The following is a 60,948-nucleotide window of genomic DNA, read 5'->3' on the forward strand; positions in this document are numbered from 1 at the left end:
CCACAAGCCTACCCTCATTTCAAATGCCAGCCACAAATGGGGCCCCCAGGCTACTTGCACTTCAGCCCATACAGCTGTAAATTCAGGGGGTTTCTTCAATCCCATAATACATCCCTCAGGTTTAAAAATTTGCTACAATCACTTGTAAGACTCAGGAAAGCACTCTACTCACAATTATAGTTTCATTATAAAGTCTACAGCCCAGGGACGACCAAATGGAATTGCCACATAGAACAAGGAATCGGGGATGAGAGTGAGGGTGTGCAGAGCTTCCATGTTCTTACTGAGCACACCACCCTCCCAGTATGTCAGTGTGATTACCAACCTGGAAGTTCCCCCAGCCTTGTTGCTTCAAAGCTTTTATCAAAGTTCTACCACACAGACATGATTAATTAAATCACTAGTCATCAGTGATTAAACTCAGTCTACAGCTTTTTTTCTCCTCCAGAGAGGGTGAGGTGGGACCAAAAATTCTAATCCTCTAATCAGGTGGTTGTTATTTCTTCTGGAAACCAACCCTATAATGAAGCTATCTAAGTGTGCCGCACCCCCCACAACCACCAAGAATCACCTCGTAAATAACAAACTCAGGTGTGATCCAAAGAGGCTCATTAAGAATATGATATTCTTATCACTCTGAGAATCCCAAGCGTTATTTGGAGCTCTGTGTCAGCAACCAGGGACAACATCCAAATGTATACTTTTTATGACATCAAAAAGGGCAATAAACTAGATTATTTTGAAGTCTCCTTCTGGTTCTAAATGTTCTTCTAACACTTCAGTTTCTAAAGTCAGGTTGGGTTCTATTGAACACAAAACCACATAGCTATAGACGTGTGAGGACTATATAAATCCTTCAGTTCAGTTCAGTTCACTCACTCAGTCATGTCTGACTCTTTGCGACCCCATGAATCGCAGCATGCCAGGCCTCCCTGTCCATCACCAACTCCCGGAGTTCACTCAGACTCACGTCCATCGAGTCAGTGATGCCATCCAGTCATCTCATCCTCTGTCATCCCCTTCTCCTCCTGCCCCCAATCCCTCCCAGCATCAGAGTCTTTTCCAATGAGTCAACTCTTCGCATGAGGTGGCCAAAGTACTGGAGTTTCAGCTTTAGAATCATTCCTTCCAAAGAAATCCCAGGGCTGATCTCCTTCAGAATGGACTGGTTGGATCTCCTTGCAGTCCAAGGGACTCTCAAGAATCTTCTCCAACACCACAGTTCAAAAGCATCAATTTTTTGGTGCTCACCACCATCATAAAAGACAAGATTCTCAATGCTAACAAAATGTTTCAAGATTAACTAGATAAGTACAAATAGAAACAAAAATAACAATTTGGGGGTGGGGTGGAGAAAGAAAACAAGTTCAAATCTCCTTAATTCTAACTTCTCCATGGATTTTACTGTATCTTAGACTCCAAATAGGGCTTCTCTGGTGGCTCAGCTGTCAAGAAGCCACCTGCCAAGCAGGAGATGCAGGTTGAATCCCTGGGTCAGGAAGATCCCCTGGAGAAGGAAATGGCAGCACACTCCAGATTTCTTGCCTGGGAGAACCTATAGACAGAGGAACATGGGGACAGAGGAACCCCACGGCTACAGTCCATAGGCTCGTAAAGTGTAGTACATAGCTTAGAGACTAAAGAGCAAGACTATAAATAATAGAAAATGTTTTTTTCCCACAGATAATTCAAATAAATGAACAAATGTATTTTCTGAGAGGGCTGTGCTGTGCTGTCACTTTAGTATTGTCCGACTCTGTGATCCCATGGACTGTAGCTTGCCAGGCTCCTTTGTCCATGGGATTTTTCAGGCAAGAATCCTGGAGAGGGCAGCCATGCCCTCCTTCAGGGGATCTTCCTGGCCCAGGGATTGAAGTCTCATCTCCTACCTCTGCCACATTGCAGGTGAACCCTTACTGCTGAGCTATGGGGAAGCACTCTGAGAGGGCTACTTAAAATGTATTCAAGATAATTAAACAATCATATTTATATACATAATCATGAACAAAAATATAGATAATGATATACTATGCATAGCAATTTAGCCATTAAAACCCAAATTTTTAGAGCTGTACATTAATCTGTATTTTTACAAATTTAACACATATTGGGATTCCCTGATGATTCAGATGGTAAAGAATAGTTTCTATAGATTTCATCATTTCTTTTAAATTATAAAATTCCAAATTGTAAAAAGAAAACAAAAAATAGAAGAGGAAAAAATAAACGGGCCTTAGTCCTGATGAATCAAGCACAATGATTCAACATGTTTTTATGTTTTTGCTACACTATCATGTTTATGGAAATTGCTACTAGAGTGTTGTTGCTTCTATATGTACAGGAAACTAAGAAGGATTTTGTTCCTGGCTTTGAGAGAAAAATAGATGTATTTTTCTCTAGATCACTTCCTGTACACTCGTTCTCATGACAAATAACAAGTGATCAGAAAGCCACTGACAAAGGCTGTAGTGTGAACTGGCAAGTTACCGCAAAACAGGGTTTGGCTAAACTTCGAGTTATGTCAAAATGCACCAAAGACATCTTATCTTTCAAGTGATAAATGCAGGTCAATTTATAGCACCATCTTGTGAAAAAATAAGGGACTGGCATGAAAGTAGGAAGCAAAAACAAGTCCTTCCAAGCTCCTTAAAGGAAATGATTTAAAAATTAATTTCATTTTAGTTGTCTATTTGTTCTGTCACTATATATATAATTTCATATATTTATATATTATTTAGGACTTTCCTGGTGTCTCAGACAGTAAAGAACCTACCTGCAATGCAGGAGACATGGGTTCTATCCCTGGGTTGGGGACATCCCTTGGAGGAGGGCATGGCAACCCACTCCAGTACTCTTGCCTGGAGAATTCCCATGGACAGAAGAGCCTGGCAGGCTACAGTCCATGGGGTCACAAAGAGTCAGACACAACTGAGAGACTAAGCACAGCACAGTATACACATATTATTCATACACAAAAATTTTCTACTTATTTTCATATTTTCTCTAAGTATACTTAAATAATTTCCATATTAATCACTAGAACTGCATGAAATAAAACTCTTTATTACACTTAAAAATATGATTTTATATTCAGGCAAAATATTTATTCCCTTCCTGTCTCTCAGTATTATTTTTTAACCTCTTCTCGTACCCCTCCATAGACACAAGCATACAAGTTTTGTAAGTGAATGAAAAAAAATAGAAGTCATGGAATTCATTTCCAAAGTTGCTCATAGCAAGGCATAAATTAAATCAACATAAATTGTGAGGTTCATTTCCAATATTCCAATAAATACTTGTTCTCCAAATTAAAAGTGAAAATTTATGGTTATATTTCTTATTATGAAGTTTGTTTTCTGAATTTCAGGAATAAGAATCAATTCTCTCCTGATCAAATTCTATAAAATGCTATTTCTTTTTCTAATTATTTGCTATGTGTACCTAGTCCAGTGATTTTTCAGACTTTAGTATGCATAAGAAGCATCTAGAGAGAAAAGGGCAATGACACCTTGGAATTTCTTTGGATTTTTTTTTTTTTAAGTAACTAATTTTTTTTTTTTTTAAGTAACCTCTAACTAATGACAAGGGACTGGAGAAAAAACTACAGAAGTTTTGGACATGATTTTCTCAGTATTATTTTGTAGCCAAAATGTAGTGGAATAAAGAAATATGTAGCTGTTGGAAATGAGATGTAATTCCAGCTTTCAATTGTCAGGAAATTGTCAACTACTCTTGAAAGTAGATAGTCATCAGTTAGATCTCTTAAGCTATAACTTGCTTAGAAAATAATATGTTGTGACTTTCTTTCTCTGACCCAGCTTGTTTTAATTGTTCTTAAAAATTGCATAACCTATAAGCTTCACATAGCTTAGGCAATATATTACAAGATTCCTTTAATGCCTCTTATAGTAATAAATAACACCTCTGATGCATGGGTCACTATAGCGACTGTCTTTCATGTTGTTTTCCTGGAACATGGAATCAGTCTTGCCCAATTCGACTTGGTTGAGACCACTGACAATTCATTTGGGCCCACATGAGTGTCTGATGATCTTTTGATGTTAAAGGGCCAAAAACTCCACCCGAGAACATGCTAATCCCGTCGTTTTCTGATCAAGCCTCCGATGAAGAAGCATGTAACTCAGATAAGTCTGTGCAGACCAGCTATTACCTTAACTTTTTCCTGCCTCCAATCACCTTCCCCTGCACCTCCAAACACCATGCCTCTCTGTCCCATAAAAATCCTGAGAATCTAGCCTTGGAAGAGGCTCATTTGAGATTTGCTCTACCATCTTCTTGAATGACAGCCTCAAGAATAAAGTCCTTTTTCTGCTGCATACTTCCGTGTTTGAGCATTTGGCTTGCTGGATGTTGCACAAACAAACCTGGTTCAGTAACAATCTGATGTTTTCTTCACTTACAAAATAAAGGTCTCAGAACTTTTGCACGGATTCAACAACAAACTCGTGTGATGAGAGTATGGATGTGAGAGTTGGACTGTGAAGAAAGCTGAGTGCCGAAGAACTGATGCTTTTGAACTCTGGTGTTGGAAAAGACTCTTGAGAGTCCCTTGGACTGCAAGGAGACCCAACCAGTCCATCCTAAAGGAAATCAGTCCTGAATATTCATTGGAAGCACTGATGCTGAAGCTGAAATTCCAATAATTTGGCCACCTGATACAAAGAACTGACTTATTGGAAAAGACCCTGATGTTAGGAAAGATTGAAGGTGGGAAGAGAAGGGGATGACAGAGAATGAGATGGTTGGATGGCATCACCGACTCTATAGATGAGTTTGAGTAAGCTCCGATAATTGGTGACGGACAGGAAAGCCTGGCATGCTGCAGTTGATGGGGTTGCAAAGAGTCAGACACGACTGAGAAACTGAACTGAACAACTAACTTTTTACAAAAGTGCAATCAAAACTAGAGTATACAAATATACATTATTCGAAAGATATGAATGTTAAGACAAGTTAAAGCCAAATCTCATGTATGGCTTCTTTTTCAAGTAGTTTATCTGACTTTAGGATATGCTGCCCCCAAGTGGATGGTAGCTCATAACACACGATGAGTACAGATTACTAGGTTTTTCATCATTTTGTTGATGGAGTAAAAATTAAGTTCAGTTCAGTCACTCAGTCATGTCCGACTCTTTGCGACCCCATGAATTGCAGCACACCAGGCCTCACTGTCCATCACCAACTCCCAGAGTTAACTCAACTCACATCCATTGAGTCAGTGATGCCATCCAGCTATCTCATCCTCTGTCATCCCCTTCTCCTCCTGCCCCCAATCCCTTCCAGCATCAGGGTCTTTTCCAATGAGTCAGCTCTTTGCATGAGGTGGCCAAAGTACTGGAGTTTCAGCTTTAGCATCATTCCTTCCAAAGAAATCCCAGGACTGATCTCTTTTAGAACAGACTGGTTGGATCTCCTTGCAGTCCAAGGGATTCTCAAGAGTCTTCTCCAACACCACACTTCAAAAGCATCAATTCTTGAGCACTCAGCTTTCTTCACAGTCCAACTCTCATATCCATACATGACCACTGGAAAAACCATAGCCTTGACTAGATGGATCTTTGTTAGCAAAGTAATGTCTCTGCTTTTGAATATGCTATCTAGGTTGGTCATAACTTTCCTTCCACGGAATAAACATCTTGTAATTTCAGGGCTGCAGTCACCATCTGCAGTGATTTTGGAGCCCAGAAAAATAAAGTCTGACACTGTTTCCACTGATTCCCCATCTATTTGCTATGAAGTGATGGGACCAGATGCCATGATCTTCGTTTTCTGAATGTTGAGTGTTAAGCCAACTTTTCACTTTCCTCTTTCACTTTCATCAACAGGCTTTTTATTTCCTCTTCACTTTCTGCCATAAGGGTGGTGTCATCTGCATATCTGAGGTTATTGATATTTCTCCCAGCAATCTTGATTCCAGTTTGTGCTTCTTCCAGCCCAACATTTCTCATGATGTACTCTGCAAATAACTTAAATAAGCAGGGTGACAGTATACAGCCTTGACGTACTCCTTTTCCTATTTGGAACCAGTCTGTTGTTCCATGTCCAGTTCTAACTGTTGCTTCCTGACCTGCATACAAATTTCTCAAGAGGCAGATCAGGTTGTCTGGTATTCCCATCTCTTTCAGAATTTTCCACAGTTTATTGTGATCCACACAGTCAAAGGCTTTGGCATAGTCAATAAAGCAGAAATAGATGTTTTTCTGGAACTCTCTTGCTTTTTCCATGATCCAGAGGATGTTGGCAATTTGACCTCTGGTTCCTCTGCCTTTTCTAAAACCATCTTGAACATCTGGAAGTTCACGGTTCACGTATTGCTGAAGCCTGGCTTGGAGAATTTTGAGCATTACCTTACTAGCGTGTGAGATGAGCGTAAAAATTAAGTTCACCTGGATGTAATTGTGGCTTTCCTGGTGCCTGAAATGGTAAAGAAGCCGCCTGCAATGCAGTAGATTCAGGTTCGATCCCTGGGTTGGAAAAATTTCCTGAAGAAGGGAATAGCAACCCACTCCAGTATTCTTGCCTAGAAAACTCCATGGATGGAGGAACCTGGTGGGCTACAGTCCATGGGGTCACAAAGAGTCGGACACAACTGAGCGACTTCACTTCATTTCATGTTATATTCACAATTCTATAAGAAAAAATAATTTCACATGTAAGAAAACTAACATAAAACAATAGACTGGTTCAAAAAACTGGGAAAGGAGTATGTTGAGGCTGTATATTGTCAACACTTATTTAACTTATATGTAGAGTACATTACGTGAAATGCCAAGCTGGGATAGAACACAAGCTGGAATCAAAATTTCCCTGAGAAATATTAAGTCTAGATATGCAGATGATCACACTCTAATAGTAGAAAGGGAAGAGAAACTAAAGAGCCTCTTAATGAAAGTGAAAGAGGAGAGTGAAAAAGCTGGCTTAAGACTATTCAGAAAACTAAGATCATGACATATGGTCCCATCACTTCATGGCAAATAGAATGGGAAAAAGTGGAAACATTGACAGATTTTATTTTGGGAGGCTCCAAAATCACTGTGGACAGTAACTGAAGCCATCAAATTAAAACATTCTTGCTCCTTGGAAGGAAAGCTATGATAAACCTAGATAGCATATTAAAGGTAGAAGGCAATGGCACCCCACTCCAGTACTCTTGCCTGGAAAATCCCATGGACGGAGGAGCCTGGTAGGCTGCAGGACCCCTGCAGTCCATGGGGTCGAAAAGAGTCGGACATGACTGAGCGACTTCACTTTCACTTTTCACTTTCATGCATTGGAGGAGGAAATGGCAACCCACTCCAGTGTTCTTGCCTGGAGAATCCCAGGGATGGTGGGGCCTGGTGGGCTGCTGTCTATGGGGTCGCACAGAGTCGGACACGACTGAAGCGACTTAGCAGCAGCAGCAGCAGCAAATTAAAAAGCAGAGACATTACTGCTGAAAAAGGACCATCTAGTCAAAGCTATAGTTTTTCCAGTAAGTCACATATGGATGTGAACGTTGGACCACTAAGAAGGCTGAATGCCAAAGAATTGATGTTTTTTAATTTTGAGGCCAGAGAAGACTCACAGGAGTCCCTTGGACTACAAGGAGATCAAATCAATTAATTTTAAAGGAAATCAATCCTAAATGTTCACTGGAAGGACTGTTGTTGAAGCTGAAATTCCCATACTCTGGTCATCTGATGCAAAGAGCTGACTTATTGGAAAAGACCCTGTTCCTGGGAAAGTTCAAGGACAGGAGGAGGAGAGGGCAACAGAAGATGAAATGGTTGGATAGCATCATGGACTCAATGGGAACGAGTTTGAGCAAATTCTGGGAGATAGTGAAGGACAGGGAAGCCTAGTGAGTTGCAGTCCATGCGATAGAGTCAGACATGACTTAGAGGGTAAACAATGAACAACAACAAGAATACTAAAGTTCACATGTTAAGACCTCATCCGAGGATATGTGTGTGCGTGTGTGTGGGTGGGTGGGTGGGTGGGTGGGTGTGAGTGTGTGTGTGTGTGAGTGTATGTGTGTGTTGCAAGGGAGGGGTAATAAAGGTAAAAGTACAGCATTTATAAGCCAACTACAACACGTTTTTTAATTAACAGCAATATTCTCTCTTCATACTGAACAGCTACATAGATAGAGACATGGGCCTAGAAAGAAATGTGTGTGTATGCATGTGCATGTCCTAGCAGGGGTGTGCATTTAATTTAAATTTGATGAGAGTGTTACAGTTCCTTTTAAAAGATATTTGAGTCATAAAAACTAAATAGAGCTAGGAACTCTAATTAATCAATCTTATGGGAGATTCCACTATAAAAGCAGGCAAAGAACATTGCCACAAGAGAACAAACTTTGAAAGAGCAAAACTTCTCCAACATTTTAAATAATTATGAAGTATACATCTATGTAACCATTCCTTATTTTAGAACTAGAACACACCAAGAAATTTAGAAGACCCCTTCATCACCAGTTACTTCCCCTTCTTTTCTTTCTGAAGTGACTACTATCCAATTTTTTAATAATGAATCTTTTTGGCTATTTTTCATTTTACCAGATAAGTATACATCACTAAACAATGTAGCTAAATATTTGTTTTTATACCTATATGAGGTTATTTTTTATAAAATTTTTATAAATTTTTTTGTCAATACCCTTTATCAGGTTAAGAAATCCTATATTCTACAGTTTTGAAAAATCATGAAAGATGTTGAATTTCATTAAAGAATTTTTTATATGTAATAAAATTATATTTTTTTCCTTTAATCTGTTAATATTATAGATCATATTAATTGATTACCAACGTTAGACCTGAAACCACTGGATAATTCTGATTCTACTTAAAGTTTATTATACATTAATGAAGAAGTTTTGCATTACTGAAAAAGCTTTGCTAATATTTTATTATTTGCCTGGAGAAATACTACAACTGATTTTTTTCTAATTTCCCTTTCTGTGCCTTCTAATGGAGGAGGAAATGACAACCCACTCCAGTATCTTTGCCCGGAAAATTCCATGGACAGAGGAGACAGATGGACTACAGTCCATGGGGTCACAAAGAGTCAGGCACAAATGAAATGACTAAGCATGCATGCATATGCCTTCTGAATCATGATTACCTACTTCCTTAAGAGAGCCAAATGGAGAAGCTCTATACAGTTAGCAAAAACAAGACTGGGAGCTGACTGTGGCTCAGATCATGAATAGCTCATTGCCAAATTCAGACTGAAATTGAAGAAAGTGGGGAAAACCACTAGACCATTCAGGTATGACCTAAATTAAATCCTTTATGATTATACAGTGGAAGTGAGAAATAGATTTAAGGGACTAGATCAGATAGACAGAGTGCCAGATGAACTATGGATGGAAGTTCGTGACATTGTACAGGAGACAGGGATCAACACATCCCCAAGAAAAAGAAATGCAAAAAAGCAAAATGGCTGTCTGGGGAGGCCTTACAAATAGCTGTGAACAGAAGAGAAATGAAAAGCAAAGGGGAAAAGGAAAGATATAAGCATCTGAATGCAGAATTCCAAAGAATAGCAAGGAGAGATAAGAAAGCCTTCCTCAGCAATCAATGCAAAGAAACAGAGGAAAGAAATAGAATGGGAAAGACTAGAGATCTCTTCAAGAAAATTAGAGATACCAAGGGAACATTTCATGCAAAGATGGGCTCAATAAAGGACAGAAATGGTATGCACCTGACAGAAGCAGATGCTATCAAGAAGAGATGGCAAGAATACACAGAAGAACTGTACAAAACAGAGCTTCATGACCCAGATAATCACGATGGTGTGATCACTCACCTAGAGCCAGACATCCTGGAATGTGAAATCAAGTGGGCCTTAGTAGCATCACTATGAACAAAGCTAGTGGAGGTGATGGAATTCCAGTTGAGCTATTTCAAATCCTGGAAGATGATGCTATGAAAGTGCTGCATTCAATAGGCCAGCAAATTTGGAAAACTCAGCAGTGGCCACAGGACTGGAAAAGGTCAGTTTTCATTCCAATCCCAAAGAAAGGCAATGCCAAAGAATGTTCAAACTACCACACAATTGCAATCATCTCACACACACACTAGAAAAGTGATGCTCAAAATTCTCCTAGCCAGGCTCCAGCAATACGTGAACCATGAACTTCCAGATGTTCAAGCTGGTTTTAGAAAAGGCAGAGGACCCAGAGATAAAATTGCCAACATCCACTGGATCATGGAAAAAGCAAGAGAGTTCCAGAAAAACATCTATTTCTGCTTTATTGACTATGACAAAGCCTTTGACTGTGTGGATCAAAATAAACTGTGGAAAATACCAGACCACCTGACCTGCCTCTTGAGAAACCTGTATACAGGTCAGGAAGCAACAGTTAGAACTAGACATGGAACAACAGACTGGTTCCAAATAGGAAAAGGAGTATGTCACGGGTGTATATTGTCACCCTGCTTATTTAACTTATATGCAGAGTACATCATGAGAAATGCTGGACTGGAAGAAGCACAAGCTGAAATCAAGATTGCTGGGAGAAATATTAATAACCTCAGATATCCAGATGACACCACCCTTATGACAGAAATTGAAGAAAAACTAAAGAGCCTCTTGATGAAAGTGAAAGAGGAGAGTGAAAAAGTTGGCTTAAAGCTCAACATTCAGAAACTAAGATCATGGCATCTGGTCCTGTCACTTTATGGCAAATAGATGGGGAAACAGAGGAAACAGTGGCTGACTTTATTTTTTTGGGCTCCAAAATCACTGTAGATGGTGACTGCAGCCATGAAATTAAAAGATGCTTACTCCTTGGAAGGAAAGTTATGACCAACCTAGATAGCACGTTGAAAAGCAGAGACATTTCTTTGTCAACAGAGGTCCGTCTAGTCAAGGCTATGGTTTTTCAGTAGTCATGTATAGATGTGAGAGTTGGACTGTGAAGAAGGCTGAGTGCCGAAGAATTGATGCTTTTGAACTGTGGTGTTGAAGAAGACTATTGAGAATCCCTGGGACTGCAAGAAGATCCAACCAGTCCATCCTAAAGGATATCAGTCCTGGGTGTTCATTGGAGGGAATGATGTTGAAGCTGAAACCCCAATAATTTGGCCACCTGATGCAAAGAGCTGACTGATTTGAAAAGACCCTAATACTGGAAAAATTGAGGGCAGGAGGAGAAGGGGATGACAGAGGATGAGATGGTTGGATGCCATCACCAACTCAATGTACATGAGTTTGGGTGAACTCCGAGAGTTGGTGATGGACAGGGAGGCCTGACATTCTGCGGTTCATGCGGTCGCAAAGAGTTGGGCATGACTTAACGACTGAACTGAACTGAGTCTTCATTTCCTTTGCTAAATATGCAGAAGTGGAATTGTTGTATCATATGGTACAACACTGACTCGATGGACATGAGTCTCAGTGAGCTCCGGGAGTTGGTGATGGACAGGGAGGCCTGGCGTGCTGCGATTCATGGGGTTACAAAGAGTCGGACATGACTGAGCGACTGATCTGATACGATACGATCCGATCCTCTATCTTCAGTTGTTTGAGGAGCCTCCATACTGTTTTCTATAGTGAGCTGTGCCAATGTATGTTCCTACCAACATTGCACAAGGGTTCCCTTACTTCACCTACATTTATTTATTTTTATTTTTTTGATAACAGTCATCCTAAGAAGTGTAAGGTAATAGCTTATCATGGTTTTGATTTTCATTTCCTTGATGATTAGTGCTTTTGAACACTTTTTCATGTTTCTGTGGGTCATCAGAATGTCTTTGGGAAAATGTCAGTTCAGGTCCTCTGACCATTTTCAGTCACATTGTATGTATTTTTGTTACTAAGTTGTATAAGTTTTTATATACTTTGAATATTAGCCCCTTGTCAAATATTTGCAAATATTTTCTCCCATTTGATAGGTTGTCTTTTAATGTTGTTGGCACTTTACTTTTTTTGTGCAGATGTAGTCCTACATGTTTATTTTTGCTTTTATTGCCTTTGCATTTGGTAAAAAATCCAGAAAAGTATCCCCAAGATCTATACCAAGGAGATTAGTGCCTATGTTTTCCTCTAGGAGTTCTGTGGTTTCAGTTCAAACTATAAAAGTCTTTAATCCATTTTGAGCTGATTTTTGTACATGATGTAAGATAGGGATCCAATTTCATTCTTTTACATGTGGCTGTGCAGTTTTTCCAACACCATTTATTGAAGAGACTGTCTTCTCCACTGTATATTCTTGGCTCCTTTGCTATAACTTAATTGACCATATATGAGTGGGTTTATGGGTGAGAAGTATTAAGAGGGATGTCAGTTATAATTGGTTCATCATTTCTTCTGGGTATGTTAAATAGTTGCCTGCAAATTGAAAGGAAGACAGATATTTCTCTCCTGGAATCTAAATAAAAATCTACCTATTCTAATGTTTAGAGAGAATAAGCGCAGCTACTGTGGTGATCATGAACTACCCAATGAAGATAAAGAGATGGTCAATATCCTAGGGCTAAAATGGGACCTTAAAATTTAAGGAAGAGGATAAAGGAATGGCAATTTCATGAGGCAACAAAGCTGTCAAGATGTTTGAAAACTCTTCAACCCCTCATGCATGTAGTAAACCAACAATGAAATCTGAACATGTGCAGCATCTCAGTTAGTGAACTAGAGGAATGCACATCTAGAGCTCCTTGGTCATGACACATGTCTGCATTCTCATCTCATCATTTATGTTTTTTATCAACTACTCATTGTCAAGCTTGGGATAATAATGATCAGGATTATGATGTTCTTTGTGTTGGTGAAATTATCCCTTATAAACCTTCCCCATGCTAGCAATCTCAAAATCACATTTCATTATATTGTGTTTGTAAGTTAATACTGGTAATAAAACCACACTATTTTCCCTGTCTTAAGACCTTGGAATAATCTTTCTTAGCAATTTATTCATGCGGATGTAATGAAGATTTCTAAAATATTCTTATCCTCTAATTTTGATAATATCATGTTTCTAATCAAATTACACTTTTCCGACTTAGAATGACTATTTAAAGTTCGTTTTACTAAAACACAATATTCTTAAGTCTGGGGACTTGAATGGTCATGTTCAAAAGGTCAGGTAAGAAAGAAAAGTACTGATACAACAAAGTAATTTATTTTTGTGTGGACTTTGTACATGCAGAATGATAAATGAGGATTGTGAACAGAACTGATGTATAAATAACTTATTTCCAACCTGTAATTTGAATTTATCTTTTACTTTAGCTTGAGTGCTCTAATCAAAATCTTTGCAAAAAATACATATCCACTCAGGTCTCAAGTTTTCACACTTGAGTAAATAAATGGAGTAAAAAAATGTAAGATTATTTTCTGCAGTGGACTGCTGTAAGAACCTCAGAGTGAGTCCTTAATCTTTTCCAATTGCTAGAAATTGGATATTATGTGGAAATTACCGCTTTTATTTCAGACATTGGATATTTGGTTCAAACTCATGAATATCGTTATAGTAATACCATGTAATATTTGTTGATCTCTTCTGTGTCACTGTACAGTGTGGTGAGTGCTTCACATTTAATAGATATCTTAATCTTTAATGAACTTTTGAAGAAAAAATCTACAATGACAAATGAGAATATTGAAGCTTAGAAATAGTGAACATGTTAAAATCAAATCATGTATCTCTTCGGTTGAGAAAATTTTCAAACAAGTGTTTCTAACACCAAAGCATTTAGAAGGATTTTTCTCTCCTTTAAAATAAATTATCAATTTTTCAGACTCTTTTAAGATGAAACTTTCTTGGGTACTGTTCTTCTTGCTTTCAATGTATTTAGTTTTGAAATTTTCTATTTTATTTCTCTCCTAGTTTAATTTGTCAGATGGAGTTTAATTCGGCCATATTATCAAGAAGCAACTTGCTATTCCTTTAGGCATAGGTCTCCAAGTGACTCCATTGCATGGGGCAATCTGCCTGAGGATAGCTTTCTGGTCCTAAGAAAGCTCCACTCTAACTGAAAGTGAGAAAAAGCTCTTGCAGATTTCAGATATATTTGTTTAAAGTTGATCCAGGTAAATTTTATTTTTGTTTATATTAACAACAGAAAAGCTACCACAAAAACTGGGGAAACATTTAGGGAAATAATAATGTAGCTTTTTTAATACAGTAAAAATGCTAACCATAATCCATAAATATTACCTATTACTAATAACAGTTTTACTCTGTGGCCACTATAAAAGCAAACAGTTTTTTTCTGTGATCTTTAGATACTGCTGCTGCTAAGTCGCTTCAGTCGTGTCCAACTCTCTGCGACCCCAGAGACGGCAGCCCAGCAGGCTCCGCCGTCCCTGGGATTCTCCAGGCAAGAACACTGGAGTGGGTTGCCATTTCCTTCTCCAATGCCTGAAAGTGAAAAGTGAAAGTGAAGTCGCTCAGTCATGTCCGACTCTTAGCGACCCCATGGACTGCAGCCCACCAGGCTCCTCCGTCCATGGGATTTTCCAGGCAAGAGTACTGGAGTGGGATGCCATTGCCTTCTCCACTTTATATACTAGATTTATATAAATAAACAATGTATTTTTATAGATGAATAATTAGGTGAGTAACCTTTAAAAACTAGTGCCATCGATAATAACAATAGTCATGAAAATATATTAAGCTCAATAGAAAAAACAGCAGACCTTCAAAAAAAAGTGTGACCATAGTACTCAGATTTTCACATGAACAAGGGACTCACCAAGCATAGGTAATTAATGTAAAATAAAGTGCTATAAATGAGACAAATCTGATTGTGTATTATCTGCATAGTGATTGATTTCCAGTAGTCATTTTAAAGTAGAAAAAAAATGTATTGGGGTCTTTTCCCTGAAGAGTATTATGTTTTGATTTGGATTTTTATTTCTGTTTTTCTCTTCTTAGTCTTTCCTTTGCTTCCCTCTCTCCTTCCTTCCTTCTTCTAGCTTAAATTTCAATTGACCTTGATTACTTTGAAGTTTTCAAATCACCACTAGTAACATTCCCTTTTCCACAGTTACCCATAAGCCAGATGATAACCATAGGTGTGATATCCAAGATGGAATTTGTTGCAGGACTTCCACAATTCCCAGGAATAACTTTCACTGTGTTTTGCTCCCACTCAATGTAAGGGAATGAAGGTTATAATCCTTATAGGTATAATAATCTTGAGCCTTATATCTTTGTATTTCTTCAATCATTTTTGAAATTTGGAACTGAATACTGTTAGTGTTAGATCATGTGTGAGGCACCTGGACACTGAACATGACTTGACACGTATGGAAGAATTTTAGGTGTCTGGGAATATCTGCATTAAAGCTCAGCTGCCCCAGGCAGCCACTGTCTGAGGAGTAGAGAGAGGAGGTAAGCCTCGTTGATGAGATCTGGTTAAATTGATCCCTTTAAAATCAGATTCTCTTCCTACAGTATCAATATAGCTAACATTTATTAAGCACAAATGCTATTCTTATTCTGAATAATTTACATGTGTTTCTTAACTCAGGGCTTCCCAGGTGGCTCAGTGGTAAAGAATCCGCCTGCTAATTCAGGAGATATAGATTTAATCCCAGGGTGAGGAAGATCCCCTGGAGGAGGAAACAGCAACTCACTCCAGCATTCTTGCCTGGAGAATTCCATGGGCAGAAGAGCCTGGTGTGCGACCCCCTGGTGTTCATGGGGTCTCAAAAGAGTTGGACATGGCTTAGTGACTAAACAACAATTGCTTCACTCAGTATTCATAACTACAGAAAATAGGCACTGTCATTTCCCCTTATTTTGTAATGACCCTGAGTAACTTGCCTGAGGTTATAAGCAAGGAAGTGGTGAAGTATTTAATGCCAAACCCAGTGCTGGCATTTCTTTATAGAGAGCTTTAAAAGAAGTTTATACAGGGTACAACAAAGGGAAAAAAAGAAAGTGCACATAAGTTTAAAATGTCAAATGAATTAACTAAATGCTAATCAAAGAGCTCAAATATAATTGAAGCACTGATAAAAGGCTAAAAACGCTGAAGTTACTGAAGAGGTAATTACTCCTGTTCCTAAAACAATGTTAGGACTGGTTTGCAGACTTCTGTGGCTGATGGAGCCATCTCCAAATCTGAGCGACAATGAGAAATAAGTCAGCACAATTAAGTCCTAGCATCCAGAGCAATGTTCGGGGAGCACACAGGATAGGGGAAACCATCAAGCCAGGGCATATTTGGGAAAAAATGTTGCAAGAAAAACTCCTGTACAAAAATGTTGTTTTAGAGATTTTCAATTTAAACTAATAGCATATGTTAAGATACTTTGATTTAGTTTTATTGGGCTTCCCTGGTGGCTCAGTGGTAAATAATATGCCTGCCAATGCAGGAGACACCGGTTCGATACTTGGGTCAGGAAGAGCCCCTAGAGGAGGAATGGCAACCCACTCCAGTATTTCTTGCCTGAGAAGTCCCATGGACAGAGGCGCCCAGTGGGCTCCAGTCCATGGGGTCACCAAAGAGTCAGACATTACTGAGTGACTAAACAAACAATTTAGTCTTATATAGATGACTAACATTCTCCAGCAAGTGTTATATACACACTCTTATTAAATCATATTCTGAGAACTTTATGTCTGTTTTATTACTACTGAGAGTCCTTTTTTTCAAAATAGAGAATGAACAGGAGCAATTGATTCTGAAGGGTAACTAACCTGCCAGCCTCAAAAGTGTCTCTTTGGCTTGAGGATTATCTGGGGCTGAATGTTTTTAATAAGAGACAAAGACTCAGAAGTGGTTTTTTTTTTTTTTTTTTTTTTCTTTAACCTCCCCGTTAACAGCTTAAGATAATTTAGATAAGGTACTCAGTCCCAGAAGAGCCCTTCCACCAGAGAGATCTACAGAGAACATGGGCTACTGTGGTAGGGAACTCACCAGGGCCTGGAGACCAAAATTCACTCTGTGTTCCATTGTAGCTATGGCATAGCAAATATTCCTTTACAAAATATTTGATTTTTCATCTCTGTGTGAATTCCCTTCCTCCCCTTTAAAACCCCAAGCCCCTGCCTCCTTCTCCTTCTCTCAGGTGCCATGAAAGTGGAAGTGAAAGTTAGTCACTCAGTCTTGTTGGGCTCTTTGTGTCCACATGGACTGTAGCCCACCAGGGTCCTCTGTCCATGGGATTATCCAGGCAAGAGTACTGGAGTGGGTTGCCATTTCCTTCTCCAGGGTATCCTCCTGACCCAGGGACTGAACCTGGGTCTCCTGCATTGCAGGCAAATTCTTTATTGTCTGAGCCATTAGGTGGCATTCAAGCCTCAATTATCTAGCTTATTCTTGGACCTCCTAGTCTTATGGAGACCCTATGTGTCATTAAATTTGGTTTTTCCCCTGTTCATCTGTCTCATGCTGATTTAATTCTTAGATGAGTCAGAAGAACCTAGAAAAGGTAAAGGGAAAGTGTTTTTCCTCCCCTAAAATTCAAAGTACAATAACAGTATTGTAACTGGTACAAATGTTCTATGACTGATCCAGTTTTCAGTTGTGGTACTTATATTTCACAGGCATATACTTTTAAAATTATTTCCTGAGCTCTTTAGTTACATTTAAGATGCCATTATCAAATATTCACAATTGTGAAATACAGTATTTTTAAATTTTTACTATTATAAAATGTACCTCAACTATTTCATTTAAAAAGTAGAATATAGAAGAAAAAACACTGGATGGAAAATCAAAATACTTATGCATTTACAGCATTATGAGTTTCAGATGATTGAAACCTCTCTTGACCTGTTTTCTTACATACAAACTGATGAAGTTGGGCCAACTGGACATATGCTGTCTCCAGAATGACAATTCCACAGTGCTATTACTGAAACCTTATAATGAACTAATAAACAAATGTGTGATTGTTTTAAGTTACAAAACTTTTTAATTTTTCATGAAATTATGCACATTTGGCTTGTTATTTTTTCACTGAGGGAAATTTAAATCAGCTTATACATGCATATGTCCCCAAACATAATTTATTTTTAATCTCTTCATAATTTTTGAATTTTCAAATTATGAATAATTTAGACCTATAGGAAACCATAGAATAAAAAAAACCAGATACCTCTATTGATTATAATGAGATTATTTCAACAGTCAAGAATAATTTAATATCTATACATATATATCAGTTACTAATCAATTTTGTTATCTTTTATTGTCTTTATTAAAATAGATAACTATATTATGGTCCTGAAGAGATCACTCAACAGTAGAAAGCTGACTCCATGAGCTCTTGAATTTTCTTTTTTTTTAATTCAGGATAATTTAGGGCTGCCTACTTGCATTTGATTCTTGGGTATATTTTGATAAGTGTTATCATAGTTATTGACAGTAATCTAATTAATTATTATACTTACATGGACTTCGATAATTGGACAAATCTCAGTATTTCACATATAAACTTTCAGTTTATATTCTTTATATGCTCAGTATTTAACATATAAACTTTCAGGTATTCTTTATATGTGCTTTGTCTCCTTTCTATAAGATCATGATAGCAACAGATTTCTTTATGAAGATATTTCAAATTCTCTCCACTAGACCTATTTTAATGGACCTCATGATTACTCATACTCTTCTCTTGCTATTTTTCTTCAAAATCTAATTAATTAAAAAATTTTTGCCACTATAATCAAACTGGGGCTAGCTCTTGAAAGGACACAAATATAATCATTCTAAAAGTATCACTTCTCTATGCTCTCTTTCCCTTTCTCAGCTTTCCTGGTCCTCTTGTTTTTCAGGGGCCTGAAATGACACAATTCAGAGGCAATAGATTATGAAGATAAAATTCAGCAATTAATTTCCATTCTCATTTCCCACCTTCTATTCTTTTAATAGCTTTATTTGTTCTTATTTTCTCTTTTTAATGGCAGCCTTTAAATATTTTAACTTTTAAAACAGCACCATTGTATATTAATAGTTGACCTTGTTCGATTTGGTATTCACTAAGAACCTCAACTAATAGATATCATTACATCCATGTCTAGCCAGTAATTCTGTGGCTAGCCCACTGATTTACTGGTCAATCTTTCGGCAAATTTATTAGACTGCCGGCATTACTAAACTCTTGCTCTGAGCCAAGCAGTTTGCAAAGCAGCTTTGCAGATATTATTGCTAATGTAGTATAGCAAATTAGCATCATCTCTAAAGCTGAGAGGATCTTGGTAATTCACCAGGGTCACAAACTTTATTAAAAGACAGTTTCTGAATGTGGAACTGATGAAGTCTAGTGTCCACCTAAGTTAAGCTACTAAACAGCTCTGAGTAAAAAGTGTGTGGTTCCTTAGGGTGCTGGTCCCTATCTCCTTGATTGTGTGTAAATACATCATAGGCAAGAAAATTAAAATTTCCCTGTAACAAGAAGACAGTGATTAATTTGCTTTATTACAGAAGAAAAGGGTCCTCTATCAAATATGTAGTAATTTATCACTCAATTAATCTAACAACTCCTTGAGGTGTTTTAGCAAACCTCCTTTAAGTGAATCTTGTTTTTAATTTTTTGCTAAATATGAGCCATGGGGAAATGATAACAATGCCCATCACTGGGCTTTGACAAAGTTCCTAAAACTTATTGTAAGAAATCAGAAATGAGTGAAACAATTATCATGATTATCATCCCAGTTCTACTATTCTGTGAAATATGCTTTGGATTATGCAATTCAACATTAGTTTCATTATCCATGAAATGGAGTGAATCACTTCTGCCAAGCAAGCTATGAAAAGGATTGAATCAGACAATGCATGTAAAAATGTCCTATAGTTAAAGACATCCAACTTGAAAGGACTGTAAGTCTTGACAAAGTGGCCATAGCAGTGAGAACTGTTATTTTTTATCTAACTAATTTGGGGAAAGATATACTAATCTGAATATACATTTTATAAATCAGAGTTACTACTGAAGAAAACACAGGTATCAGGCTTATAACCCGTCTGCTTCTCTTTCTTTAAAATAGCACCAGATTTCATTTCTTTTGTTGGAATAATCATATTAATACATTTAAGAACTTGAGTTATATTGTTTTCCTTTTAATCTATAGATCAGTTGAGTTATGAAAGAATGTAGCTGTCACATTAAATATTATTTTATTTGAAAAAAAATAATCTACCTAAATACTTTATACATTGAAAGCTTCTTTTCATCTTAAAAGATCTACAGTAAGATGGTTTCCATAATGGATGTCACCATACCTAAGAAGTTTTACCATCACCTGATTTTTAATTTGACTCTGATTGAAATTGTTCTAAGTGGGAACGTGCTAATTTGGCCAACGGATGGTAGCCATTGGTTAAATATTAAGATAATTTTAGAAGAGTTGAATCAAAGAAATCACAATGTGACTGTACTGGCTTCATCAGCGACTCTATTCATCAACTCCAATTCTGACTCTCCTGTGAATTTTGAGGTGATACCTGTTTCCTACAAGAAGAGCAATATAGATTCCTTAATTGAACATATGATAATGTTGTGGATAGATCACAGACCGACTCCTCTCACACTCTGGACTTTCTACAAAGAACTAGGAAAACTCCTAGATACTTTCTTCCGAATTAATATACAAATCTGTGATGGCGTATTAAACAACCCCAAGTTAATGGCAAGACTTTGGAAAAGTCGTTTTGATGTGTTACTGGCCGACCCTGTAACAATCTGTGGAGATCTGGTTGCTCTGAAATTAGGAATTCCATTTATGTACACCCTGAGGTTCTCCCCAGCGTCAACAGTGGAGAGACACTGCGGAAAAATTCCAGCACCTGCGTCCTATGTACCTGCAGCCCTTTCCGAGCTCACGGACCAGATGTCCTTTGGTGAAAGGCTTAAAAACACCATATCTTATCCCCTGCAAGATTATATATTTCAATCCTACTGGGGTGAGTGGAATTCATACTACAGCAAAGTCCTAGGTAAGTCTCTAAAATGTTCTGTTACTAATGATTCCAGATATCTTATTTATTCTTATTGTTGATACAGCAAAAGATTTCCATACCACTGCAAATGCCAAGCTGAAGTAAATATGTGTGGGCTAAGTCACTTCAGTCATATCTGACTCTTTGTTGCCCCATGGACAGTAGCCCTCCAGGCTCCTCTGTCCACGGGATTCCCCAGGCAAGAATACTGGAGTGTGTTGCCATTTCATCCTCCAGGGGATGTTTCCCACCCAGGGATCAAACCCTTGTCTCTTATGTCTCCTGCATTGGCAGACAGGTTCTTTACCACTACTTATTATATATGTGTACACAATTAAATATTATTTTTGGAAAATTCTTAAACAATGGAATGGTGGTATTAATATGCATGATGTTGTCTCAAACAAATAATCTTGTGCCTGTTTAGGTAATAGCTTTTCAAAGTGCAAATCAACCTTCAAGTATAAATGAAAATATCTTCAAATATAAATGAAAATATAAATACATTCTCCAAGATAAATTCAGTTCAGTTCATTTGCTCAGTCATGTCTGATTCTTTGTGACCCAATGGACTGCAGCCCGCCAGGCCTCCCTGTCCATCACCAACTCCTGGAGCTTAATTAAACTCATGTCCATTGAGTCAGTGATGCCATCCAACCATCTCATCCTCTGTCATCCCCTTCTCCTCCTGCCTTCAATCTTTCCCAGGATCAGGGTCTTTTCCAATGAGTCAGTTCTTCACATCAGGTGGCCAAAGTATTGGAGTTTCACCTTCAGCACCAGTCCTTCCAATGAATATCCAGGACTGATTTCCATTAGGATTGACTGGTTAGATCTCCTCACAGTCCAGGGGACTCTCACGAGTCTTCTCCAACACCACAGTTCAAAAACATCAATTCTTTGGCACTCAACTTTCTTTAGAGTCAAATTCTCATGTCCATACATGATTACTGGAAAAACCATAGCTTTGACTAGATGGACCTTTGCTGGCAAAGTAATATTTCTGCTTTTTATGGATAAATTATGACACTACTAAAAATACTTTTGAAGTGCTACCCGATTTACTTTCCCTTCTTCATTCTCCATTTTTTCTTTTCTTAGGAAGCTTTAAAAATCCTAGGATTAGACACTGGAAACTTGAATTTATACTCTTCTTTGCCTCTCACTATCTCTCCATCCTGAGGCTTCCCTGAGTGCTTGGGTCAGCATTGCCTCCAGCTTAATTGCTCAGGGATCTTTGGCAAGCCTCAGGGTTTCTCGCCTTACCAATTCTTTATGAAAATCAAACAAAATAAAACAAACTGTATAGGCCAGTTATGGCTTATTGTTTGTATTACTTTTTTTTCTGATCTTCATGGGTCTTCCTTTCTTTATTTTTCTATTTTATTCTTTCCTGAATGCTTTTTTCCCCTAGATCTGTTAGTAGTAGCAGGGATAGTAATGAACAGCAATTAAGTGATGGTACCAGTGGTACTTTTTTACAAAGGTAATATGCAAGATACTATTCTTTTACTCTAAAAAGATTGAGGGCATGAGGAGAAGGGGGCAACAGAGGATGAGGTGGTTGGATGGCATCATTGACCCAATGGACATGAGTTTGAGCAAGCTCCAGGAGATAGTGAAGGATAGGGAGGCCAGGCATGCTGCAGTCCATGGGATCGCAAAGAATCAGACATGACTGAGCAACTGAACAATAGCAGCAATGCTATGTCAATTACGAAGGATTATATTGATGTTGAATATTATTTATAACAAACTACACAGAACTGTGCAATGACAATGCCCTGATTATACTATCATGGGACTATGTAAATAGCACATAGTCAGTAAATATTTGTAGAAAATTAATGCCTCTGTGATATACAAAATCTCCCTTCTCAAATGGTGTCGTGACAGATTACATAACATGTGTAAAGCCTTTGTGATACGGAATGTTCCCAACTTCTCATTTTTCACAGGACAATACTCTAGCTGCAGAAGTATTTAAGAAATTGAATATTTTATTTCCTTAAATCCTTTATGCTCCTCATGTTACTCAATGTAGTTGGACAACAATATTTTATTTCAAATAGAAGTGTATTTTCAAGAAGAACTGGTAAAATACAATTTGTCCTCTGTTTGCAATTACATTCATCGAGTATTAGAGACACCTGTGAACTGTAACCCAATCCTGAAACAGATCAGTTTATATATTTGATATTATTTTCTTTGAACACAAGAGGTTTCATAATGTCATGTGCTGCAAAGTGTCCATTTCAATGGCCGTTCTTCAGTTCTGTGAGAAAGGCTAGAAAAATAAAATGTAAAAAACAAACAAGCAATAACAAAACCCCTCAAATATATATTTTGAAAGAGATAGAAGTAAGTAAATGGGCTTCCCTGGTGGCTCAGATGGTAAAGAATCCGCCTGCAATGCATGAGACCTGGGTCTGATCCTTGGGTCAGGAAGATCCCCCAGAGAAAGGAATTGGCTACCCACTCCAATATTCTTGCCTGCAGAATCCCATGGACAGAGGAGCCTGGTGGGCTACAGTCCTCGATATCGCAGAGTCAGACACTACTGAGCGACTAATACTCACTGAGCAAGGAAATATCTAATTGCATTGGTTAAAAACTCTGCTTTATTTGTCAGTGAGGATATCTTTTATGAATGAAGTAAACTAAAATGATCATCAATTCAATTTTAAATATGCTTCTAACTCCAAATGAGACAGCCCTATCTGGGAATATAGGCCGATCATTTTTCATATTCAGGAGTGAATCTATTACTAGATCTTGTCCTGGCCAATTGTTCTGCAAGATATCTTCAAACTACACTGAGCCTGATTTCTCTTCCAACCTCAGAGAGATTTGCTGTACATGCAGCCCATAGGTAGTTCTTGAGTGGGCAGGACTAGGTACTCAGTTCAGTTCAGTCGCTCAGTCGTGTCCGACTCTGTGACCGCATGAATCGCAGCACATCAGGCCTCCCTGTCCATCACCAACACCCGGAGTTTACTCAAACTCATGTCCATTGAGTCGGAGATGCCATCCAGCCATCTCATCCTCTGTCGTCCCCTTCTCCTCCTGCCCCCAATCCCTCCCAGCATGAGTCTTTTCCAATGAGTCAACTCTTCGCATGAGGTGGCCACAGAATTGGAGTTTCAGCTTTAGCATTAGTCCTTCCAAATGAATGGACTGGTTGGATCTCCTTGTAGTCCAAGGGACTCTCAAGAGTCTTCTCCAACACCACAGTTCAAAAGCATCAATTCTTCTGCCCTCAGCTTTCTTCACAGTCCAACTCTCACATCCATACATGACTACTGGAAGAACCATAGCCTTAACTAGATGGACCTTTGTTGACAAAGTAATGTCTCTGCTTTTGAATATGCTATCTAGGTTGGTCATAACTTTCCTTCCAAGGAGTAAGCGTCTTTTAATTTCATGGCTGCAGTCACCATCTGCAGTGATTTTGGAGCCCCCAAAAATAAAGTCTGACACTGTTTCCACTGTTTCCCCATCTATTTCCCATGTAGTGATGGCCAGATGCCATGATCTTAGTTTCTGAATGCTGAGCTTTAAGCCAACTTTTTCACTCTCTTTTTTCACTTTCATCAAGAGGCTTTATAGTTCCTTTTCACTTTCTGCCATAAGGGTGGTGTCATCTGCATATCTGAGGCTATTGATATTTCTCCCGGCAATCTTGATTCCAGCTTGTGCTTCTTCCAGCCCAGTGTTTCTCATGATGTACTCTGCATATAAGTTAAATAAGCAGGGTGACAATATACAGCCTTGACATACTCCTTTTCCTATTTGTAACCAGTCTGTTGTTCCATGTCCAGTTCTAACCCTTGCTTACTAGCCTTTGCTATAGCCACAGGAAGGCCGAGGACTTGAATGTTGTAATGAAAATAGTTAAATTGATAAGGAAACTGAATGGTTTCATTTTGCCTGTGTCTTTTGGTTTCCTGGTCTGTCTCTATTTTTCCCAGCACTCTGAAGACAGAAGAGAGGAAAGACCAGTACTAATCTATGTACCATTCAGCCAGTATAGCCTGTGTTGACAAAAAGAAAAAAAAAAAAAAGCCCAATGTGAGAGTTGCAAGTTAAGTTTCATTGGGGGCAATATGAGGACTGCAGCCTAGGAGACAGCCCCTCAGGTAGCTCTGAACAACTTTTCCAAAGAGGTAAGGGAGGAAGGTCCGGAGAAGGTGATGGCTCCCCACTCTGGTACTCTTGCCTGGAAAATCCCATGGATGGAGGAGCCTGGTGGGCTACAGTCCATGGGGTCGCTAAGAGTTGGACACGACTGAGAGACTTCACTTTCACTTTTCACTTTCATGCATTGGAGAAGGAAATGGCAACCCACTCCAGTGTTCTTGCCTGGAGAATCCCAGGGACAGCAGAGCCTGGTGGGCTGCTGTCTATGGAGTCGCACAGAATCAGACATGGCTGAAGCGACTTAGCAGCAGCAGCAGCAAGGGAGGAAGGTCAGTATACATGTGATTTTGGTAAAGGGGGAGGAAGTGCAATCAAGTGCATATTTTTTGTGAAAGTTTCTGCTGGTCTCATGAAGATTCTGCTAGTCATGAGAAGCAATTGTCACCACAAAGAAGGATTTTAGTACTTTTCTAGATATAAGGAGATACAAGAATTGGGCTTATAAAATCAACTCCTGTGAAAATCTAACTATCTGAGGACATGTCCTGCCAGTTTTCTGGAGCACAGAACACCTCATTTCTATTCTCCACCTTGAACTCCTTCAGTGGGTGTTGGAGATCAACAGCTTCAGCAGGATATTAATCCTTGTAGAGGTAGATGGCAAGCGTCCATGACAAGTGCCAATTTGTGGCTGACACCTGCTTTTACCTGTAAGTACCATGTAGGTTCCATGTTGGTCCCTCTTTCCCTGCTGCTAAATTTTAGATGTATTCCTTATAACTAACCCTATCTTTATCCAGACCATTAAAAAAAAAAAAAAACATAAAATAAATGAGCCTCATAACATTTCCCCTCCAGCACACTTACCTGAAACTGTACTAAATTACTCAGTACATTTTTTGCACTTGATTTCTGGCTGCCTTTTGAGGCCCGATGTTTTTTGTTGTTGTTGTTGTTGTTTGTTTGTTTGTTTTTCTGTATCCTACTCCCATTCTAATCACCATTGCCAACATCTGCTCTTTTCCCTGGAAAATGTGGGTCTCTGTTAATCTGCCCTCACATAGGCTTTTAATTCCTTCTCACATATGGCTTTCCTATGGTTAGTGCTGTGAGCTTTTTAAGATTCTGTGTAACCTTTCTTGCAAGTCAAACATAAGTCATAAATTGTACAGCTCATTCCAATTTCGCAGTATAAACCCATGCAGCCAGAACCCAAACCAAGAAGCAAAACATTACTACACTCGTAATTCCCTAAACTTCCTCATATAAGTCCTGACTACACCCTACACCCATCTGAAGATAACAACTTTCTTGACTTCTAACACCACAGGTTAACTCTGACCAATTTTAAACTGTATAAATGAACCGCACATTATAGCGCTTTTGTATTTTACTCCTTTTATTTAACATCATGCTTTTTATATTTGTCCAAGTTGTCACCTGTAGATATGGGGTGTTTGTTCTCATAGCTATTCAGAATCTTTTGAATTAATGTAAATTTTACTTATCCATTCTACTGCCAGTGGTCATGTTGGCTATTTTGGTTTTGGCTGTGTTTGATAAACACTGCTACGAACATTCTTGTACAGGTCTTTTGGTGAATACAAGTATGTTGTACTACAAGGTGTATATATAAGAAAGGAATTGCCAAGGCATAGGGTATGAATCTATTTAGCTTTAGAAAATACTGCTAATTTTCAAGTTCTTGTACCAATTAATAATCTCATCAGCCATTTACTAGTATTCCAATTGTTCTCCATTTTCACTTAACTGGGCATTTCTTTTCGTTCTTTTATTTTAATTGTAACCATAATGAAGTGCAGTGCTGTCTCATTATTATCTTTTATTAATAAATAACTTATCTGTTTAAAGTACATAAAGCATGCAGTGATTTGCATATCAAATATATATACCTTTGTGACCAACACATCAATCAATCTCTAAGATCCCTTTCTAACATAGCTGCTCTCCAGTCCTTTTCAGACACTTATCAGACTAAATAACTCCTACCACTTGGATCATTCTTCTTATTCATTTCCATCTGTGGCCCTATTTCTCTTTCTCCATTTTCAGTCATCCCCATGTAGTGGTTGGAGAGGCTTGTGTCAGTTGCCATCAGCACTCATAGTAAACGAGTAAGGGGTCTATGAAACAAAATAATGTTTGATCTCTGGCTCCACTGATAAGGATCAAACACTCACAGCAGAGGAACTTGTGATCCCTACTTTCCCAAAATTCCATCACCCCTGTGGAGACCAAAGACCAAGCCTGTATGTGACTCAGGAGATGACAGACCCAGCAGAAGCACCCACTCTCCTGGAGCCTCAGGCGGCAATACCAGTGACCCAGTGGTAGCAGGTCACCGAGGACTCTAAAGCAGTGACATGCCAGCACCAGCAAACACCTCTGACAGAGATAGTGGAGGGTGGAAAATGCCTACTCGCAAATAGAACTAGAGAGAGCGCGTTAGAAAAAAACAAAAACTTGTGCTATCTCGCCACCTACTGGAAAACAATAGAAGGGCAGCTAATTTCTAACGCATTGAATCTTTCCTGCTCCTGCTCAGTTGTTCACTGGTATCAGACTCTTTACGACCTCATGGACTGCAGCTCCCCAGGCTCCTCTGTCCTTGGGTTTCTCCAGGCAAGAATACTGGAGTGGGTTGCCATGCCCTTCTCCAGGGGACCTTCCCAACCCAGGGATCAAACCCATGTCTCCCACATTGCAAGAGAATTCTTTGACAGCTGAGCCACCAGGGAAGCCCAAGAAGATTGGAGTAGGTAGCCTATCCCTTCTCCAAGGGATCTTCCCCACCCAGAGATCAAACGGGGGTCTCCTGCATTGCTGGAGGATTCTTTACCAGCTGAGAAAAGAAAGAAAACATTACCTAAAGGAAAAAGGCATTCACTACTTCAAATGTGCCAGCAGAGGAACAACTCAAGCTTCATGAAGATCCACAGTAACATTGTACCACAAAAAGAATATAAAAATTCTCCAAAAACCAAACTTAAAATCACAGAATATCATAATCTGACAGAGAATTCAAAATAACTATCATGAAGAAACCCAAAAAGTGACAAGAAAACTCAGGCAATTCATTGAGTTCAGGAACAAGATTAATGAATTAATTAACAGAAAGAATAATTTACCAGGGATATTTAAACTCTAAAAAGAATCAAGCAGAAAATCTGGAGCTGAAGAACTCAACTGGAGGTACAATGCTCCCTGATTCCAAGCTGTATTACAAAGCTATAGTAATCAAGACAGCATGGAATTGGCTGGAAAATAGACACATAAATCAACGAAACAGAATTGAGAGGCCAGAAATAAATCCACAAATATGTGGAGAATTATTTTATGACAAAGTAACAAGGAACATACAATGGAGAAAGGATACTCTATTCAATACATGGATACCAAAAAATTTTATAATTTAGAATTTTATTTTATTAAAAAATGAAAAATATTTTACACAGAAATTTACACTGCAATCATGAATTAAAAGGTTTTATTGAATTATCCATAATGTTTTAGCATTTTTCTTATTGCTAATTCTAAAATTGTCAATATTATATATGTGTGTTTCTAAGTTGACATTGATGTTGCTGATATTGTTTAAAGTTGAACTATATCTATATATACATGGCTAAAGCAGAAGTAACAATGAACACGTCTAATATACTCATCTTTTTTTGATATAAATTTATTTATTTTAATTGGAGGCTAATTACTTTACAATATTGTGTTGGTTTTGCCATACATCAACATGAATCTGCCACGGGTGTACACGTGTTCCCCATCCTGAACCTCCCTCACACCTCCCTCCCCATACCATCCCCTGGGTCATCCCAGTGTACCAGCCCCAAGCATCCTGTATTATGCATGGAACCTGGACTGGCGATTTGTTTCACATACGATATTATACATGTTTCAATGCCATTCTCCCAAATCATCCCACCCTCACCCTCTCCCACAGAGTCCTATACTCATCTTGATTTTAAATGACATTCTCTAATAAAATGAACCAGCATTCTTTGAAGAAATGGTCAGTTCTAAGGTTGGGACAGTGAAAATAGTAGATGATCCTGAAACATTTTGTGGTTTCAAAAAGTAACAAGTAATTGAAAATGATGGGGCCATATCAAAAGGATGTAGAAACCAATGTATGAAAAAGTTTCCAATATCTGTGACAATTTGAACAATAAAATAAATAATGATTATAATTAAATGTATAAAAATACATTTTTGAGTTATAGCAATATAAGTATAAATAAGTGATTGAATAGTAGGAAATTATTTAAATTCTAATTAATAAATATAGAAGGAATCATTGATGTTTTAATTGACTGGGTTTTTAAGATCAATATTTTATATAATCATGATAAAATTATCAAAATTAGAAATTCTTATGAAAAATTATCAATTATCCTGCTGATATCCTTTTTTCTTTTCAGTATACAATCCAAGTTTCCTCCTTGCATGTACCTGTCCGGTCTCCCTACTCTTCAGTTTGTGACAGTTCCCACAGGCTGTCTTTGTTTTTCTAAAGAGCATTGGCTAGTTAATTTTTAGAATATCCCTCAACTTTTTTCCTGGTATTTTCTTGGGATTAGGGAGAGATGATGTATTCGGGGTAAGAATACTATAGAAGTAAACTTGTGTCCTTCCCAGTGAGATGCATCAGAGGTACATCATATAGAAAGTTTATTACTAGTGACCGTATTTTGAGCACTTAGTTACGAGTGTGTCTGCCAGGATTCTCCCTATTTTCCCCTTTGTGATTAACAAGCATCTTGAAGGGAGATACTGTGAGACTGCAAATCATACTAATCATATGTTGGCACATATTTTTATAATCCTTTACAATAAAATTCCAATGAATAATTCAGAAGGAGTAATGGAAATAGAAAATCACTCTTAGAAAAACATAGTAATAATCCTGAAGGATATACAGAAATCTCTACTTAATTTATAATTGCTTATGTTTAAAATGACTGAAAATTTAAAGTAGTTGGAAGATTTGGATAAAAGAACAGAAATTTAGGGCTTAGTTGTGCAGTCTGGCTGCATGAAAAACGCACAAGCTCTAAAGAGTAAAGAAAGACTTGAAAGAGGAAGTCCTAAGTAGACAAAACCAATAACTAGATTCAAAGGCCTTAGTGTATTCTTCATGCATCTTTAACACTCTATCATTGTTTCCATTTTTTATTCAAAACTTAATTCTACATAACATCTTTTGATTTCTTTTTTGGGTCACTGTTTATTTGTACAGCTGTGCTTAATCTACCCTTCAATCTATTCATTAAGTTAAATCTGATTTATGGAATTCTTTTATATATATATATATTATTTTATTTTTAACTTTACAATATTGTATTGGTTTTGCCATATATCAACATGAATCCGCCACAGGTATACATGTGTTCCCCATTCTGAACCCTCTTCCCTCCTCCCTCCCCGTACCATCCAATTCCAGAAATTCACTTTGTTTCTTTTGCAAATTTTCACAATTATTCTTTTTAGTCTCTTGTTTCTTACCAATATTTTCAGACTTCACTTTCATACCCTTAATTTTATTGTAAAAATAATTTTATTTTTCATTTCATACAATAATATTTTAAATCGCCAAATTCATATTTCTGGCTTCTGCTGCTTTTGCTGGTTCTCAGTCCTGAAGCCTTGTTTTATTTTAACAGGGAGGTGCTTATTTACCTTCAAATTTTATCAGTGGGAGTGTTTGAAGTTAGGTTCAAAGTTTCTTCAAAGAGGCTTTTCTAGTTTGAACTGGAAATCCATATGAAGATTGACTGTTAAGAATTCTAAGAGATCTTTTTCATCTACACACCACCAAGTCAAAACTAGCAATTATCATTGCTGTAAACTTCTGTGTAAGTGAATTTGTTTGTAAAAGGGAGGCCATATCTTGAGAATCTAGCATTACATGAACATACGCAGGGTGTAGGATCTTGGCAAGGCTTCAGACTTTCCTTCTCTCCACTCTTGGCACCTATGGTGTGTTCTATAAAGAAACAAGACTGAACATCAGAATACCTGCCTTGACTTTGTTTAGGGATTCTGTCTGCTGACTTTTTACTTTCTTGAAAATCAGAAATGAATTTTTATGGGGAAATTTTATATTTTATCCAGAATTGTAAATGTTTCAGTTAGATATAAGTGAATATATGCCTATACTTTTAAATTTATGAAAATGAATCATTCTTCAAAATCTGAGCTCTATCTTAGTTTTCTCATATAATAAAACAACTTAGAGATATTTCTCTATTCAGGCAAGAATACTGGAGTGGGTTGCCATGCCTTCCTCCAGGGGATCTTTCCATCCCAGGGATCAAAACCAGGGATCGAGCCCAGGTCTCCTGGGTTGCATGCAGATTTTTTACCAGCTGAGCTACCAGGGAAGCCCAATAACATGTATATTGAGGTCAATTTCTAACCTGTACTATATATCTCTGCTCTCTCTTTGACTTCATTTAAACTTTTTTACCACATATGAACTTCATCACAGTGATTAGATACATTTATCAATCTTTGTTTAATCACTTAGGGGTTATTTATCCTGTATAAAATGACTTTTATCCTCTAAGATTATAACATTATCTGTTTTCTCTTAGTGAATTTATGCTTCTGTCGTAGCTTTCTATTTTCTGATTCTCTTTTGGATTATGCTTTTTACCAGTCATTAGCAGAGTTTATTGGAGAAGGCAATGGCACCCAACTCCAGTACTCTTGCCTGGAAAATCCCATGGATGGAGGAGCTTGGTAGGCTGCAGTCCATGGGGTCGCTAAGAGTCGAACATGACTGAGTGACTTCACTTTCACTTTTCACTTTCATGCTTTGGAGACAGAAATGGCAACCCACTCCAGTGTTCTTGCCTGGAGAATCCCAGGGACGGCAGGGCTTGGTGGGCTGCAGTCTCTGGGGTCGCACAGAGTCAGACACGACTGAAGCGACTTAGCAGCAGCAGCGGCAGCAGCAGAGTTTATGCAAAGCCTAATTATGCAACACAACACAGCTCTCAATCCTTGATCCTAGATTATTCTTTGCATCTTTAAGCAAACCTACTCTGTTTTTTTTTTTTTTTTTTTTTTTGCCAAACATAAAAGCTCTCAAGGGACTTGAAATTTCAATGTCTCTTTCAAATTATTGAATATTATTTTGTAACTGAACATTTGGTATAACTATGTCACAATTATTAGAATACAGATACATTAACATTCTCTTTCACTTATAAGAAATACTTTTCAACCTACTAAGTAGACTCTTAAAGACTTAACTAACTTATAATTTCATCATTATCTTCCTCCACCAAGAAACCTCCTTCAGGAGCTTTACCCTTCCTCATTTCATCTATACCTTCTATGATCCATCTCCCTTATATTTGTAGAAGTATAATGGAGAAGTATTATCGGGCTAATTTATTTTCTGCAATAATCTATGAGATCATTTTGAATTAGAAATATATCTTACTTGTTTCTTTATACCCTGTGCATGGTATAGAATCCAGTATAAAATAAGTGCTAAAAGTTGCTTGTTGAAGGCATGAAATATCAAACGTTTTGAAGAGAAATTGGAATTGGACTGAAATACAGATCGATGATGGGACACAAAATCTGTGCTCCTGATATTTCCCCTCCCTTGAGATTCACATACATGTTCAGTTGTTAATGACACATGGCAAGTCAAAAAATTTTTCTGTAACTACTACTCCTTTAGTGTTTTGTGATTTTACTAGAGTTCTTATCACTCTGATTGCTCAGAGTATAAACCAAGCACTTCCTTATTAATGACTGAGCACCTCTCACTTCTCATCAGTCATGACTCTCCTTCTAGACCCTCTATTCACAAACCAATATTATATTCTCCCTGATACTCTGATCAAATCCTGCTGTCTTAAAATTTAATTTTAACTACTTACATATGCTTTTTTTCTTTGCAACTCAAGTAATATTCAGATGCCAGTTTAGGTTTATTAAAGGACATATATGATCATTTTCTGTACCTGATCTGAAAATTTGAGTACACATCTTTTTATGAAGATTAAAACTGAACCCAGTGTATAGCATTTAAGGCTCTCCAAAGTGTCCTATTTTAACTAATATTTTCCTTTTCTGCAGTTTTGTGTTAGCCTCTGCTCTATATATACTGAACTAACAACTGTATACTTAAATGACCATGACTTACATATCATTCATCTTTTAATCCTTTTCTTCTATTCAACTTTAAAACCATTCTCCTGTATTCTTTGCTTCTGAGTTCAGCCAAAATGTATCCTCTGTATTGAAGCTTTGTCTGATTTTCTTCACATTAGAGTGACAGCATATTCTGAGAGCCTGAAATGCTGTATCTTTGTACAACATTAGTATATTCATATTCCTCCTATATTAGGCAATGTGTGTGTTTTATCTACATGCTAGCATGTGACCAACATTATGACAAGACATACATTTTCGTGTTTCCCCAAATTATTAATCATCATGTTCCATGAGATGCACCATATTATTTGCTAGATATATTTAAATGGGTTCTATCATATTTTAAAAATGTCAATAAGACATTATTTTTTTCTATTTTAATCTATTTTTAAAACTCCTAGAAGGTTGCAATCATTTCCTCAAAAATATATAAATATTTCCTGTCTTCTCCTGAACAAATACCATGCCCAGTTAACAACTGGCAAAGTTCTCTGCATGTAAGTTACCTAACTCCAGAAATTAATTTTTAACTTGATCGATGTCTAAATTGCCACTTCAATTTTGTGCCCAAAAAGCATTCAGCCATTGCAGAGCAGTGTGTGAGGGAGCTGCTATCATGATGTCCAAGAAATGGGTTTCAGCAATTCTACTGCTGCAGCTCTGCTATACTGGCTGTGGATTCTGTGAGAAGGTCCTGGTGTGGCCCTGTGACATGAGCCACTGGCTCAATCTAAAGGTTATTCTGGAGAAACTCATGGAAAGAGGCCATGAAGTGACTGTGTTGGTGTCTTCACAAAATTTTCTCATTGAGAACAACAAGCCTTCCACACTGAACTTCGAGATGTTCTCAGTGCCGCAGGACAAAGAGACTGCTGAAGATAGTCTAAACGAATTTTTGAATCTATCTGTTAACGTCATGCCAACATTGTCACCCTGGCAATCAGCAAAGAAACTTCAAGATTTTTTCCTTCAAATAAGCGCAGATTTAAAACTTGTCTGTGAGAGTGTTGTCTACAACCAGACAATCATGAAGAAACTCCAGGACACCAACTATAATGTTATGGTTATAGACCCTGTGATGCCCTGTGGAGAGCTGATTGCTGAGATTCTGGGAATCCCTTTTGTGTACACACTAAGACTCTCTTTGGGTAGCACAATGGAGAGATACTGTGGGCAAATTCCATCTCCACCTTCCTACGTGCCTGTTGTCATGGCAGCATTACCAGACAAAATGACCCTTCTGCAAAGGGTAAAAAATTTAATGTTTACCATTTTCTTTGACTTCGGGCTCCAACAATATGACACTCAGCTTTGGGACCAGTTTTACAGTGAAGTATTAGGTAAGAGACTCTGCTTCTCATTCTAAAGTAATTATCAGAAGATGCTGAGGAGGTTTCAGGAAAGTCTAGGAAAAGGTAAGGAATATATTTTTAAAACTTGCACTTTCACAAAAACTCCACAATTGATATCAAAGAACTGTGGTTTAATAACTAATTGGGGAAGGGAGGCAGGAAATTTCTTGCCATGGTTCCTCTTTCTTTACAGTCCTCTATTTATTAGGATACTTCAATACTTAAAAGATTGTTACCAAAACAAAATGAAATATAAAACATGCTAATATATGTAGTCCAATGGAATGTGTATTTTTGTCAGATGCAGGATATCACAAATAAGTCTAATACACTGAGTTTTCATAGAGATGATGCTTGATTTCTTACTGGTTAAGTGAGTGTAATGTTTGTTAAAAGAGGAAGATAGTCTTCTTCCCTGATTTTAGTAATAGTCTGGAACCTGAGCCATATTAATGGTGGTATTAAATTTGGTATATAACTTATTTTGTCTGAATTTTGCTCTACTAATTTTGAAAATCACGGAATATTAGATTTAAAATTTAAACCATCCTCCTTTTGGACCAGAGTACCATGTATTCCTATCTCTCATAAATTTGGGATGAAACTTCAAAAAGTCCTATGAGAACTGCTTCATCATAATGGGTCATACTGAGACGTTTCCTACTATGCTTTATACTTTTGGAGGAGTATAATATATAAAACTGAAAAATTAAGCAGAAACTTGAAAGAGTTTATAACTTGAGATGTTAAAAACAGTATATTTTTCACTTCACTGGTTATGTACATTCTATTTTTAATCGCCTGCCTTTTCTAATAAAAAATGGTTTTGCTTTGCAATTTTCAAATGTCTAGCTCTTATCTGATTGCATCACTGAAGCTGGCTTTCACTCCAAATACTGTTTTGTTTTGTTTTTAATTGAAGTATAGTTGATTTAAAATGCAATAATTTCTGCTATATAACATAGTGATTGAGTTATACATATACATATACAGTTCAGTTCAGTTGCTCAGTTGTGTCTGACTCTGTGACCCCATGGACTGCAGTACGCCAGGTTTCCCTGTCCATAACCAACTCCCAGAGCCTGCTCAAACCCATGTCCATCTAGCTGGCAATGGCATCCCAGCATCTCATTTTCTGTTGTCCCCTTCTCCTCCTACTTTCAATCTTTCCCAGATTCAGGGTCTTTTCCAATGGGTCAGTTCTTCACATCAGGTGGCCAAAGTATTGAAGTTTCAGCCTCAGCATCAGTCCTGGTTTGATTTCCTTGCTGTCCATGAGACTCTCAAGAGTCCTCTCCAACACCAAATTTCTCCAAATTTCAAGGCTTCAGTCACCATCTGCAGCAACTTTGGACAAGAAAATAAAGTCTGTCACTGTTTCCATGGTTTCCCCATCTATTTGCCATGAAGTGATGGAACCAGATGCCATGATTTTCGTTTTTTGAATGTTGAGTTTTAAGTCAGGTTTTTCACTATCCTCTTTCACTTTCATCAAGAGGCTTTTTAATTCCTCTTCACTTTCTGCCATAAGGGTGGTGTCATCTGCATATCTGAGGTTATTGATATTTATCCTGGCAGTCTTGATTCCAGCTTGTGCTTTATCCAGCCAGGCATTTTGCATGATGTACTCTGCATAGAAATTAAATAAACAGGGTGACAATATACAGACTTGATGTACTCCTTTCCAAATTTGGATCCAGTCCATTGTTCCATGTCCGGTTCTAACTGTTGCTTCTTGACAGTGATAATCTCTAGTTGCTTCCATGTTGCTGCAAATGAAATTACTTCGTTTTCTTCTATGACTGAGTAGCATTCTGTTGTATATATGTGTTATATCTTCTTGATCTATTCATCTGTTGATGGGCATTTAGGCTGTTTCCATGTTTTGACCAATGTGAATATTGCTGCTGAGAACATAGGGGTGCATGTATCTTTTTGAATTATAGTTTTTTTCCATATGTCCATGGACAGAATTGTTGAATCCTATGGTAATTTTAATTTTACATTTTAGAGGAAATTTCCTACTGTTTTTCATAGTGACTGTATCAACTTACATTCCCACCAACAGGGTAGAAGTGTATTCATTTCCCCACACTCTCCCCAGCATTTATTATCACCCCAAATACAATTTGAGAGTCATGAAGAAACATGAACTAACAAAGATCATATTGGGTATTAGAAATATTAACTAATTTAACTTCCTTAATGCAGTAGTTTGCTAGGGTTGTTATAACTAAATTTAAAAGATTGGGTGACATTAAAAACATAAATTTATTTTCTCTCAGTTTGGCAAGCTGGAAGTCCAAGACCAAAGCTTTGTCAGGGCTGGTTTTCCTTAAGGCCTGTCTGAACAGCTTGTGGATGCCCACTTTCTTGCTTTGTCCTCTCATGGTTTTCCTCTGTATATGCACATCCTGCATGCGTGCTAAGTCTCTTCAGTCGTGTCCTACTTTTTGCACTTTTTGTCCTACTTTTTGTCCTACTTATGGACTGTAGCTCGTCAAGCTCCTTTGCCCATGAGATTCTCCAGGCAAGAATACTGAAGTGGGTTGCCATGTCCTCCTCCAGGGGACCTTCCTGACCAGATTGAACTTGCGTCTCGTGTCTCCTGCACTGGCAGGCAGGTTCTTTTCCGCTAGTGCCATTTGAGAAACCCATATGTATATCCTACTGTCTCTTGTACTTCTTATAAGGTGATCTGTCATATTGGATTAGGACCCACTCTTATGATGTCATTTATATTAATTACCTTTAAAAGATCTACCTTCAAATACTGTTAGACTTCAGTGTTTTAATAAAAGAGGAACACAGTTCAGTCCATAACACTGATTTTTATAGACACATTGTTTCACAGAACTAAGATTAAAAAAAAAAACAACACTTTAAAAATCCTTAGCTTTACACATGACTGAATTTACACTGTGTTGGTTTAACAATAAATAACATAGCAACTAATAAACATTCCTGGGTGCTTCCCTGGTTGCTCAGTAGTAAAGAATCCACCAGCAATGCAGGAGACACGAGAGACTTGGGTTTGATCCCTGGGTCAGGAAGATCCCCTGGAGGAGGGCATGGCAACCCGCTCCAGTGTTCTTACCTGGGAAATCCCAAGGACAGAGGACCCTGGTGGGCTACAGTCCATAAAATTACAGAGTTGGATAGGACTGAAGTGATTGAGCAGGCACACACAAGTGCTTTCTTTGTGTAGGCAAAGTGTTAGGCTCTATGGATTTGAGATAAATAAGACCAGTGCCTTGGCCTCAATTCTTCTCTCAGAAACAAATGCAAAACACAGAACTAGAAATATATTCTGATAACTAGAGATGCTGTCCTAGTTCCAACTGATAACTTTCTGAGAAATTTGTTGTATTATGCATAAATATAGGAAAGGTAAAGGATTCTGAATGGATATATGTTATACAAAATATGTAGTCCTTAGGATCAGTGGCCAATTTTTAACTTTACCACCTAACAGGTTTCTCGTTTACTGTAAGTACTGTCATCGATTTTCATTGCTGTACTCTTTCATCTTCTTTATTGAGAAATTCTGAAGACACTATGACTATAATTTCATTCTTGATGTAATGAAAAAAATAGCTAGTACAAATTGCTAAAAATTTGAATGTAACAAAAGTATATACATAATGAATGATATTTGGCTTTATGTTTTTCCTACATAAACACTCTTATCTTTTGTCTTTACATTAAGATATTGTCTAAGTATTAAACATAAATTTATGTGTGTGGGTGTGTATGTGTGTGTGTGTATGTATGTGTGTGTGTATATATATATATATAAATATATATACCAGCTATATATACCAGTATATATATATATACCACCAGCTTCCCTGGTGGCTCAGATGGTCAAGAATCTGCCTGCAATGCAGGAGACCTGGGTTTGATCCCTTGTTTGGGAAGATCCCTTGCAGAAGGAAATGGCTACCCACTTCAGTATTCTTGTCCAGAGAATTCCATTGACAGAGGAGCCTGGAGAGCTACAGTCCATGGGGTCGCTAAGAGTCAGATACAATTGAGCGACTAACACTTGCCTTGCCTATATATCAGATCAGATCAGTTGCTCAGTCATGTCCGACTCTTTGCGACCCCATGAATCGCAGCACGCCATATATATATATATATATTTTTTTTTTATCAGTTGGAACAGTGATATTCATCTTTACCTATTTTCACTTAGTATAGATTTGACATCTTTCCTCACAACATATTAAAACCTACATTATTTTATTCATATGAATGTATGTAACAAATCATTTAATTTGTCTAGTGTGAAAGCTGTGCTTAGATTGTTCCAGCTCTGTTGTTATCAAAAAAAAAAAAAAAAAAAAAAAGAAGTATTTCCTTAAAGTTTGTACCTACATCTCTGCTACAATGACCTCTAAAATTTTTGAATGATTTAGCTCTTATGCTCAGATCTTTTCTTAGGTAGCCAGCAATTATTCCATTTTCTTTGGACTCTTTATCCTATTGATCTCTAATTGGTCTGGCACTTTAGGAAATCTAAATCCTTAACTTTCTGTGATGTGCATTACAAACATCTTTTCAAGTCTCTCAGTTGACTTAGAAATTTATCAAACCTGTGGCGGATTCATTTTGATATTTGGCAAATCTAATACAGTTATGTAAAGTTTAAAAATAAAATAAAATTAAAAAAAAAAAAAAAAAGAAATTTATCAATATAGATCAATTGATATAAAATTTTATATATTTTAAAATATTATACATGTAATTTCATATTTTAGAAATATACCAATAAAAAGTGAAGAGATGTAAGTATACAGTTGATAGAAATAATAAAATAAACTTCTGTATGCCTTATAAAGCAAGTTAAGAAATAGATCATTGAAAGGTTGCTGTTGAATCACGCGAATACACCGGGATTCTTAGCCCCCAGAGGAGAAGAATTCAGTCCGGGGCCAGAGACGAGGCTTGATCGCTCAGAGCTTTTGTGTAATAAAGTTTTATTAAAGTATAAAGGAGATAGAGAAAGCTTCTGATATAGGCATCAGAAGGGGGCAGAAAGAGTACCCACTTGCTAGTGTTAACAATGAAGTTATATACTCTCCAATGAATCCAAAGAATGTCTGAAGGTTGTAAAGACCTCACCAGACCTACTCCCATAATTTACATTTTAAGATAACAGAACGTTTAATCCAGAGACTGTCCTTAGGCAAGATACATTATTGTTATATAATCCTAAGGAATGTGGAGAAAGAAAAAAAGTTTGTCCTTTCTTCCTCCTTGAGAATTCCAGACCCCTCTCTCCTTGGGGACCCCTAGACTCCCTATCAACCTGCCTAGGAACTGACTCTCTCACTGTTGCAGTTCTTAGAAATGCTCTTCTGTCATTAGAAACCACAAGCCTGACTTTGGTGAACATTTTCTTGGAAATTTCACATCTATCATTATATATGATTTCTTTAACACTCTGCAATTTAATTTTTTAATATTATACATACAAGCAAAGAAGTGTTGTTTATGCAGAATAGTTTTAATGATACAACCATGTGTTTTCTTTTGTTTAAGTTCTGTATTCTGTTGTATACATGATGTTTTGTGTATTGACAACTAGCTACTTGGGCTTCCCGGTGGCGCTAGTGGTAAAGAACCTGTCTGCCAAGCAGGAGACATAGGAGACTTTCGATACTTGGGTTGGGGAGATCCCCTGGAGGCGAGCATAGCAACTGACTCCAGTTTTCTTGCCTGGAGGATCCCATGGACAGAGGAGCCTGGTGGCTATAGTCCATAGGTTTGCAGAGTTAGACATAACTGAAGAGACTTAGCAGGCACACAACTAACTATTTATATTTTATTATATAATACTGCTACTATGAACATTCTTGTGTATGCCCTCTGTTGTAGAAGAGCAAACATGCCAACAGCATATAAACCATATATCTACGTTTAAATCTTTATCTATATTTTCCTCTACTGGGTAATTTCAGACTTTTGTCAAAAAATTATACTTTAACCAAGGCTATACAAATTTTTACCTTAACCAACACAGCGTTTTATTCCTCATTATACCACATTTTTAGGAAGCATATTATCGAATGAGTTTTATTAATCAATGAGGAATAATTGACATACCATAAAATTCACACATGTGCAACGATATTTATTATGTTTACAAAGTCCAGCAACTGTCACCATGTTGTAATTTTATAATTCCCCCAAAGAAATGATTTTTCTGAGCTTTGTCAAAGTGATAGATCTGAAATACTATCTTAGGTTTCATTTAGATTTCCTTCATTATTACTGGCTTGAGTAACTTTTAATACTTTATGGGCTATTTTTGTTTCTGTCCCATGAATATCCTTCTCTTGTTGTTCATCCATTTTTTTCTAAAGGGTTTCTTGTGTCTTCATTATTGTTTCAATAAATTCTTTTTATATTTTAGATAAGCCTTTGTTAGTTTCATGTACTGTAGAGACTTTGGCAATTTATCATGTGCTTCTCATTCTCTTAAATATTGCATGAAGAACTTTGGGTTTTAAACCTAATGAAGTAAAATAATTAGCCATTTTCTTTTTTAAACACTTGAGGAAATCCTTTCTTACTCTAAAAGCATAAAGATTTACTTTTATATTGTCCTCAAAGAAATCATGATTTTGCTTTTGAAGATTTTAATCTACTTAGTAATTTATTTTTCTGTATTTTGTATGTTGGGCTCAATTTCTCTTCTTTATACCTTTCTTCCTTTGCTCTTCCTTCTTCCTCATTCTCCCCTGTCTCCTTCCTTCTCTACCCCTCTTCTCTCTTTTTTCTTCCTACTATTGCCCAGGGATACAGAGTTGTACCATTATAATTTATTTAAAGCTTTTTCTTTTTCCTACTTATCTGCAATGCTTCCTGTATCATTAAGCATTTTCACTGCTTAAGTGGTTTTTCTTTGATTCATTATGATATTTGCTTTTTTCTATATTTGTTCTTGTTGCTAGCTTTATTAAGACATAACTGGACTTTTCTGGGGGTCCTGTGATTAAACTCTATGCTGTGGCTAGGACAGGAACAGCTCAGTTACAGGGTCTTCTCAGAATCCACAGTCTGACCAAGTTTGTCCAACTTGCCTCTGGGGATCCCACAGGGTTTGAGCCAGTTGTGGGCCACTTCAAGGTCTACAGCTGGGACAGAGGTCTGGATGTTTATTACTCAACGTGGAGTGAGCAGGGCTCCTCTTGATTTCCTTGGCATATGATGTTAGTAACAGAGCCAAAGAGAAACATACTATAGCTGAGTTCTCAGCGGTACAGAACTTTTTGCCATGTCTGCAGCCTAGAACCCACTCTCTGGGTCAGTTATCTGCTTGCAAGCCTCCCCTCTCAAAAGTCATTGTCTGTCTTGGACTGTACCCAGATTTCACAATCTCCTGTCCTAATCTCAGGGCTCCCACAAGACACATATGTCTGTGAATAAATGCCAAATCATTGCTGTGGGGGCGGGTGGGGGGTACATGATGGATATCTTATTTGGTCATCCCATTCAAAATATCTGGAAGGGTAACACCCTCTGTCCTAGTATATCTTCAGGAAAATCTTGATAATTCTTAGCCCTTTGCTGTTCTAAATAGATTTCTAAAATTAAATGTGAAATTCTAAAAAAATTGTAAAGTTTCATGAATCTTGGGATTTTGAGATTTAGTGAGAAATACAAGGAATTACAGTGAGTCAGTGAGTAAAGAATCCTTCTGAAATGCAGGAGATGCAGGAGACAGGGGTTCTATCTCTGAGTTGGGAAGATCCCCTGGAGGAGGGCATGACAACTCACTCCAGTATTCTTGCCTGGAGAATCCCATTGACAAAAGGGCCTGGCTGGCTACAGTCCATAGATTCACTTCATAACTGAAGTGACTGAGCATACAAGTATGCACAAGGAATCTGTAGATAAATTGGAGAGAATGAAAAACTTTAGGAATTTTGATTTTCCTATCAATGAACATGAGAGCTCTATTTATTTTCTATAAAGGGTTTCAGCAAGACTTTATAATTCTAATCTGCATATTTTATGAATTTCTTTTAAAATTATTCAAAAATTATAAGTTGAAATATACAATTTAGTTAAACTTAATTCATACACAGAAATTGTAGTTGCCATTTCATCTTTTTTATATTATTGAAATAATCAAACTCTCACATTCATTCTAATAACAAAACTGTATATTCTCTTGGAATAAGCAGAGTTTCAGGTTATCTAAAGAGACATTCAAGAGCAGAGACTCAGAATTGGAAATCACCACAGGAATTAGACCTTGGGTAGGAACACCTGAACTCTAATTAATGAGTTGCTGGAAATTTATTGTGGACAAACTTGAGAGCTTAAAAATCCAGTGCGTCCCAATCATCAGGTTCAGTTCAGTTCAGTCACTCAGTCATGTCCAACTCTTTGTGACCCTATGGATTGCAGCACGCCAGGCTTACCTGTCCATCACAAACTCCCAGAGTTTGCTCAAACTCATGTTCATTGAGTCGGTGAGGCCATGCAACCATCTCGTCCTCTGTCATTCCCTTCTCCTCCTGCCTTCAATCTTTCGCAGCATCAGGGTCTTTTCAAATGAATCAGTTCTTCGCATCAGGTGGCCAAAGTATTGGAGCTTCAGCTTCAGCATCAGTCCTTCCATATGAATATAAAGGACTGATTTTCTCTAGGATTGACTGGCTTGATGACCCTGCTGTCCAAGGGACTCTGAAGAGTCTTCTCCAAACCTCAGTTCAAAAGCATCAATTCTTTGGCACTCAGCTTTCTTTATGGTCCAGCTCTCACATCCGTACATGACTACTGGAAAAGCCATAGCTTTGACTAGATGGACCTTTGTTGTCAAAGGAATGTCTCTGCTTTTTAATATGCTGTCTAGGTTGGTCATAGCTTTTCTTCCAAGGAGCAAGCATCTTTTAATTTCATGGCTGGAGTCACCATCTGCAGTGATTTTGGAACCCAGGAAAATAAACTCTGTCACTGTTTCCATTGTTTCCCCAACTATTTGCTGGAGAAATAGTGATGGGACTGGATGCCATGATCTTTGTTTCTTGAATGTTGAGTTTTAAACCAGCTTTTTCATTCTCCTCTTTCACTTTCATCAAGAGGCTCTATAGTTCCTCTTCACTTTCTGCCATAAGGGTAGTGCAATCTGAGTATCTGAGCTTATTGATATTTCTCATGGCAATCTTGATTCCAGCTTGTGCTTCATCCAGCCCTGCATTTAGCATGATATACTCTGTATAGAAGTTAAATAAGCAGGGTGACGATATACAGCCTTGATGTACTCCTTTCCCGATGTGGAACCAGTCTGTTGCTCCATGTACAGTTCTAACTGTTGCTTCTCGACCTGCATTCAGATTTCTCAGGAGGTGGTGGTCAGGTATTCCCATCTCTTAAAGAATTTTCTACTTTGTTGTAGTCCACACAGTCAAAGACTTTAGCATAGTCAATAAAGCAGAAGTAGACTTTGTTTTGAATTTTCTTGCTTTTTCAATGATCCAACAGATGCTGGTAATTTTATCTCTGGTTCCTCTGACTTTTCTAAATCCAGCTTGAACATCTGGAAGTTCTAGGTTCATATACTATTGAAGCCTAAGTTGGAGAATTTAATTGTGCAGTAGTTTGAACATTCCTGGCATTGCCTTTCTTCTGGATTGGAATGAAAACTGACCTTTTCCAGTCCTGTGGCCACTGCTGAGTTTTCCATATTTGCTGGCCTATTGAATGCAGCACTTTCACAGCATCATCTTTTAGGATTTGAAATAGCTCACTGAAATTCCATCACCTCTACTAGCTCTGTTCCTGTGGCCGCTGCTGAGTTTCCATATTTGATGGCCTACTGAGTGCAGCACTTTCAGAGTATCATCTTTTAGGATTTGAAATAGCTCACTGAAATTCCATCATCTCTACTAGCTCTGTTCTTAGTGATGCTTCCTAAGGCCCACTTGTCTTCGCAGTCCAGGATGTTTGGCTGTAGGTGAGTGATCACACCATCATGGTTATCTGGATTACAGAAGAACTATACAAAAAAAGATCTTAATGACCTGATTGTAGAGGAGTCCCCACAATATTGTGAGATTTCTTTCCAGGAGCTCAACCAATTTTTCATAATAAAAGTAAAATAAATAGCCCTTGTTTCCAGTTAGGGGAAGAGGAAAAGAATCATTTTGAAAGCAATCAGAGCCCTCTGTTCATCCTAACAAGGCTGTCCTCAGGGTAAACTAGTTAACTGGTGCACAATGTGCTAGGGATTATCAGAGCCTAACTGACCTGAGGCAAGAATACCTGACTCCAAGCCCCTCTAGACTACTGGATGGAAAAGGGATATACCCAACTTCAGACCATCCTGCCCCAAATAAAGTGGGGGAAAAAACTGAGAGATAGTTTTGAAGAATACAGAGGCTTAGAGTCAGTAAAATACTGAGACTAATCTTTGGACCATAGAATGCTTCTCTCCCCAACTCACCACCACCTTTCAAACACCTGTTTACAGTAGTCTCTTACCCAGTATATCATGTCTTGCTATCAAGTGAAAATTACAAGGAACATCAAAAGGCAAAAACACACTTTGAATAGACAGCAATCATCAGAACCAGAGATGGCAAGAATGCTGTAATTATCAAAACAAGGTTTGAAATCAATGTTGATTAATATGCTAAGGGATCTAATGGATAAAGTAGACAGTATGTAAGAACAGATGTTCTGTATAAGCAGAGAGATGTAAATCCTGAGAAAAACCAAAAAAGAAGAGATAAAAACATTGTAGCAGAAATGAATTCAAAGATAAATTTATACTGACATACTTAATAGTCATTTCTAGAGGACAGAAACTGAGGGAATAATTTCTATCACATTCTATGAGGATAGTATGATAAAAATGTAAAAACTAGACGAGGACATTACAAGGGAAAAAAAGCTTGTTATATTTGTATAAAAAAGTTTATACAAATATATGTTGTTAACATAGATGCAGAATTCTCAAAAAATGTTAGAAATTTCTGCTCTGTGAAAGACAATGTCAAGAGAAAGAAATGCAAGGCACTGAATAGGAGACAATGTTTGCAAAAAACATGTCTGATAAAGAACCAAAATGTTTTTTAAAAACACTTATAATACCCCAAGAAGAGATCATGAAACCTGATTAAATAGTGGGACAAAGATAATAATGAACTGTATACAAAGATAGAAATTTGACAAATAAGTATATAAAAAATGCTCCATGTAATTTTTTTTGAAAGAGATGCAGATTATAATAATAATGAGATAACCACTGCACATCTATTAGAATGGCCAAAATGCAGATCACTGACAACTCCAAAAGCTCAGAAGTTGTGGAGCTCTTCTTATTGCTGCTGCTGCTGCTGCTGCTAAGTCGCTTCAGTCGTGTCCGACTCTGTGCGACCCCAGAGACGGCAGCGACCAGGCTCCCCTGTCCCTGGGATTCTCCAGACAAGAACACTGGAGTGGGTTGCCATTTCCTTCTCCAATGCATGAAAGTGAAAAGTGAAAGGGAAGTCGCTCAGTCGTTATTGCTAATAGGATCTAAAATGGTGCAGTCACTTGGGAAACACTTGGTGCTTTCTTAAATTCTTGGTATCACACTTCTTGGTATTTACTCAAAGGAAATGAGAACTTATGTTTACACAAAAGGTGATGTTTATAGATATTTATAGAAATTTCATTCATAACTGCCCAAACTTGGAAGAAACTAAGTAGTAAATGAATAAACTGTGGCAGATCTAAAGAAGGAATATTATTCAGCTCTAAAAAATGAGTTATCAAGTCCCAGAAAAACATCAAACCATGGGAGCACCTTTAGTGCATACTATTAAGGAAAAATTCCAGGCTGAAAAGTCTATGTACTGAATGATTCAAACTCTGACATTCTGTAAAGGCAAAACTATGGAGACAACAAAAAGATCAATGGTTGCCAGGATGTGGGATGAAAGTGGGGCATTAATATGCAAAGCACAAAATAATTTGGAAACAGTGAAAATACTCTGTATGATACCATAATGACTGATACATGTCTTTATTATTTGTCTAAGACAACCCAATTTATACTTGGTGTTAATTATTTTGTAAACCATGAACTTTGGGTGGTTATAATGTTTCAGTGTGAGTTCATCAACCGTAACAAATGTACCATTCTATTGGAGATGTTGATAATGGGATAGTCTATGCAAGTGTGAAGACAAGCATATGTGGGAAATATCTCCACTTTTCCCTCAATTTTGCTATCATCTAAAATTGTTCTAAAAATAAAGTATTAATTCATAGATTGTGATACAGAAATCATACATGTTAGTTTTCTCTCATGTCTTTAAAAAAATAAATAGTCTATGAAGCCTAATAAGGTTGTCTCTGGATTAATATCTACAGCTTGCATGAGTTACCACTGAGAGATTGGTACCTGTCTTCTGCTGAATACCTCAATCTGTCTCATCTATAGTATGGCATTTTGTTATATACTTAGGCTCCCTCTAAGAATTCTTTGAAACTAAAAGGTATCTCAGTAGACTCATCATGAAGGATTAAAATAATAGATTCAAACAGCAACAATATTTCCATGGTAGTTCAAATTTAGTGGCCATTGATCAATTACTTGTGAATTTTCTATTGTGTTTATAACTCATTTTGTGTAACAAAATAATAACAGAAAAAAAGATTGGTGGTAAATTTTAATTCCATATTTTTGTTTTACAGGTCTTCATCATAACATTTAGAATGTCTTAAGAAACTTACAACTTTTTCATACTTTAGCACAATTTTGTTCTTGTGTTGATATGTATTTCATACTGTGCATATCCGCTTCAAATAAAGAATTTTAGTATACTAAGTACTTTAGTATACTAAAATACTTTAAGCTATATCTTTCAAAAATGTTTTGCACAATAATTTCTCCTAAGAACTTAGTAATCAAGACAGGATGTCACACACATAGAGCAACACATCTAAAAAACATAAGCATATTTGTGGGGAAACTGTGGTGCTTTGTTTTCATCCAGTCTTTGGCAATTTCAAGCTGAATGTCCTTGGAAATGGCTTTTTTTATTACCAAGTTAAATCATTGCCTATATAACTTCAACTGAGCAAGTGAGCACACACATGCATATAAAACTTCTGACATATATCCAAGCACTACAAAATAGTGACAATTCTTTAAAAGGCTATTCAACCTGGAGTACATAAAAGCACCATTTCTGAATAGAATCTGTAAGAAAGGAACATTCTTGTCTGAATTTTTCTTTACTTAGATGCAACACATGTTTTTTTGTGTATACAAATGATTGACTTAGTAATTTGCAAATACTTGTTCTTTACAAATCTCCTAAAATGAATATTTAGAATGTGTCCTTTTCATAAAACATCATTTCAAGGTGACACTCAAATGTGTGATACAAGTAATGCATGCATGTATAATCTCCATTCCAAAGGGGGTTGTATTAGATTTAAGTTACTCAGGGATTTCCTATGGAGAAAATAATAGCAAATCAATGAGATCTAACTCAGCAAGACAAGGTAAATTGATACTGGTGGGATTCTTCAACAATGTGCGTGAACCCAAAACTGTAACAAGCGGAAAGGTAGAAAGATAGTCCTGATTGGAAATTAGAAAACCTCTGAGAGCTGATTTGGTGTTTATGGTGATTTAGTTGCTAAGTCATGTCTGACTCTTGTGACCCCATGGACTGTAGCTTCCCAGACTTCTCTGTCCATGGGATTTCCCAAGCAAGAACACTGCAATGGGTTGTCATTTCCTTCTCTAGGGGGTCTTCCAGACCCAGGGATTGAACCCACAGCTCTAGTATTGTTGGTGGATTCTTTACTGTTGAGTCATCAGAGAGGTCCTTTGTGTTAATAGGATGCAGCTAATCTGCCATATGACATTTAATTGGAGAGAAACCATGAGTATGAAATCCATCAGTACTTGGAGTTGTGGTTAAAATTTTTGATTGAATTTATTTCCTAAAAGAACTTATTTTTGTCAAAGAATTGTATTTTTATTTGATTTTATTGAGTTTATTTTATTTTACATACTACTGTTCTTTTACTACCCAAACATTCTTTCTCCCTCCATCTCACTTCCCATACCTTCTTCTCTACCTTTCTATCTTCTTTCCTTTCTTCCTTCTTTCTCTTCCTCCATCTTTCATTAATATTTTAAATTTCACTTCGTTTTAAGATCTAAATGTGATAAGTAATCAAGAGTTCCTTCATAGCACATCAGAAAATTAGTGGTGCAATTTTTTTTTCCCAGGAAATATGTATGCTAATAAGTTCAAGCCTACTTCTTTCATTTTCTCCAGGAAGACCCACTACGCTATGTGAGACTATGGGGAAAGCAGAGATTTGGCTCATCAGGACATACTGGGATTTTGAATTTCCTCGTCCATACTTACCAAATTTTGAGTTTGTAGGAGGATTGCATTGTAAACCGGCCAAACCACTACCTAAGGTAGGTCTGTTACAGTGGAAATTTCTTTTGTACTTTATATAACACCCTGATTTTCCTTTAAAGCTTGCAGTATCAATGACAGAGATATGCTTGCTAATGAATTACTTCAGTTTTATACTTCAAATCTATTTTCAAAATCATAGGAGAAGTCTCTTATGAGTAATTTTACCTTTTTTTACTTGAATACTTAATCAGAAGGATGAAATCTTCCAAGTGGCATGTTAAAAATATCAGTGTGTCCGTAGTACAGACATTGGGTTGAAAAACAGGAAGCTAGAACCTTGGCTATCACTAAGGAGACTGCTGCTGTCTTCCTAAGAAGCATGATGCAATTATAAATAGGGATATTTACTATGATCATTTGAGTGATAAAGATGCTTTCATAAAAGCTAAGTGTTGATAGAAGACATGGAACCAGACAGGGCTTCTTGGAGAGCAGTAGACTTTACTGAGCCAGGAAAGAATTGCTTGAAAAAAATTTTTTGAGATGAAAATGATACGTTCAATTTCAAATTCACTTTAAGAAGTCAAAGAAATTTTCAGGTGAAGATTTCTAAAAATCATATGGTTAATACAAGATTTCAGTCTCAGCTGAGAACACTGGAAATAAATTTGGGAGTCATTAATGTAAATTAGAAATCATATAACTGAGAAACCGAAATGCTGAATTGGCTCTTTATAACTATGATACCAGGAATTTTTTTGGAGTAAAAAAGAAAATCATGCACCCATATTCCAATGTTAGAAAGAATTAATAAGGAGTGCCAGAAATATAGGAAGAAAACAATATTTAGAAGCATAAAAAGAGAATAGTAGGTAAACAAAGTAAGAATATTATACTTGACTATATTCATCAACAGGCAGTGAAGAGACAGATATTTATTTGCTTGTGTTGTAGGTAAATGAGCATACTCTTTGTACAAGAGGGCAGGTTAGATGATGTTCCCATAAGAGTTCTTGATTTCTCTTTAGGGGAAGATGGATACTGAAGTTTAAAATTTCACTTCCGGATTGTGAATATGTGTTTCATGCCAATAGGTTATAGCTAAAGACAAGCTCCATTGAGTGTTATTACTGGAGATAAGAAACCAATATCTAGAATAAATAAAGGTACAGAAAGATGCATGACATATTCCATGGCTCACTTGCCACATCATTATGTTTATCGTTCCACTCCTACTTTTCACATGCAGGCGATTTCAGAAAAATGGCTCAGACATGTTTCATAAGAGGGGAAATGTATTCCATTCCAAAACTCAGTTATTAATATAGATATTTCAGAAATATGAATACCAATCATGGCTTATCTTTCTCATGAAAGAATTATGCCAATCACTGGACACACAAAATAAAAAAGCAATGAAATTAAACTAAGAAACCAAATCAAACAGATAAGTGTATAATTCTTATACACAGGTATGTGTGTCTATGCCTTTGTGTGTGTGTGTGTGTGTGTGTGTGTGTGTGTGATTTTTTTTATTCAATCACTGTCTATGTAGGGAGATGAATCATAGAGATAAAACACCAGTTCCTAGGACATCAGGTATTCTCTTAATTTTAACTGAGTTAAAAAGAGTGATCTGCTTTTGTTTATGGCATTGTCCTTCCCTTGGTAATTTTACTAGCCTTTAACTGAGAAACGCCAGTGACTGCAGGATAACCACGAATAGTTACAAAGAGATGACACGTCTCTAGAAAGTGACATTCACATAGATAATGAGGAACCTCAATCCCAGACTTTCCTGTCCCCAATTTGCACAACTTCCCAGGTGATGCTAGAGGTAAAGAACCCACCTGCCAATGCAGGAGACCAGGTAAGAGATGTGAGTTTGATCCCCAGGTCAGGAAGTTTCCCTGGAGGATGAAATGGCACCATGGTGGGCTCCAGTCCATGAGGTTGCAAAGAGCTGGACACGACTGGAGCAACTTAGCATCTAAGTGATCATCAGGAGAATTTTATTTGCAGAGAAATGTATAATTTACTTCTGTTCTAAGACTCACATTTTGGGCACATTGTTAGTGTCACACCCTTGTGAAACAGAAGCACTGTCTCATAAGTGTTATAATGACTGTAACAGGAATTTCACTCCATTATCTTTTTTCAAATATATTACTATATATAGCAGTTGTTTAAAATCATTTTAGCCCTATTAAACAGGGAAATAATAAACATGAGGAAAATATTCTAAATGCCTAACAGGAAGCTAGATAAAGTTATTCAAAAGGTATTGACTGTAAACTGGGATGCTAAAAATTTTAAAAGCCTAATTCAGAATCCTTCTTTGGGCTTTCTTCCAAAGAATATTTTTACAAGTTTGCAGACAGGTCTGTTGGTTCATAAAATTAAACTTTGGGAGTAATAGTTCCATGTACCATGAGAACATCTACCTTTTATCACCTATTAATTTTGTATAATGGTTTGGTTTCATGTTTTTATTGTGTAATCACCCATTGTATATTTAGCCCATCATTTCAGAAATACATTTCCTCCTAACAAGACTGGATGGTTCTATATGGCAGAAGACAGAATCAATCTAACAATGTCCCTCACACATCTCTTGAGTCTTCCAATTTAGAAGTGTAAGAGAGTCTTTTCCCCCCTGTGATTGGCACTTATGTAATAAATATAATTTTGTTGATGTGTTCAGTTGTTCAGTCACATCTGACTCTGCAACCGCATGGACTGCACTTCTCTGTCCTTCACTATCTCCCAGAGTTTGCCCAAACTCATGTCCATTGAATTAATAGTGCAATAAAATATAATCTTATCCCTGCAGGAAATGGAAGAATTTGTCCAAAGTTCGGGTGAAGATGGTATTGTGGTATTTTCTCTGGGGTCAATGATCAAAAATCTCACAGAAGAAAAAGCCAATCGCATTGCCTCAGCTCTTGCCCAGATTCCACAAAAGGTTAGTATAAACTGCAATCCTGGTGAGCAGAGTCACTTTGCAATTGTAGAGAGTGGGTGGCTTTTAATATTCTTTCCAGATAAAAGTTGTAACTCGTCCTTCATGAAATAAAACTGGCACCACCTTTAAGTAAAAATGTTTCAAAAGATTCGGATGTATTTGGGACACACTTTACCACTTTCTTACTGAAACTTCACATTACTATGAAAATACATCTTTTCATGAAGTCATTTATTTTCAATGAAATAGAGACGAAATGTTAAGATTCTAGTAATTTTTCCATATCAGAACTTATTAAATGCCATGTACTCTGCCACATCTTTTATACACATAATCTTATTTAATTCTTAGATTGCCCATTATGAGGTAGCGGTTTCCACTGGTCATATAGACATCCTAGGAAACTGAGGTTTATAGGGGTGAAATAATCTGCTGAGGATCACACAATGAGTATATGGTAGTCTTATGTCTGTTGGACTCCAGGGAGCACAGCTTTAACCTCTCTGTTATTCAGCTGGCCATACTGTTCAATCCAGAAAAATGAATACACCATCCCAACCATGGTCTTTCAAAGAGGACAGGAAAGATTCCTTGAAAGATCTGAGAACCAAGTCACCTTAGTAATGGGGAAAAAACCCAGAAAGTGCAGTTCCATCTTCAAGGAGCATACAGCCAAATAAAGAGACTAGATCAACATACATACTAATGGGATAGTGGCCCAGACAGATGAAACTGACTGTCTAGATAGGCACTCATTTATTTAGACAGCTATACCTCAGTCAGTTGGTACACGTACCCTATTGCCTTCAGTTCAGTTCAGTTGCTCAGTCATGTCCAACTCCTTGTGACCCCATGGTCTGCAGCATTCCAGGCCTCCCTGTCCATTGCCAACTCCAAGAGTTTACTCAAAGTAATGTCCATTGAGTCGGTGATGCCATCCAACTGTCTCATCCTCTGTCGTCCCCTCCTCCTCCTGCCTTTAATCTTTCCTAGCATCAGGGTCTTTTCCAGTGAGTCAGCTCTTCGCATCAGGTGGTCAAAGTACTGGAGTTTCAGCTTCAGCATCTCAGTCCTTCCAAATGAATATTCAGGGCTGATTTCCATTAAGATGGACTGGTTGGATCTCCTTCAAGTCCAAGGGATTCTCAAGAGTCTTCTCCATCACCACAGTTCAAAAACATCAATTCTTTGGCACTCAGCTTTCTTTATGGTCCAACTCTCACATCCATACATGACTACTGGAAAAACCAGAGCTTTGACTAGATGGACCTTTATTGGCAAAGCAATGTCTCTGCTTTTTAATATGCTGTCTAGATTAGTCATAGCTTTTCTTCCAAGGAGCAAGTGTCTTTTAATTTCATGGCTACAGTCACCATCTTCAGTGATTTTGGAACCCAAAGAAATAAAAGCCTGTCACTGATTCACTGTTTTTCCATCTATTTGCCATGAAGTTATAGGACCAGATGCCATGATCCTAGTTTTCTGAATGTTGAGGTTTAAGTCAACTTTTTCACTCTCCTCTTTCACTTTCATCAAGAGGCTCATTAGTTCTTCTTCATTTTCTGCCATAAGGGTGGTGTCATCTTCATATCTGAGGTTATTGATATTTCTCCTGGCAATCTTGATTCCAGCCTGTGCTTTATCCAGCCCAGTGTTTCTCACGATGTACTCTGCATATAAGTTAAATAAGCAAGGTGACAATATACAGACTTGATGTACTCCTTTCCCTATTTGGAACCAGTCTGTTGTTCCATGTCCAGTTCTAACTGTTGCTTCCTGACCTGCATACAGATTTCTCAAGTGGCAGGTCAGTTGGTCTGGTATTCCCATCTCTTGAAGAATTTTCCACAGTTTATTGTGATCCACACAGTCAAAGGCTTTGGTATAGTCAATAAAGCAGAAGTAAATGTTTTTCTGGAACTCTCTTGCTTTTTTGATAATCCAACAGATGTTGGTAATTTGATCTCTGGTTCCTCTGCCTTTTCTAAATCCAGCTTGAACACCTGGAAGTTCATGGTTCATGTACTGTTGAAGCCTGGATTGGAGAATTTTGAGCATTAATTTACTAGTGTATGAGATGATCTAGTTCTCTTAAATTAAAAAAAAAAATCTTACAAATTATAATTTTAATTTACCCTTTCAGAATATCAAGTGGTATTTGCTGTTTTCAGATTTTGGTATAGACTTTTTCTTGAAAAACTTTCTTTATAATATTTTTTGTTTTTGATTTTTAAGTTAAAGTTAACTGCCGTAAAAGGTACACATGAACATGTCCATTGTTTGAACCTTTTAATAAACTTCTGTTTACTTCATATAACATCTCAGCACAGGCTTTCAAACAGCAAAACAAAGAAACAAACAAAAAAACTGGTATGGACTATATGATTTCTAAATAGCTCTATAGCTTTAAAATGCCTTAATTTTGTTTGTTTGTTTGTTTGTTTTTACTTCACAATTAAAGCACTGTCTTCAACAGGTTTTATGGAGATACAAAGGAAAGAAACCTGCCACGTTAGGAGCCAATACTCGGCTCTATGATTGGATACCACAGAATGATCTTCTTGGTAAGACCAAGGAAATTCAATAAACAAGTTAAATATTTAAATTTCCACATTTTACTTGCACTTTTGAAGCAAATATAATAAAGAATTGGTCAATAATTTTAGATTGATACTTCCTCTGATTGTCAAAAGGGGATCTTCATTTAAGACTCTCATCATTCTTTAAATTTCAATCTCAGTTCAGCTATTACCTCCTCAATAAGTCTTTCCAGACAATGCAAAGGGGATTAATTTTGCCTTTTTCAGGGATCATGGTATTTTTGAGGTAGAAATTACCCATGTTTTCAGCTTTCATAGACAATATTGCCTTCTTCATTGAGTTATCCAAGAGTTTTTACCCCATGTTTTTCTGAAATTCTGTTAATGTTTCACCCACATATCATCTAATCGCCTATCTAGGTCATCCCAAAGCAAAAGCATTTATCACTCATGGTGGGACCAATGGGATCTATGAAGCTATCTATCATGGGGTGCCTATGGTGGGAGTCCCAATGTTTGCTGATCAGCCTGACAACATTGCTCACATGAAGGCCAAAGGAGCAGCTGTGGAAGTGAATATAAACACAATGACAAGTGCAGATTTGCTCAATGCCTTGAGAACAGTCATTAATGAGCCTTCGTAAGTACTACTATTTTATTTTATTTTATGCGTGTGTGTGTGTGTTTGGCTGTACTGGGTCTTCATTGCCTCTCACAAACTCAGTAGTTGTGGTCTGCAGGTTTAGCTGCCCTACAGTACTACCACTTTTAAAGGCTTATCTTTAATTATTTTACCCGTGATACTCAAAAATGTCCAATGTTTCATGCATTTTAAACTAGTGTATTTTCAAATATAAATAACAACTGCAACATTATCATATGAGAACCATTTTATTATTTCCTCTCCCAAACTGCTGAAGCTATTGGCTGAAATTGTAAAACAAAACCAAGGTTTCAAATATTATATTAGTGCTTTCTCAAAAAAATAATGTTGGTGACTATGTAAATTCTCAGATCTTTTCCTGGACAATCTGCTTATGGACTTCCTAGTGGGTATTTTCTCTCAGTATAGGGTTATTTACAATCTTGATCTGGAGTAATTTGGAAACTATAATTCACACAAGGCCAATATACGTTCTTGGAAAAATGAGGCAATTCATTTAGAACTGACTTATTCCATCTTTTTTATATGTTTGTGTTTTACCACATTCTGTAAAGAATGTATTTCTTCCACTCCCTTCCTCATAACTCTTAACATGGTATGTGACCAGCAAAGTTCATGTCACAGCAAGAATTAACATTTTTTTTAACATACCTGTGGCTTTTGGTTCATGTAGCATGAGACATGCATCCTATACTTACTTTTTTCTTCAACTGGAAGGAGATTTTTTAATACTCAGATAATGAACAAAAGATTACTATATAGATTATTAAAAATTGCTCCTAAAAACTAATCAGAAAAAATAAAAATCTAGTAGAAAAATAAGGAAAAGTTTGAACAAGAATTTTGCAGAAAAGGAAATATGAATTGGTTATAAGCATTTGTTCATTAAAACCTCATCCCTAAATAGATAAAGTCAAATTAAAACCAGGAGATAACATTTTATATTTACCAGATTGGAAAAAATAAAGAAATTAAGAAATCTGGCAAAACTTTTGACCAGAATGTGGAACAACTGAAATCCTCAGAAACTTTTCTTGAAAGTATAAATTGATGTAACCATCTTGGAAGATGATTTGGCATTAGCTAGTAGTAGCTCAGATGGTAAAGCATCTGCCTGCAATGCAGGAGACCTGGGTTCAATCCCTGGGTCAGGAAAATGCCTTGGAGAAGGAAATGGCAACTCATTCCAATATTCTTGGCCTGGAGAATCCCATGGGCAGAGGAGTCTTGTGGGCTATAGTCCATGGGGTCACAGAGTCAGACACGACTGAGCAACTAACACACACAGTGACATCAAAGTCATGAACAATGTGAAATTCCACTTCTAGAGAAACTCTTGCCTTTGCTTTGTGAGCTTGAACATGCCATAAGTGTACATAGGAACATGGTCTATAATAGGAAAAGAAACTGAAATAACTCACTGTCTATCAACAGGGTTGCTGAGTAAATCATGGTGTATATATCTAATGCAATACTACACAGTAGTAAAAAATAAACCATGAATAAACCGTCAATACAAATTTCACAAACAATATTGAGCAAGAAAAGCAACTTATTAAAAATATGTATAAAATGATATTTCTTATTCAAAGTTCAAAAGCATGCAAATTAAATGCAAACAGGGTAAAACTACAAAGCAGTATGTGGTAATAATAAACATGCATTCAGTCTTTACCTCCATGGAAAAGAGAGAGAAATGTGTTTGGAAAGGAATCTTCAGGGTAATACTTTTAATTAATTATTCTTTCTACCTTATGTATACATGTATACTGTTAAGTACAGGATAAATTTAATTTTTTAAAAATATTGAAAATTGTATGTGTAAAGTTCTTTTAGCTCTGAAGGGAGGAGTCCTCCTAACGGATGGTAATGTATAAATTAGAGTCATGACTGTAGAGATAAAGCTTTAGGAGAAAAGCTATGAAATATTACTATACTTACCTTAAATGAAAACAAAACTCTATATATAATTTCTATGTTTTTGCCTACCAGTTATAAAGAGAATGCTATGAGGCTAAAAAGGATTCACCATGATCAGCCTGTAAAGCCCCTGGACCGAGCAGTCTTCTGGATTGAATTTGTCATGCGCCACAAAGGAGCCAAGCACCTGAGGCCAGCCGCCCACAACCTCACCTGGTACCAGTACCACTCTCTGGATGTGATTGGGTTCCTGCTGGCCTGTGTGGCAACAGCTGTATTCTTGGTCACAAAGTGCTGTCTGTTTTCTTGTCGAAAATTTGGTAAAACAGGAAAGAAGAAAAAAAGAGAATAGATCTTTCTAAGTTTGCCAAAGGCTTACATGCGCAATTCTGTTCATTCTAGCCACAATGACCTTAAACATATCTTCATCCTATTTCCAAAATTCCATTCATCTCTACCTTAACATAGATATAAATTCTAGAATTCAACAACAGCATTAACCATGGGGATGTTCCATTCTTTCTTTATCTTTTCCCATCTGGCTTTACTCTCTTCCTCAAACATTCCTAAGAAAGGTACACAAATAATTGTATATTTGTCTATTCATACTATCAGGCTTCCGTGGTGGCTCAGAAGGTAAAGAATCTGCCTGCAGTGAGGGAGACCTGGGTTTGATCCCTGGACTGGGAAGATCCCCTGGAGAAGGGAATGGCAACCCACTCCAGTATTCTTGCCTGGAGAATTCCTTGGACAGAGGAGCCTGGTGGGCCAAATACAGTCCATGGAGTTGCAAAGAGTTGGACATGACTGAGTGACTAACACTTTCACTTTCATTCATGATATTAATTTTTTCTTTATTTTTAACTTTAAGTTATATGCTGACTGACAATATATTGAATCCTAAGGAAAACATAATGTACTTACACAAATGTAAGTCAGAGCTGATAGATGCAGAGAACACAGAATAAAATTCACAATATTTGCTAGAACATACTAATTAGAAAATCATCATAGGATACTAGTCTATTACAAGAAGAGTAATGATTTTACTTGTCATAAAAGACTTTCTGCTTGCCAAGTGTTACTGAGGTCAGAGCATGAATTGATAATAACTGTGATGGCATATCACACCAGGGACAGTGAAAATCCACAGATTTTCATTAAACACATAGATAACCATACCTACATTCCTGACTTTAGTCAGAAAATATTCTTGTGTACCATTTTGTACAAGAGACTGAACACTGCCTTCAAGCAAGAGATCTATTGAATTATTGGTTATTTTTTTCTCAGGGGCAGAGAATGTCAGCAGTATGTTAAGGAAGAAGAGATAATTTTTAGAAAAAATAGCAAGAAATATAGAAAACATTTTAATAATTTTATGAAAATTGTAACTTATAGTACAATGGATAATCTTGAAGTTAAGGTCCGATTCAGTATATTTAAAAATTGTTGATGCTCATAATCTATAGCCACTATAATCAAAAGTGTCATTTTATGTCAAAAAATAAATATTTACTTGATTGATACAATTATTATACTAGTTTTCAGTCTCTATTTTCAATAAATTTAAATTCATCAATTAATTGTTCAAGGATATGAGATGTTAACAAACCTAGTCAACCAAGGATTGTTGTTGTTGTTTGTTGCTAAGTCATGTCCAACTCTTTTGCAACCCAATGGACCATAGCCTTCCAGGTTCCTCTGTCCATGGAATTTCCCAAGCAAGAATATTGGAGTGGGTTGGGATTTCTTTCTCCAGGGCATCTTCTTGACCTAAGTATTGAACCCAAGTCTCCTGCCTTGTAGGTAGATTCTTTACCACTGAGTCACCAGGGAAGCCCCTCAACCAACTATAAGCTGTAGTAAATATGTATCAATGCAAAGCACTAAAGAGGAATAGTTATATTGGATTCAGCTTTGCATTAATTTAACAAATGCATTAAAGATTTTACTTTCTTTATCCATTATAAACTTAATGACACGTTTAATTGAAGTTTTAATTTCAATATTTGATATATAACTGAAAAAAATAAATGGCATCCACAGGCTTACTGAGCTTTTTAAAACTCTTATTTATTTTAATATGGTATATTGAAAATGAAATCCAATTTAAAAATAATTATATCACTGAAGTATTTCCTCTTGAATATGGGGCCTCCCAGCTGGTATAGTGGTAAAAATCTGCCTGCTACTTCAGGAGATATAAGAGACGTGATTTCCATCCTTGGGTCGAGAAGATCCCTGGAGTAGGAAGTGGCAACCTGCTCCAACATTCTTGGGTAGGAAATCCCATGGACAGAGGAGCCTGGTGGGTTACAGTCCATGGGGTCGTGAAGAGTTGGATACGAGTGAGCACACGTGCACACACACTCAAAAATGTACAATACTGAAAATGAAAATAAATTCTACAGATTTATTGTGAAGGATAAATATGTATTTGTTAAATGTTATCTTTCTAAAAAGGCGAGTCATCCTGATATGTTTTGACTTTAACAATCACGTTTTGAGAACAGATATTTGTTTGCTCTATTCTCAATTTATTTTTCTAATTAGAATGTAGCAAATAGTTTAGGTCTCATGAGAGCTGGACTGGCCATTCCTGACCAGCTGACCATGAACACTATCTAAGTGCAAGCACCCATTTGGTTTCTGAGATTGGACACCCATTGCATACAGGACTAACTTCAGCTCCAGAACTGCTGCTTGCCTGATAGCTCCCTTTCTGACCCTAGTTATCTATAGGTTTCTTCTTTTGCCTGAGAATCTCACTAATCTCTTAGAATGTTACTGCTGTCTTTAGTGAGAATTGAAACTATGGAGGAAGAAACAGATGGTCAAAGATGTAGAAATGGAAGCAAAAAGCAATTGCTGAAGACGTGGTCTCAAACCAGGAAGAGAATGATGATGAAATATAATTACTATCTTCCCTCATTGTCTAAATCCAGCTAGAAGCTACAGAGTAGAGGAATTCAATTAATACAGTGCACAGATGTGAGCATCCTGAGATATAAAATTTGAAAATAAAATTGAGGATATTAGGTCTGGGGAGATAAACGAAGAATAATTAAAGCATTCCAGGATCACCATTATGAAGTAGATTCAGAGGAAGCTTTGAAGTGAGAATAAGGAAGAATGACTAGTTATTAGGAACAAAACTGGGGGTTCTTTCTTAGAAAACCAGGAGAGGATAATGCTTCAAGAATGAAGGGATGAACAATTATGAAATAAACATTCTAATTGATACATGGTATAAAACCAAGGAACTTGTTAACATACATGAATTTCAAAATAAACATGAATTATCAAGAAAGAGACCAATGCATCCAATTTTACAGATACAATCATTTACTTAAAATTTTAAAAATTATTAATTGAATAATTATTAGAGTAAGTAAGAAAGTCATATGCACTTAATATAACTTTGTGGAAATATATTAATTTAAAACAGTAAGCGAAAAAGAGGATGTTTATATATAACTATACATATTTATTTACATGTTTGCTTGATATGTACTCAAAATTATGCATGCTAATACAAGGCTTCTCCATAGCTCAGCTGGTAAAGAATCCACCTGTAATGCAGGAGACCCTGGTTCAATTCCTGGGTCGGGAAGATCCCCTGGAGTAGGATATGGCAACCCACTCCAGTTTCTTGCCCGGAGAATCCCCATGGACAGAGGAGCCTGGCGGGTTACAATCCATGGGGTTGCAAAGAGTTGAACATAACTGAGCAACTAAACACAGCACATATATGCTAATGAGCAACTACTAGAAAGAAGTTTGATATCTGATATTTATTTCATTCACTCATTTATTCAGCAAATATTTTTAGAGAAAATATGGAAACA

The 60,948-nt window shown here is 37.1% G+C and overlaps 1 protein-coding gene across 3 annotated transcripts; it reads left to right on the forward strand.

Moving 5' to 3' along the window:
* The first annotated feature begins 20,161 nt into the window (after positions 1–20,161).
* On the forward strand, positions 20,162–57,471 carry LOC102398438 (UDP-glucuronosyltransferase 2A2). 3 transcript variants are annotated; one of them, XM_044945827.1, is made up of 6 exons: positions 20,162–20,903; positions 48,916–49,064; positions 51,842–51,973; positions 54,450–54,537; positions 54,934–55,153; positions 57,170–57,471. In XM_044945827.1, exons 1-6 carry the CDS (start codon positions 20,162–20,164, stop codon positions 57,447–57,449), a joined length of 1,611 nt encoding a protein of 536 aa, XP_044801762.1. In that variant the 3' UTR covers positions 57,450–57,471. The 3 variants fall into 3 exon arrangements, with proteins under 3 accessions (XP_044801762.1, XP_044801763.1, XP_006071194.2); XM_006071132.2 differs by lacking the exon at positions 20,162–20,903 and adding an exon at positions 33,781–34,597; XM_044945828.1 differs by lacking the exon at positions 51,842–51,973.
* The last annotated feature ends 3,477 nt before the right edge of the window (positions 57,472–60,948 follow it).

Source organism: Bubalus bubalis, chromosome 7 (assembly GCF_019923935.1).
Source record: "Bubalus bubalis isolate 160015118507 breed Murrah chromosome 7, NDDB_SH_1, whole genome shotgun sequence".
In the NCBI taxonomy this organism is placed as follows: Eukaryota; Metazoa; Chordata; class Mammalia; order Artiodactyla; family Bovidae; genus Bubalus; species Bubalus bubalis.

What these genes read in the sequence shown, in the direction of transcription:
- LOC102398438 (XM_006071132.2), top strand. Translation starts at nt 33,796, where the DNA reads ATGTCTAAATTGCCACTTCAATTTTGTGCCCAAAAAGCATTCAGCCAT. An exon ending in ACCACAGAATGATCTTCTTG is followed by an intron (nt 54,538 to 54,933) that starts GTAAGACCAAGG and finishes TCGCCTATCTAG; the next exon opens with GTCATCCCAAAGCAAAAGCA. An exon ending in ACAGTCATTAATGAGCCTTC is followed by an intron (nt 55,154 to 57,169) that starts GTAAGTACTACT and finishes TTTGCCTACCAG; the next exon opens with TTATAAAGAGAATGCTATGA.